This window comes from Saccopteryx leptura, chromosome X (assembly GCF_036850995.1).
Source record: "Saccopteryx leptura isolate mSacLep1 chromosome X, mSacLep1_pri_phased_curated, whole genome shotgun sequence".
Taxonomy (NCBI): Eukaryota; Metazoa; Chordata; class Mammalia; order Chiroptera; family Emballonuridae; genus Saccopteryx; species Saccopteryx leptura.
The window spans coordinates 70,954,815-71,026,735 of record NC_089516.1 but is presented as its reverse complement, the minus strand read 5'-3'; the positions used below and the strand labels follow the sequence as shown (position 1 = coordinate 71,026,735).

The following is a 71,921-nucleotide window of genomic DNA, read 5'->3' as shown; positions in this document are numbered from 1 at the left end:
AAGTTTCTTGAATCCTTTGTTAGGTGTCAAGTTAAGATTATATGTATGGTGGGGGTTTTGAATTGATGATTAAACATAAGGAATTGTCTCTTGAAGCCTTTTGGATTTCTATAAAAGAAGAATATGTGGCAATAGCTTAAAAAGCTTTGAACATCTTACTACAATTTTCAACATCCTATTTATGTGAATTAGGATTTTCTACCCTCAAAACAATTAAGAGTAAAAAGAGAGAAATTCTTCAATGTATTGATGAGGAAATGAAAGTTTGCCTTTAAAATATATGCCCGGCCCTGGCCGGTTGGCTCAGCGGTAGAGCGACGGCCTGCCGTGCGAGGGACTTGGGTTCGATTTCAAGCCAGGGCACATAGGAGAAGCGCCCATTTGCTTCTCCACCCCCCACCCCCTCCTTCCTCTCTGTCTCTCTCTTCCCCTCCCGCAGCCGAGGCTCCATTGGAGCAAAGATGGCCCGGGTGCTGGGGATGGCTCCTTGGCCTCTGCCCCAGGTGCTAGAGTGGCTCTGGTCGCAACACAGCGATGCCCCGGAGGGAAAGAGCATCGCCCCCTGGTGGGCAGAGCGTCGCCCCTGGTGGGCGTGCCGGGTGGATCCCGGTCGGTCGCATGCGGGAGTCTGTCTGACTGTCTCTCCCCGTTTCCAGCTTCAGAAAAATACAAAATATATATATATATTTTTTTTTTTGGGGGGGGGCATATACATATATATATATATATATATATATATATATATATGCCCAAAACATTGAAGAAATTGCTAGGATGCATCAGGCTGATGTTTCTCATAAACACAAGAATGAAAACACTTTTTAACATATTTGTGCTGGGACCTGCCAAATTTATTAAATCTTACTAAGAATATATCTATATATATATATATATATATATAAAAAGAAAATTTTTTGTGATTTTTATATTTTTAACCCCTCTTTTTTAAGAATTCTAAGAAACACAACTCAAAAAATGTAACATAAAAATGTTTTTTAATGTCAGAATAAATTTAATTTTGTCATATTTATTTTGTTTAATTACCATAAAAGCACACTTGGACTTTATATTTTTTCTTTAATATTTGACTTAATTATTAAAACATATTTCTCAGAAATTTGTATATAGTGTGCCTACAATTATTTATAGGATTTTATATGCGCCCTGACCTCAAAAAGTTTGAGAGGCCCTGGCCGGTTGGCTCAGTGGTAAAGCGTCGGCCTGGCGTGCAGGAGTCCCGGGTTTGATTCCCGGCCAGGGCACACAGGAGAAGCGCCCATCTGCTTCTCCACCCCTCCCCCTCTCCTTCCTCTCTGTCTCTCTCTTCGCCTCCCGCAGCCAAGGCTCCACTGGAGCAAAGTTTGCCCTGGCACTGAGGATGGTTCTGTGGCCTCTGCCTCAGGCGCTAGAATGGTTCTGATTGCAGCAGAGTGACGCCCCAAGATGGGCAGAGCATCGCCCCCTGGTGGGCGTGCCAGGTGGATCTTGGTCAGGCGCATGCGGGAGTCTGTCTGACTGCCTCCCCGTTTCCAACTTCAGAAAAATACAAAAAAAAAAAGTTTGAGAACCACTGCTCTAGGATATGGTTTTTTTCCTTGATGATTGTGGCTGCAGTAGAGTGGCTAAGGCCCAGCACGTGGCTGATGTTCATCACTGATTCTTCTTTTTCTGATCTCTTTACAATGTCTAATGTCACTTCCATAGTGATGGCTTTCCTCTTCTTTGAAGCACCACCAGCTGAAGACTCTGACTTTTTTTTTGTCTTGTTTAGGAGTCATGATGAGGTCTTAAAAGTTGCCAAACAAAGCAACACAAAAGGAACACTTGGACTTTTAACAGTCCAAAATGGCATAAATAAGTGTACTGGAGAATGCCAACTTTCTCACTCATAAGTCACTTTACTGTGTATTTCTCTATCACGTGCAACCAAACTAGTTCACCCACATAGTCTGTAAGTATGACAGCATAAGCCGAAACACGTCTCAATGTTTTTAAGGTTTTACTGGTGTAAAGCCAGTAGCCATAACCACCATCACAGCCTCCTGGCCCATGCAGGTTTACATTTGATTTGGACAGACGGTAATGAAACAATGGAGCCAAAAACTGGTGGGCCATTACCTTTAATCCTAGCTTGCACCCAGATGGCAAGAAATACACACAGTGGGAAAACACTTCCCTTTCCATTCAGAGCTCTCAAAGCCACTGACTTATCTGAGTTTCCTAGAATCAAAGGCTTCTACCTCACCAGCCTTATTCACCTCTGTTCCCCATCTGCTTCTCTCTGCACAAACTCTTCACAAACTCGCTTCTACTTCAGTTCAGCACTCTGCCATCTTGGCTGCTTCTCCTCTCCTCCAGCATGGGCTCCTCTGCTCCACATTATAGTGTAGAAATCAAAACCTTTAATCCAATATACAAACAAGGAAGTCTCTGATACAAAGTCACTTATCTAGGCATAATGGGATTCCACATGAGAGTGCACCACCCCACATCATGCAACAGTCAAAGGTGTGGGAAAAAGCTTAGTTTTAAAACTAAGCCTTAGGCTATAAGGACCCCTCCTCCTTACAGCCTGTCCCCCACACCCAATGCAAACTATAAGAGAGCAAACATATATATCATATTTACAAACTTTTTTGACCAACAACAGGAATGAGTGTTGTAAACTCAAAATGTCGTATGTCGAGACTGTTGTAACCCGAGAACCCCCTGTATGACAGTTTTATCACTAGGCTCACACTCAGTTACAGGCATTCTTCATACTACAACTGGAGGAATCATGTTTAAAATTTTGCATCAGATTATGTCATGCTTGTACTTAAAACCCTTCAATGTTTTTCTATCATACTTAGAATTAATCTAAACTCCTGTTTATGGCTTACAAAGCACCATGTGGTCTATCCCTGTCTCCTTTTTGACTTCACTTTATACTTATTTCCCACACACTTAACTACATACCAGCCCACTGGCCTTCCTTCTGTCATTCCAACATGTAAGATTAGGGCCTTTGCATTTTCTGTTTTCACTACCTAGAATATATTTTCCCTACTCTGTGCTACTGGATTTTATCATCTATTAGGTCTTAGCTAAAATCTTACCTCATTATAGAAGCCCTTCCTGTCACTCTACTAGTAGCATATCCTTTGTCCAGTCACTCTGGATCACATCACCGTATCTTACTTTCTTTATGGTTCTTATCACCATCCCAAATCATCATTTCTTTGTTTCTTGGCTTTCTCCACTAGAATGTTAGCCCCATGACTGCATTGATTTAGCTGTCTTATTTGCCACTATACCTCCAGCACCCAAAACAGTATATATAGCACATAGTTGGTGCTTTGTAGACACTTTTTTTTTTTTTTTTTTTTTTTTTTTTTTTGTATTTTTCCGAAGTTGAAAACAGGGAGGCAGATTCCCCCATGCACCCGACGGGATCCACCTGGCATGCCCACCAGGGGGCGATGCTCTGCCCATCTTGGGGTGTCACTCTGCTGCAATCAGAGCCATTCTAGAGCCTGAGACAGAGGCCACAGAGCCATCCTCAGCACCCGGGCAAACTTTGTTCCAATGGAGCCTTGGCTGCAGGAGGCGAAGAGAGAGACAGAGAGGAAGGAGAGGGGGAGGGGTGGAGAAGCAGATGGGCGCTTCTCCTGTGTGCCTTGGCCGGGAATCAAACCGGGACTCCTGCACGCCAGGTCGACGCTCTGCCACTGAGCAACCGGCCAGGGCCTGTAGACACTTCTTAAAAGAATGAATACCTGCTCCTCTAGGTCGCAAGTGGGAAAGGTGAGGCCTGAAGAGTGGATGGTATATGCCGAAGTGAGTGGCAGGGGTTAGGATACAGAAAATTCATTCATGACAGTCAAGGACTTGGCACTCAAACTTGGGGCAAGCATGGAGGCTTGATCAGGACCTGGCAGGGAACCCATTATATCTAATCCCAGCAAAATCTTGACCCTTTCAGGCTCTTTCTCATATAATGCCCAGACATGAAAACCAAAGGAAAATGAACTGAAATTGTATGTTTGCCTGCGCTGTCCTCAGACTACTTTTAAAGGCAGTAGACAGACAAGAGGCCACAAAATTGATCACATTTTGGCTTATACAATTACCTAACTGCTCTGTGTTTCAGATCCTAATTTGCAAAATGCAACTAGTATTTCATTCTAGCCACTTCATAGTGTAATTATAGTAATTAAATGAGATAATACCAAATATACATAAAACACTTAGCACAAGTCCTGGCATATAGTAATCACTCAATAAATGTGTATTATTATCATATTATCTATTCATTCTCTTACTTAAAACTTTTCTTCAGCCCCAAGGGACCCAAAATACATTTAAAATATCTCTTGAAATTAAAAAGTCCTCATCCAAGGATCTTTAATCTGGCCATTTTCCACTTTTATAGCCACATCTTCTTCAGTCCCTTGCTCATGCTTTCATCAGATATTCTAACCACTCTGCATAACTCTAGTCTCCAAACACCTGCATGCCTTCACACCTCTATAGCTTGGTTCATGCTGTCCTTTCACCAATACCCTCCTTGTCTGCCTCATCTCTACTTCTTGTCTTATCAAATACTACTCATCTTTTAGGATTTTTCTCAAATGATCCTCCTATGAGAAGCCATCTCACTAATTGGAATTTCAGGATTAATCTCTATCTTTTCTGGGATACCAGAGCACTTTGCTCCACTTTTGTTGAACTACTGATCACAGTGTTTTATGATTTTACTGTTGAGGTAAAAACTGAGTTTCTGAAGGACATGGACTGTACTATCTACATTCCTGAAGCCCAAATTTTGTCACAGGGCAAGTGCTCAGAAAATATCTATTTTTTTTAAATGAAAAGAATTAGACATTGTTTTTTCTCCCCAAATTTCTATCTTGAAATCTAATCTCTAATGTGATGGTATATAGAGGTGGGGTCTTCAGGAAGTAATTAGGCCTTTAGGGTCCAGTTTTCATTAATGAGATTACTTTCCTTATAAAAGAGAGCCTAGGGAGCTCCCTTTTCCTTTTATAGTGTGAGAATACAGAAAGAAGATGGCCATATATTAACCAAGAAGTGGCCTCTCACCAGACACCAAATCTGCCAGTGCCTTGATCTTGAACTTCTAGATTCCAGGACTGTGAAAAATAAATATGTGCTATTGATAGGTCACTAAGTCTATGATTTTGTGATTTAGCACCTTTAATGTCCAAACAGTCCACACCCATAAGGATTAACACAGTTATACACTATGGTAGCCTCAATAGACCTAGCTCTCAGAAGTTTCCCAGCCTTAGATAGAGACAAGAGTGGAAGGATTGTCATCTTTAGACTTTTCTATTACTTGGGGCACTACTCTTCCCTAAGTACTTTCTTTCTCTTTAGTTTAATGCTACCCTGGAGAGTAAAAAGGAAAAAAAAAAACCCAAAACCCAAAAAACTGAGGCTCAGACAAGTACTTGGGGGAAGTAGTCATATATTATTCAAAGATATATAGTTACAGTAAAAGTCATTCTCTTTATCGAGTTAAAGGGCAAATTTCAGAACACCAATATAGCCATACCCCTCTTTCCCTATCCTTGGTTCTTAGACATCCATGATTCTAATCCCTAGCTCCTCTGTTCTAATGAAAGACCATCAGGTACTGTGATAGATGGCAGGAACTACCTTGTGTCACACAATCCCTTTCTCTCCACAATCCCCTTCTCTCCCCATCTCTGACTTACTTAATTTCTAAGGTTAGAGAAGAAAGTTAACTATTCTGCTCTTGGGATGTCAGGGTCTGAGGTAGACTAAAGCATAGTGATGAGAGAGAGAGAGAGTTTGAGACTAAACAAAGTAGGTGAAAAATGGAGGCAGAGCCTCTTCCTGGACCTTTTCTTTCTGGAAAATCATTACAATTATTATGCTATGATTTATCCTATCACAGCTATATCTCCTTGATTATTAACTTCTTTGTGCCATAGCTTTTTGTTTTGTTTTTTTTGTTGTTGTTGTTGTTTTTCATATTTTTCTTTTCTTTTTTTTTTTTGTACTTTTCTGAAGCTGGAAATGGGGAGGCAGTCGGACAGACTCCCGCATGTGCCCGACCGGGATCCACCCGGCATGCCCACCAGGGGGTGATGCTCTGCCCATCTGGGGCGTTACTCCATTGCAACCAGAGTCATTCTAGCACCTGAGGCGGAGGCCATAGAGCCGTCCTCAGCACCCGGGCCAACTTTGCTCCCATGGAGCCTTGGCTGCGGGAGGAGAAGAGAGAGATAGAGAGAAAGGAGAGGGGGAAGGATGAAGAAGCAGATGGGCACTTCTCACATGTGCCCTGGCCAGGAATCGAACCTGGGACTTCCACACGCCGGGCCGATGCTCTACCACTGAGCCAACCAGCCAGGGCTGTGCCATAGTTTCTATATCTGTAAAATGGTGATACTAATATTCACTTCCTAGAATAGAATCTTTACTACTAATCCTTTTAAGTAAGGATTCAATGAATGGATATATGTATACATACCTAAAACATTTGTAACACTGCTTAGCACATAGTAAATGCTCAATTAATGTTATTTTTTGTAGTTGTTGCTGTTATTTTTCTCAGTGATTTGCCTCTCTTAAGGAATGGAAAGAATAAACTAAGACACCATCTAGCTCTATCCTCTAAGATTTCAGATGGGAAAACTGCAGCCCAGAAAGAATAATGCATGTACCAAAACTCAGCTCGTAGTGGGCAAACCAGAAACAATTCTTAAACTTTCTGCTTTCCACTACTGTGGTCCTCCCACAGAGACCCCAATTATTTGTTGCTCAGTGGGAATAGAAGGAAATGACAGTCTTTGTGTTCTCTCACCGGGAGGGCTCACCAGTCTAAATCCTGTTTTTATATACGAAAAGAAGACCTCACCCCCTGCTGAAAAATTTGCAAACCAAACCTCTGTTAGCAAGTGAATGTATAAAAAGAGTTGGGAGGAGTGGCATGAATTCAGCCCACTAGGGAGGGAGATGTTTCTGAGGGGTCTTTAGAAGCTGAAGCAGGCTAGAAGTCAAGAGTTCTGCCAGGTCTGCGTAAAGGCGATGTGGAGAATGGAGGCTCTGGGTACTCAAGTCTGGGGAACACTGAGTAGAAGGAACCTTTAGGGTATCTCGGAGTATCCCAAGATTAAAGGTCAGCTGAGAGGCTCAGGGGGTGTCCCTGGGCTTTAGTCCCCACCACAGGATGTCAGTTCACCTTCCTGACCAGCCTAGGAAAACATTGCCTGGTAGGGCTCTGACTCACTTCCCCCAAACAACAATGTGTCTCCACAGAAGCCCAGACAGCACTTTACACCCCTCACAACCTCATACCCTCCCAGGAGCTCCAAGAGACAGAGAGACTGGGAAAAACTGGAAAGAATTCACAGTCTGCTACTGACCCTGATCCACTGCTTCTTTCCAGACAACTTACCCAACTGCTGCATGCAGGTTCTGGGCTCTGAATCCTTAAGATCTTCTTCTTCCCTTTGAAAGCACTGGCCTCTCTACACATTCTGACACATTCAACTGAGAACAAAAGCTGTTTCTCCTCCCATGAAGAGGATCACTCTGAATAAGGGACCTTGAGTGAATAAAAATCCTCACATTCATGCCACCCTGACAAGTAGGTAAGGGAAATATACTGGAACAACTTGATACATAACCTTTAGAGTCAACAACTATGAATTTGCTTCCTGTAGCAACTTTTCTGGCAGTTTGATCTTGGGTGAATTATTTAAACTTGCTGTGCCTTGTTTATAAAATAGGAGTAGTACTACTTAGTTCATATTGATTAAGCAAGAGACTATGAAGAAAGCCCTTTACACAGTACCAGACAAATGGTTGATGGTTAAAAAAGAGATTAAGATGCAGTTAGGAACAAGGACTCTAGCATCATACTACTTGGGTTAGAATCCTGGCTCTGATATTTACAAGCTTTGTGTCCTTGGACAAGCCACTGCTTATTTTCTCACACAAGGACTTCACCTTTATATGCTTCAGTTCCCTCCTGTATAAAATGAAAAGGATAAAAATATACATACCTCACAAGGATTTTTTTCAGGATTAAATGAGTTTGTCTTTGTAATATGTTTAGAAAAAGTTCTTGACATGTGGTAAACTGTTGTTATATATTAGCTTCTGTTATTATTATCATCATTACTGTTGTTATTCTTATTCTTTGACCAAAAGTTGGCAGAACCATAGAGAGTCAGAAGCAAGTTCTAGCCTCTTTCTACTAAAAATGTAATCCATGGACCAGTAGTTGTGAATTATTTAGAAGCTTGGTAGAAATGTAGCATCTCAGGGCCCTCCACAAACCTGCTGAAACTAAAATTTATTTTAACAAGATTTCCCAAGGATTCTTTCACAAACAACAGTTTGAGAAGCACTGGACTTTGGATAAGTGATTTCACTGGGGGAAAGGTGAACAATGGGAAATTTGGAAGAAAAGAAAAATGTCAAGTCTGTGCTGTCTGAGATAAGAGCCGTGGGTTGAAAATGAAATGTGGTCCACTAAGACAATCAAAGCAAGGGCTTTGATAGAATGAGGCAGGCAAATCTAAATGACATTTGGCCCTAATACTCAGATGATCTTAATGAAAATTATAAAAGGGGGCATCTTTTGGGAGGATGCAACTCTGCAAGTGCACAATTTGGTAAGTGAAGCTCAGGCTTTATTTCAGCACCTGCTTTCCCACATGCCCAGGAGCCCCAGGTCACTGTCCAACTTCCACAACTGTGCATTATTACCCTGGATCAAAACACCAGGGAGACACCCAATAAACTCAACAAGGTAGGTATGGTTGCCAGCATATAAGGCAGCCCCCAATAAGTCTTACCACCTGATATTTACATCGTTCTTTAGTCCCCTATTTAACATAATATGACGGAAAGTATGACCTCTAAGGCTACGTCATAAAAGTCATTACAGTTTCTATAGTTATCTCTTAGAACACTTGCTCTGTGAAAATCCAGGTGCCATGTTATGAGGATACTCAACTAGCACAATAGATAGGTCTACAAGATAAAAATCTGACATTAATTTGCTAGTCAAGTGAGAGAACCATGTTGGAATAAGATACTCTAGCTCTAGTCAAGATTCAAATAACTGCAACCCTGACCTACATCTTAACTGCAGCCTCCTGTCAGACCCCAAACAGAACTACCCAGTTAAGTCATCCACAGAAATTGTGTGAGATAATAAATGTTTATATCACTTTTGAGGTATTCTAAATGAGGGCTATATTTACTTCCTATCCTCCATCTCTCTCTCTCTCTCTCTCTCTCTCTCTCTCTCTCTCTCTCTCACACACACACACACACACACACACACACACACACACACACACACACACACACATCTTGCCTTTAATCCCTCAAGTTACCACATGAGATGTTGATTCTCCCAACAGGCACAGGGTTTCATCTGACTATCTAAGTCAGGGGTCCCCAAACTTTTTACACAGGGGGCCAGTTCACTGTCCCTCAGACCGTCGGAGGGCCATACTATAAAAAAAAACTATGAACAAATCCCTATGCACACTGCACATATCTTATTTTAAAGTAAAAAAACAAAACGGAAATAAATACAATATTTTAAAAAATAAAGAACAAGTAAATTTAAATCAACAAACTGACCAGTATTTCAATGGGAACTATGCTCCTCTCACTGACCACCAATGAAAGAGGTGCCCCTTCCAGAAGTGCAGAGGAGGCCAGATAAATGACCTCAGGGGGTCGCATGCGGCCCATGGGCCATAGTTTGGGGACCCCTGATCTAAGTAATTAAATTCCTTTTAAAGTTCCTTTCTTTGGCCTAGAAATAAATATCAGACCCAGAGACAAAGGCAAAATTCTAGGGTTATGTTCCATAAGCTCCAAGCTCAGGTATACATATAAAAGATTTCTATTATCTAAGAGGAAAACTAGAAAATTCACACACATGAAAATTGAACATTACCTGAACAACCATTAGATCAAGATAAAAAAAAATAAAGGAGAAGTAAAAATGTATTTTGAGACAAACTAAAATGGAAACAAAACAAATTAGAACTTATGTAATGCAGCAAAAGCAGTGCTAAGATGGAAAATAATAACAATAAATGCCTGCAATAAAAAGCAAGAAAAATTCCAAATAACACTACATCTTAAGAAATTAGAAAAAGAACAAAATGAGGCTAAATATAATATAAAATAAAATAAAAATTAGAGCAAAAATAAATGAAAAAGAAAACAAGAAAAATCAAAAGGATTAATGAAACTAAGAGTTGGTATTTTTAAAAGATAAGCAAAACTGATCATCATTTATATTGACACACCGGAAGGGGAGGGTCTACATCAGTAGGACATGCTAGAGAAAAATGGCACTGTTCTAGTGCCACACAACTCAGTATGTTCCAGATATTATCTGAGGCCTGAGCTCATCAAGACAAGGTAGCCAAGAGTTGGAAAAGTGAGACTAGTTCTCCTGTGAGGGCAAGGTGCCAGGAAGCTTGTGGTAAGATGAGCATAGTGGCCCTAAACCAGAGCCAAAAAACTGTTTGTCCCAGATTTCCCCAGACCTCCTGGGAAGCCTTTGCTTGACAGGGCAGGGCCACCAGGAGTTCAGAGGCTGGGACTGCTGGGGACCTGCAGGGTGGGGCTAGCTGATCTCCCATTAGATGTAAGTGCTGGTCAGGTTTGCAGGAAATGGGTACAATGGTGTCCACCTCAAAGCCACACAACTCAATCAATTATATCCGCTTACTCCACACAGAACTCTACACCTTTGTCCAGGCAGCTGACTTTTCAGCAGGACATAAACCCTGCAGGTGGGCTGACAGGGAGTCCAGAGAGCGGGGTTATTGCATTTTCACGGGATGATTTCATAAAAAGGGGAGTGTTCCATCCAAGAAAATTGGCATCTGTGGTGTGAAAGAGGGACTCAGCACAGGGATCCTGAATCTGTCCCTTCAGCTCTCTCTCCAGAGCCACAAACCCCTTTCTTTCATTATATGACTCGTGGGCTATTACCTCCCTCTGCTGAAGCCCAGGGTAAGTGGCCACAAATGAGATTTTGTGTGTTGATTCTTTAAAAGGGTGCTTCTGTCTCTAGAATATTCCAGTTTCTTCATGGTGGACAGAAATCCACTGGTTTTCACAACCAGATGTTATATGGACAACTTTTCCTAGCTCTGGTGCTCTGAGCAGGAAAGCCCACCTTGGGCTTGATACCCCCACGTACCTCAGGGAAAACTTTTGTAGCTGAGATATTGCTCTCGAATCTCAGCTGCCACCCACAAAATTAGGGTCAGCTTTTTCGAATCTCTGCCTTTTTTTTTTTACCTGTCTTGATGTAGCTTCTTCTGTAAATCCTTGGTAAAAAACTTCTGCTCAGATGGTCGTCAGTTGGACATTCAGGTTGGTTGTTCTCTATTTTAGTTATAATTCCAGATTGGTCCTGGAAAGAAGTGAGTGTAATTTCCACCTACTCTGCTATCATCTTGGATACAGCTCTTTGTCTTTAAATTTAAGAATTTTAATTATATTTTGTTTTATTGTGGGCCTCCTTGTGTTCATCTTGTTTGAGAGACTCTCCTATTTCTATACATTTGTGTCTTTTTCCTTCACTAGGTTAAAGAAGTTTTCAATTATTATTTCTTCAAATAGGTTCTCAATCTCTTGCTCTTTCTTTTCTCCTGGTTTATTTATTTATTTACCTATTTATTTATTTTTATATTTTTCTGAAGTGAGAAGCAAGGAGGCAGAGAGACAGACTCTTGCATTTGCCCAACTGGGATCCACCCAGCATGCCCACTAGAGGGTGATGCTCTGTGCATCTGGGGCGTTGCTCCATTGCAACTGAAGCCATTCTAGCACCTGAGGTGGAAGCCATGGAACCATCTTTAACGTCTGAGCCAACTTTGCTCCAATGGAGCCTTGTCTGAGGGAGGGGAAGAGAGAGATAGAGAAAGGAGAGGGGGAAGGGTGGAGAAGCAGATGGGCACTTCTCCTGTGTGCCCTGACTGGGAATCGAACCTGGGACATCCATATGCCAGGCCAACGCTCTACCACTAAGCCAACCAGCCAGAGCCTCTCCTGGTACAGTTATGATGGAGATGTTGTTATGCTTGATATGTCACAGAGGTCCCTTAAACTGTCCTTATTTTTTAACTCCATTTTTTAATGCTCTGATTGGGTATTTTCTCCTACTTTGTCTACCAAGTTACTGATTTGATTCAGCTTGATCTAATCTGCTGTTGATTCCTTCTACTGTCTTTTTCAGGTCAAATATTGTAATCTTAATTTGCTACTGGTTAATTTTAATGATTTTTTTTTGTATTTTTCTGAAGCTGGAAATGGGGAGAGACAGTCAGACAGACTCCCGCATGTGCCGGACCGGGATCCACCCGGCACACCCACCAGGGGCGACGCTCTACCCACCAGAGGGCGATGTTCTGCCACTCCGGGGCATCGCTCTGTTGCGACCAGAGCCACTCTAGCGCCTGGGGCAGAGGCCAAGGAGCCATACCCAGTGCCGGGGCCATCTTTGCTCCAGTGGAGCCTCGGCTGTGGGAGGGGAAGAGAGAGACAGAGAGGAAGGAGAGGGGGAGGGGTGGAGAAGTAGATGGGCGCTTCTCCTGTGTGCCCTGGCCGGGAATCGAACCCGGGACTTCTGCACGCCAGGCTGACGCTCTACCACTGATCCAAATGGCCAGGGCCTAATTTTAATGTTTTTCAAGTCCTTTTTTTATCACTACTATCTCTGTTGAAGTTGTCACTGAATTCATCCATTCTTCCCCTAAGTTTCTTGAGCATTATTTAATTATTGTTTTGTGCTCTGTATCTGGTAGATTGCTCACCTCCATTTAATTTATTTATTTTTCTGGGATTTCTCCTGTTCTTTCACTTGGGGCACTTTTCCTCCTCTACCCATTTTGGCTGCCTCTTTGTGTTCATTTTTGTGTATTAAGTAGATCTTCTATGCATCTTGCCTTTTTTACTGTGGCCTCTTATTACCTGAACTAGAAGCTCCAGGAATATGTATTGTGTAGATTGTGAAAGCCTTTCTGATATAGTTGAGTCAGGATTGTTTTTTGCCAAACTGTGATCTTGACTACAGTGTACAAGCTGCTGTATGGGGGCTGACAACCTGAAGCAAAATTCTCCACAGCAGGGTCTGCTGCATTCCTAGATCTCCCTTTGCATGTGCCATTTCTAGAGCTAATTGAATAATTTTTTAATGTGATCTGAAGCCTGCCACTGAGTATTTTGTTGTTGAGGCTTCTTCCAAAGGTTTCTGGTGCAGGTCAATATCAGGCACTTTCTATGACCTGTTCTGGGCTACCTTTTTAGAGCTATGAAGAGATCTACATTTTTGGATGCCTCTCCTGGGCTTGGGTGTGCATAGGAGAGGCCAAAATTTGTACCAAAGTCAGCTTCCACCAACACCAAGCCTAGGGGTATGTCATCAAATGGCCCAAGGGACTCTGAAATTTGCCTCTCCTTGCCTGTTGCATGTCAGACTCCGTAAATGAAAGAGCCTGTGATGATATGCAGATTGCATGAGGTAAGCTCTTATTGAGTCAATAGATAGGGCAGTGTGGTGTTTACCATTTTAATAGATTTCAAATGGGTGGCAGTGCTGGGTCTGAGCCTACTCAGCTGAAGTCTCAGGGTATATCAAGGCCAGCCTCTTCTTCCTCGGGCCTCCAAACATTTGTGGTGGGGTGGCTTTCATGGAGTCATCAAAGTGAGGTTACCAGAGTTCATCAGGATAAAACATGCAAATATTTGGCCATGTGGAATGAAGGCTCTGCACAGAAATGGATGCACCAATTAGGATTATAATGGAAAAATAGCCTTTGCTCTAGATCTACACAACTTAGTCTTTTCCTGTTCTTTTCCAACATCTTCTGAGTCTGTTTGAACCTCTTTGAGAGCTTTCCTAAGAAAGTTTTCACTAGGAACCTAAGCTTGCCACAGTCTGGAAACTCCAGAGGGCACAAGTTCAGCAGGGTGAGATAACAGGAGTTAGGAGGATGGAGGTTATTTTATTCTCCAGACTGATGCCTTATGGAAGGCATATTAAAAAATAATACATTATATACTTTTTAGATTCCATAGTTACTACTTTGAGGCTGGGGGAAAGATTAGTTAAAATACCTGGACAGCTTGGAAAAACAATATATTATTTTCTTAAAGCCCCAACCTGGCTGGGGTTGCATTAATAAAAAGTTGTCTCTAGAGGGCACTCAACATACACAAAGTACACAAAGGTTCTCAGAAAGAGTTGTGAGAGTAAGAATAAAAAGAGGGGGGCAGTTGTTAAAGAGAAAGTCTAACCCACGACTGTGGGTCTAGGTAGGCTGGAGCTTCCCCAGAATACAATTGGGGGTGGAGAGACTCCTCATTTATCAGCCCGTGTTTCACAGCTAGCTGTGATCATACTCCCAAAGACATTACCTTTCCCCATAGCGTCCCTGTGGTGTGCCAGTGTCATGTGGCAGGATTTCAGGGACCCTGGTAAGGGGTGATCTTGGGGAAAGGTATAGAAGAAGGTGTCAACTTTCTAATGAGATTCAGAGAGAGAAGTGAATAGCCTAAGATCCCTAACTCCTGGACTGGGCTAAGTGAACATGGAACTCTCTGGAAGGAGACCCGAGCTAATAAGGTCAAAATGAGGCCATCTCACAAAGAGGGCTTGAGCACTAGACAGTGGCATGCACATTGAGAGTTTGCAAGGGTCTGGTTTTTTATAGAAAGCCTCGGCTTCCTATCTCACTCCGTGACCCAGCAGGTCCTTTTCCTGTGACAGACACCTCTGGATCTCAAATGAGCCAATTACTGATAAAAGCCCTCTGCCTTCTGCCTCATTCCAATTTCTGTAAAATGTAAGACTTTAACACCCCTGGGATTAATTAGGTGCTCACCTCATACATTGACTGATATTCGTCCACTCTCAGTACCCTCTTACTCCCACCAAATAAAAGCTCTAAAAATCACAGGGTAAAAGTGCTGTCTCCTTTACATCCCTTTCCAGGTCTGGTATGCTGTTTTGTTTTTCTTTTTTTTTCTCAGCCTGAGTCCAGTTGAACATAAATTTCAGGAAAGAAAAGTGTTCCCTTTCTGGGCCTATTACCTCATGTTGGAAAGAAAAGAGTCTCAGTGGGTCTATACTGGTGTTAAACTTCTTCTGGAATGCTAAGGGCTATTCTTGAGAGCCACTTGAGTAATGCAAAGGAAGTAAGAGAACTTGAGAAGGGCATAAAAAACTTTTAAAGAGATACTATTGCAGAAGGACTCAGTATTCTGGGAGCAACACTTAACTTTCTACAATACATTCTTCTACTGCCTAAAGGTTGTGATTAGAGATGTCCCAGGGCAGAAAAGGAAGACTTTTCTCCAGGTTCATCCCCCACACTCTTCCTGGTTCTGCCTAGGACACTCTGGAGGCATAGTAGTCCACCAAGTTAAAATATTCTGCATCCCAGTGTAAGAATCTAAGATTTCTTTGTGTAGTTGTTTGTTTGTTCTGCAAGGTGACTTGTAGGCCTGGGCTTCAAACAGTTCTCAGTTAGAATCTAAGCTCATTCACTTCTGCTGGTTACCTCAAGCAACTTATTTAATTACTCTAAGCCCCATTTTCCTCATCTGTAAACTAAGGTAATCATTCTCTGATTCTTAGTGAATATAAACTATAATGTACCCAATTCAAGTATTCAGTTTACATCTGTACACAGAAAACAGAAAGTTTATTTCCTCAGGTGTCCCTACACACAGAATGGCTCCTGAGAAACGTTCTGTAATCTTTCTGGGCCAATTTTTTTACATCTGCAGAATTGGAGTGGGATGAGGAAGAGCCTGTCTCTCAGCAGAGCGAGCCTAAGTGGGATAAAGTCATGGACTACTGAAATTATTTATTATATCTCAAGAGTAAATGTGGGAAAAGCCTGTAGTTGGAGAAACCAAACACCTGATGACTCTTCCAGCTGCTTTAAAGGTCAATTTGAATTGCATCCCAGTCAGCTCCTGAGTTTGATTTGTTCTGTACAGTTAGGTTTAGAGCAGTAGAACCCTGGACCTAGCCCTATATCCTAAGAAGGAGAAGGAAATAAACAGTTCACTCTGAGTGACTTAGCTTTTATAAACCTAAATCACAGGCTGGACACACTAGTAGCAAGGTTTTGCCACTTGCTATACCTGCCAATGTAGAAGGGGATTCCAGTGCTAACACTGAGTTCAAGACAACTTCAGAGTTTGTACCCACTACCACAGTAATAGAAAAGTAAGGAAAGGGGGCACACCCAATGTCTCACTGATAGAGTCCAATCTGCAGCCTCATTTTGACACTCCCTAACTCACATGCACACATGTACATACACATATGCATACACATTCAGACTGTGTAACCAGGGGCATGGAGCTAGGAGGGGAAAAGGCAAGGACTTTTCCACCAAGGAGAGATTTTCTGATGGTGCATTGATGGAGACAATGGGATAGAGGATTCAGAGATTTTCGTACTGAAAATGCTACGACTCCGCTTGTCTAAAATCACCAGGTCTTGTTCAACTGAAGCTGCCTCTTGCAACGATCAGGGCTATGGCTACCTGAAAGGCAGTTTCTCTTTGCTGGGATCAGAGCAAAGGAGGATGGGGGAATGTTCACTTATTCAACTGCCTGAAAAAACTTAAAGTGCTGTGTAAATGTTAGGAACAGCAATTCTTACTGCATTGATTGGATTCTGCTTGCTAGACATAAGGTCAGTCTTGAATTTTATTCTGTTCCAAGTCAAATAAATGCACTAGTTAACATTTGTTGGTTTTTCCTTCTGACTTTAGGAAGCCCTTTGTAGAAAACATTGTTTTCTACAAATTAGCTGGAGGTATTTTTTTTAATGGCTCCCAGATTGTACTGGAAATACTAGGATTTTGTCACTGAAAGCCTTAAGAAATCCTTTAGAAACATCTTCGTGGTATGGATAGAGAAACTGAGGCACATAAAGAGGACACATGAGGTTAGAAAATGAATCAAGTCTGCATTTAGTGACTGAGCTCCAGATCTGACAACAAAAGACTACTTCTGATAAAATTTGGAGCATTTCCAGGTCTAGCCCTCTCCCTAGGCAGGATCTGGAAAAAAAGAGAGGATGTTTGGAAGGACAGATCCTACCCATTTACCCTATGTAGGCAATTCAGAAACAAATCTCCTAGCCTTGGGAAGAATAGCCTAGTTTGATACTAGAGGCCCTCAGAGGCAGATGGTAGAGAAATATTAAAGCCTTAATGTGACTGGGGCTGCATTGGTGAAAAGTTTTTCTGCTTCAGTTTCATTTTTAATTATATTTATTTGTGTCCCCTCTCTTCTTTTCTTGATGAGTCTGGTTAAAGGTTCATCAGTCTTGGTGACCTTTTCAAAGAACCAGCTCTTGGTTTCATTTATCTTTTGCATTGTTGTTGGTTTTTGTTTTGTTTTTTTAGCTTCTATGTCGTTTATTTCCATTCTGATCTTTATTATTTCCTTCCTTCTACTTCCTTTGGGCTTCACTTGCTGTTCTTTTTCTAGTTCTTTTAGGTGCAGGGTTAAATTATTTATTTGATATTTTTCTTGCTATTTGAGGTATGCCTGTAATGCTATGACCTTCCCTCTCAGGACTGCTTTTGCTGTGTCCCATAGATTTTGATTTGTGTGTTCATTTTTATTTGTTTCAAGGAAATTTTTTATTTCTTTCTTGATCTCATTTATTGAGATTTGTTTTGTGTCTTAATATGTTGTCTATCCTAGAGAATGTACCATGAGCACTTGAAAAGAATGTATATTCTGCTGTTTGGGGATGAAATCTTCTGAAGATATCAATTAAATCTAGTTGATCTAGTCTAGTGTGTCATTTAAGGCTGCTGTTTTTTGTTGATTTTCTGTCTGGAGAATCTGTCCATTGATGTCAGTGGGTTGTTAAAATCCCTTACTATTACTGTATTGTTGTCAATTTCTCCCTTTATGTCTATCAAAATTTGCTTCATACATTTAGGTGATCCTATATTGGGTGTATACATATTTACAGTGCATTAAATATTTATATAGTGCCTTTCTTTGTCCCTTACTATAGCCTTTGTTTTAGAGACTATTTTGTCAGATAGAAGTATTGCTAGATGCAGGCAGAGCAGTGAGAGTAGGATAGAGAGAAGACTATAGGAAAATGGTCGGAAATTAGAATGCTGCCCTGAAACAAGTCTTAAGTGTGGACTTTGAAATGCCAAGTCCTGCCAGGGTAGAATGCTACTCCAGAAAGCGCTGATAAGACTGTTTAATGGAAGTTTCTGAATCTTATAGCCATTTCCTGCATACCTACAAGGTTTTAGTTAATCATCCTTCTCTGTTCTTGAGTCTATGCTCTGATAATGTTCTTGCTGATTAAAGAAACAAATAAATACAATGAGGCTGCAGAGATCTGGGCTCTCAGTCTTAGAGGCTGAGAGTCCCCTGTACCCATCTTTTCTGTGTGCTGTGTCTTGTATGTTTTTTCTTAAGTCCTGCAGTGCTTTCCTCTAGTACACACCCATTGCTGAGCTGGTCTCGGCATGAGGCAGAGAGAAGCTGTGTGCTGGACCAAAGAGGCTATAGTGTTAGAATATGGCCTGAATTCTAACCTTTATCTTAAAGGAGAAAATGACACAAAGGACCTGTGTTTATCTTACCCTGTTAGTACTGAGGTTGTGGGAACCTTGACCATTTTGACAACAAATCACAGGACAATAAAGAAGTGATGGAGCCATCAGGGTCAGGACAAGGAACCCCAGTAGGGAGACCTGGGGCTTAACCCTAGCTCTGGCTCAGGTCAGCTAAGGGCCTTGGGAAAACCTCTTTTATTCCAGGTACTCCTTTCTGCTATATATGACATTCTATCATGTTGAACTATATGAAATTTCCAATACTCAGATAATTTTGAGTGGCACAAACAGCAATACTGTGTGGTTCTACTTAATACTTTCACCTATTATAGTCATGTGACTGCTTACCTAATACTTTCCCATAGCATGTATGCATGTACACACACACACACACACACACACACACACACACACACACACACACACACACACCACTGTTAGATTGGCAGCTCCTTTATGGCTGAAACAGATCTGGATCTCTGAAAAACAAAAAGGTCTGAATTTTTGTGGTTGCTGACTTCCATGGTAGAAATTACTTTCACCATTGCCAACTTAATCTATCAGTATGATGTCACTGAATGTGGAGTTGTGAAGAGATTAATACAATCGGCTCTCGAGAGCTGGTGAAAGCTGACTATAGTACCCTACTGCTAATCTCTACATTCCCTATAGCACTTAGCACATAATCTCAGACTTAGCATAAGGGCAGTAGTTGTTAGTCCATTTAAAGACAGAGCCTCTTCATGAAGAATCTAAATTATATACATAGATAATGCCAGAAATAATGACAACTATTTTAGCACCTTGTTTTACAGTTTCCAAATAATTTTTATATCCATCTCACAGGAGGGAGACAGAATGGGAATTAATATCCTTACCCTATGGGTGAGGAATGTGAGGTCCAGATAAGCAAGGGGAGTGTCTAAGTACACACAGTCACGTGGAAGCCATGACCAGTCAGGTTTCTGACTTAACTCCCAGGAGAGCAGGCATACATTGCTACTACAGTTGAACTCTCCTCACTGGAGCTCACTTCCATCTTGGACTATGGAGAAGATAGTCCCTGATTCATGAGACAGGAGTTTGGATACTCGAGGTTATTTCCACAAGCTGTCCACAATTACCCTGACTAGTGGCTGCCATAAACACAATTGGCTACAGAAGCAGCCATATGAGGCCATCTGTACTCTGTATGTTCCAGCCAGGAAAATATTCAGTCTTGGTATTAAGAATGAGAAAGAGAGAGAGAGAGAGAGAGAGAGAGAGAGAGAGAGAGAGAGAGATCAATAGATTGAGAAACTGAGAGAGATAAATTCAGACTGAGGAGTTGGTGTTATTAAGAGAGTGAATTCCTTTAAGTATGGTAATTTTTTTCAAAATCCTAAAACACACACATACACCAAAAATAAAACTCTAAAGCCACTGTGCCTAATGACTTGACTGTCACAGTATAGGATCTGACTGCTGGTAGGCACACCTGGCTTTTCACAGGGCCCTGGCATTGCGAAAGAAATGAGCTCATAGAGGGCAGACCACCCATGCCAAAGCATTTGAGTAACACTATCACCTTGTATTTCTATAGTCTTTTAGAAAATTTTTAAAAAGTACTTTTACATCTATAATTCACTGCATTTTTTAATATTATTGTCTCGCTTGAGCATAGGAATGATAAGGGGGAAACCTAGTAGACATTACTGGGTCCATTTGGCAGGTGAGAAAACATGCTTAGGTTGAGGACAGACCTATTCAGGTTCTCAAGGACTTGCTTGTTTAACCTTCTGGCTGCTCCCAGCACAGTCCTGCCCCAAGCCATTTTTTAATCTTTAATTTAGAGCTCTTTAATGGTAATATGTTTGCCCTTGGTAGCACAATATACTATACATAAAAATACTCAAATGATGGATTTTAAAATATATATAGCCATAAAACACATAATTGCATGAACTATATGAATTATAGAAATCCCATTGTAGTCCTCAAACCAAGTCATTTTTTTTTTTTACACTTCCAGTTAGGCAGAGTATCTCTTCAGACTGGCCTACCGCTAAACAGAGCCCCAGAGGTGGCATTACAAATAAGTTACAAATGCTTGGCTTTAAGGCTTGGCTTCTTTGAAAGTAGCCTTCAAGGTAAGAACCTTGAAGAAAGCATATTGCTGAGTCCTTGTATCCTGTATGCAATCACATAAAAGCTAGAGGATTGGATAAAGAAAATGTGGTACATGTATACAGTAGAATACTACTCAGCCATAAGAAATGATGACATAGTGACATTTTTAACAACATGGATGACCCTTGTGAACATTATACTGAGTGAAATAAGTAAATCAGAAAAAGCTAAGAACTATATGATTTCACACATAGGTGGAATATAAAGCTGAGACTTATGAACATAAATAAAAGTGGTTACCAGGGGAACGGAATGTGGGGGAGGGGGAAGGGGACTTGAGAGAATGGGGAGGGGGGAGAACATGGGGGGAAGGGCATAAAGAGGGACAAATATAAGGTGACAGAAAATGATTTGACTTTGAGTGATGGGTAGACAACATAATCAACAGTTCAAATGTTTTAGAAATGTTCACCTGAAACCTATGTACTCTAATTGATCAATGTGACCCTGTTAAAGTTAATTTGCTAAATAAAATTAAAAAAAATTTAAAAATTCCAGTGTTATAAAGATATTAGAAAACATCAAGTGAAGAAATGTCCCACATCCTCCTGCCTAGTTTAGGCCATCCTTGATAGATCATGTTTTGTTCAGGGACCCACACTTTAAGAGGGCCACAAATACTAGACTGTGTCAAGGAGGGAATTAAAAGGCTAGGGAGTGGGATGAGACCCAGGACCGATGAGGAAAGTTAGAAGGATCTAGAGCTAATTAGCCCAGAAAAAAGATGTCTCCAGATGACATGAGTCAGATCATGTCATTCTGTGCTCTCAATTAACTCAGGAAAAGAGTCAAGGTCTTTACAATGGTCTACAAGGCCCTTTCCAATGTCCCCCACCCCAACATTACCTCTGTGACCTCATCTTATCACTGTCCCCTCACTGACTCCACTTCAGCCATACTAGACTCTTTCCTGGTTGTTCCTGGTTTTTATTATCTGGTCTTGTCTGAGGGCTTTAGCTCCTCTCTCAAATGTGATCTGCTTAGTCAGTCCTTTCTTGACCACTCTATTTTAAATTGCAACCTGCTGTCTCTCCTTCCCTACTTTATGTTTCCCATTGTATCAATCACCATTTGGCATACTATATCTTTTGTGTATTTATTTTGGTTATGATCTGTCCTCACAAAAAGTAAGCCTAGGCCCTGGCCGATTGGCTCAGCGGTAGAGTGTCGGCCTGGCGTGCGGGGGACCCGAGTTCGATTCCCGGCCAGGGCACATAGGAGAAGCGCCCATTTGCTTCTCCACACCACCCCCTCCTTCCTCTCTGTCTCTCTCTTCCCCTCCCGCAGAGAGGCTCCATTGGAGCAAAGATGGCCCGGGTGCTGGGGATGGCTCCTTGGCCTCTGCCCCAGGCGCTAGAGTGGCTCTGGTCGCGGCAGAGCGACGCCCCGGAGGGGGCAGAGCATCGCCCCCTGGTGGGCAGAGTGTCGCCCCTGGTGGGCGTGCCGGGTGGATCCCGGTCGGGCGCATGCGGGAGTCTGTCTGACTGTCTCTCCCCGTTTCCAGCTTCAGAAAAATACAAAAAAAAAAAAAAAAAAAAAAGTAAGCCTAATGAGGACAGGAGTTTTTAATCTCTCTTGTTCACTGCTAGCACCTAGAACAGAACATGGCATATAAATGTACTTAATATTTGTTGAACCAGAGAACATCTCTGCTTTCAGACCTGAAAGGGCTGTTATAAGGTGAAGAGTATAAATATCAGAAAAGATCTGTGTTGACTAAGGCCAATTCCACCTAAATATAAGAAGGGATGTATTAGAAATTAAAACTGCTTCAAGAATCTATATTTATGGAGGTGAGCAGGAACAGGACAGATGGTGTAAGAGTAATTTAGTATCAAAGGGGTAGGGTCTAGAAAGGACTTAAGCCTGATATTCTATGTTCTCCAACCCCCTCATTTATAGGTGAAAAAAAAAAACAACACTGAGACTCAAAGGAGTTACCTAAATTTCTATCAGTTGCAGGCAAAGCAGAGACTAAGTAAGATCTTGGTATCCTGAAATCTAGGACAGTGAAATAATTTTTTAATTGGCAGTATTTTTTATAGCAGGGTAATTTCTGGAAATATTTATGTTTATTTGTGTCTGTTCTTTTTCTATGCAACCCCCCCCCCATGTCTCTGCTCAACCAGACCCTTGAGAGACCTCTTGCATGAGGAACTTCACTGCGTAAAACGAAGAAGCAGGCTGGAGCCACTGAATCTACCATTGTTTTTATAAAAGTCTGAAATCCCTAATTAAAACCTATTGGCATAAGGAGAAGAATGAGCCTTTGAAAAAGTCTGAGAGAAAAAAAGAAAATAAGAAAGAGGAAGAAGAAGGAGGAGGAGGAGGAGGAGAAAAGATTGTCAACACTCCCAGCCCAGTCTGAGAAGGGAGAGCTCCTGAGACTGGGGCAGAAGGAACTCAAGCACAACTTAAAGCAGGACTCCAAGGATGGCAGGAGATGGCTCTAAGGTACCCAGAGGGAGGCAGAACCTAAGTCCCCATGGCTCTCAGCTTCCCCTTCCACACTGCTAGCACAGAAATGGAGATGTCAGTGGTGACAGTAATATATGAGAGCTTAGTTGTCCTTGCCCTAATTTCTGGGTAACACAAGCACCCAATGAATTCCAGTGCCAATCTTAGGAGGATCCCAGTCATCACTAACATGGAATTTTCTGCTTTCCTGTTAGGATGGAGAACTTGGAGACAGAACTCAGTCACTTTAAAGAAAACAAACAAGGACTATTTCTTGCCTGACCATAGCTGACACCTATTTCATTTTCAGCCTCTTGAAGGACATGATATTACTTATAATCACAGCACTTGTGGCCAGGCAGAGAATCCATTTCCTGTTGGTGATGGATGCTGCATGGGATCTCCTGGGAAGCCTCATGAGGTGCTCCATGGGCTCTGAGAACCACACAGAAAATGTACTCAGGCATCCAAAGAGAGGCAGTGGAAAAGCAGGACAGAAACTCTAGGACCAGAGGAGAGGAGCCTTCAAGAGCCTATCAGACAGCAATAATTCTCTGAGAAAATGAGACCATTTCCCACTGTAGCTATTAAGTGACTTACAATTAAGTAACTCTTCATGAGGCGGTACTCCAATTGATGATGGTGAAAGTCTGAGTGGCAGGAGACTGTTTCTCCAGGCATCTAAGTGCTCACATCTATTGACTCACTCTGCTATTCATCATCTTTCCCAAGCCACTTATTATCAGGTTTAAGAGGAATGAGAGTGACCCACGTGGCTAGCAACAGATTCCCAGAGATCCAACACTGGAGGTAGAAGTGGAAATAGGAGAAAAGGCAGGCCCTTCCCGTGCTTAAAATGGCCTTGGAGCTGAGAGGCTAGGCTAGGTCCAGTGAGATAAGGAGGTGGAGCTTTAAGATTTTCTGACATTGTGCCTGTTGCTGGGAGCATTGTTGGGATTCATATCCTAGCACCCTTAATGTACAGCTAACCAGCAGCCTCACTCAAATGCAATGAAAACAAAGAATGAGATTAGAAGTCCAGTGATCTGGCTTTGAATTGTGGCAAGGATCTCAATCTAACTGAGGCTCAGTTTTTTCATCTGAAAATGCAGGTAACAACGCCAACCTGCTAGAGTTAAGACTTGCAGAAGAAAATGTAAAGTGTCTAGTGCTTAGCACATATTAATGATATTCATTCTGCACTTGGAGAATTATTAGCAGTAATATTTCCCTTCTACCAAACCTTCTGTCCCAGCCTGCCTACCCTTCTCACTCTGACTTGCAGTCAATGTTCTATACTAATTTGAGCAAGTCATTTCACTTCTCTATCCTTTCATCTTCTCGTTTGTAAAGTAGGAGGGGGAAATAAAACTAGAGTATCTGTTTTGCTCACCTAGTTCAGGCCCTTTTAGATGATAATGGAGATTGCTGCCTAGAAAGTGATACTCTCACGGTTACTTGCTCTTATTGATTAGGTCTCGCTGGCATAAACCATGCAGTGCAGCCTAAGTCTAGAAATTATTCAATGAAAATATGGTCAGTAGGGCACTGAGCCCAGTCAGGCTGGGGGCAATGGGAGCTAGCAGCTACCCCATAGCACCCCCCAAAAGGCTTGCACAAATATCTCTTATCTGTTGGGTTTACATCTGCTCTACCAGAAACTGAGAACAAAGGCAGCCCATTTGCTAGGCACAACCCCAGACTTCAGGTGAATCAGCAATGTAGCTGACTACGATAGTTTTCTTGATGATCTAAGCAAGGGAGGTCTTAAGATTCCCTCCACTAGCACCCCTTTCCACTATTGCAAAGGACTCCCCAGGTGGCCACAGCGAAGGCAGGCATCAGTCACAACAGAATAGGAGCTCTGACCGCTCATCTTGTCCAGCAGGTCCAATGCATCAATCATATGGGGTACCATAATAAAGAAATCCACCCAAGGCCAAATGAGTCAGAATCAGGGTGGGGAGTACTGGACTTAAGTAGCTGAAAAATTTCCATTGGTCTGAGGTAGCCCAATCTTCTGAATTGCTTATGGAAACTAGTCTAGTTAAACCTATGTCCTTGCCACATATTACTGATGGAGAAACTGAGACTCAGAAGGAAAAAGGATATGTCCAACCCCAATTGAATGAAGGTCAAAATTTAAGGCACAAACCTGGGCCTCTCTGACTCCACAATCCCCATGAATTTCCAATAGATATAAGACCTCCCAGAAAGTGTTGCTCCAAAAGTTCCCAGAACAAACCCGACCCTCTTTTAGCAGCCCAGGACAGATGATTAAATTTCTATAAATAATTTACTCCCATCCCTGGAGGTTCTCTTTTTTCTCTCTTGCTAATTTGCTTTATTTAGCTTATTCTTGACTCATGAGGTCCTGGAGACCACCAAGCTTTTCTGCCAGTTTGGGAAGGGGTCCCAGAAAGCCCTCTGATTGTGTCTGTGATAGCACTGCCCTCAGCACTTTCAAGCAGCTGCTATTCCAGGCCTTCTGACTTGGACCTGGCAATTGGGTGGGACTCAAAAAAGCCCACCATAAGGAGTCAGATGCCCTTGCTTGTCAGAGGTCAAGGGTAAGAGTCTGGATTAGAGAAACAGAAGCCATTAGCAAAACACTTTTTCCTGGTTGATGGCACAGGTAGGTTTTTGTGTGGGACCTTTAAGGGCAAACCCAGAAACTATGGGTCACAGGCATACTGCTGTGGAACAAACTACAAGAATTCACTTTAATGACTGGGGGTCCCTCTTGAACCCAGTTTATTAGCATTCAGCAAAAGAAATGTATGTTGTTACAAACAGAAAGTGCATTAAGATATCCAGATGTCAGTGAGAATTAAGGATTGGAGAGGTCACAATCCAGGTGACTCCATGAAGTCTCAGGAATAGAGAAGAGAAAGCTAGGGGCACATCAAAGGGCCCCTTTCTTCACTGGAAAAGAAAGAACTTTTATACCTACAGTTGGGATGTACTGCAGTTCCTAATTTATTCCCTCTGTCCCCCAGCCATTTTATTTAACATGACTAAATATACATTCCTGGTTTCTTCCCTCCCGCCCACCCCTGTATACAGCTGGGAAAATAAGCACCAATAGTAAACAGGAATAATTAAAACCCCACCTCTCATTAAGCCCAACCCTTATACATATACATGCCATCATGTGGGTTTTCTTTTTTGGAGTGACTATAGGATGAAAAAGTGGGGATCAGGCAAGTAAGCCATCACCCCAACAGTCACTGTTTCCCAAAGTACTATCCATGTGTGAGCTGGAGGGGGGCAAGGAAGCAGGAATAGCAGTAAAGGGAGAGATTACCCCAAAGCAGCAGAAAGGGTCAAGGTCTCCAATATCTCTTCTGGTTGAACGTTCCAATCAACTGAGCTCCTAATAAGTTTCATGCAAGGGTTTCCTCAGTAAGATGGCTAATTCTTGATGGTTCAATCTTCACTGCCATCTGTCTCCCTCAACTTATTGGGGACACAGGGCATGGTCAAAACCCTCTACACTTCCCAGTGGGTGGAGAATGTCCCTGTCCTCCAAATGTTCCTTTGGAGAAATTCAACATTACAAATACCACAATATGGGCATTCTGGTTTCAAAACAAAGACACATAACGTAAAGAATAAAAATAAGAGGGAGAGACAAAGACATAAGTATGTCCAGGTCTACAAACAGGGGAGAGGCAGGGTCCAAAAGGAAAAAAAAAAGCCACAAAACAACATGCTGTCTACCAGGTTCCACATAGCTGAGTCACCTGGATTTGTCTTAGTACCTGGGCATCTTCCGTTGTCCTTATCATGGAGAGAGGGGATGGACAGTGTGATACATAAGGGGTGGGGAGAGGGGAAAGAGTGAGGGCCCTGGACAGTTGAAATGCCAGCCCTCTGCACAAGCAGCATCAATTTTTGCATCATCTTTGTTTTTAAAACTGTAAACAGCACCGCTTAAAAATAAAATATATCAGAAAAGAACTGATAGTTTTCCATGATTATAAAATGCAAACAATACAAAAATAGATAATTGACTTTTGAGATATTATATGTATATTAAAAACAACTTGGATGCAACATAGACATGGGTAAACTTGAAGTCTCCCTGCTAATCCCCCCCATGCCTCCCTCTAGCAATCAGGCCCAAGGGCCAAGGGCAGGTATAGTGGTGGCATTGGCCAGGGTAAAGAAGTCACTGGCAGCAGGATAAGGGAAATGCACCCTGGGTGTGAGAAACTACTTCCCTCCTTGCTACAGCATAAAGGAGGGAGACAAGTATCAACTGAAGCCTTTGACCCAGGAGGCTCATTAACTGGTGCCCAAGCTGAGTCCCAAAGGGCAGAGCAGGCCCTATCTGGGCCCCAAGGGAGGGCTTCCTCGAAGGTGCTAAAGCACCGAGAAACTGGCAGCCCTAGGAGAGGCCTCCTAGGTGGCCTTTTGTATCCAGTCACTGGTCCACTAAGGACCAGTCTCATTGGTGAATTCTCAGGATCAGAGCGGTCTGGCACTACATAAGCCTGCTGGATAGACAGATGAGGGCAGCCACATCCTCTCAAGTCATATCTTTTTTTGACATCACATCCAAAAGCAGGATCCCAAGACTTTTCAATCTGGCCACAGCCTAGGTGTATACTTGACATAGACACCTTTATTCAGGGCATATTTGGTGTCAGCCAAGCAAGCGCTGGACTATGTTTGGGAAGAGGCCTGGTTCTTGGCTGACTCTCCGTATCACCTTGCACTGTGACCACATTTCCATGTAGGTTTTTCTTCCTTTTCTAGGCTGTACCTGGGGTTCACCATGAACTGCTTAGATCCAGAGTAGACTCTAAGAGGAGTCTGCTTCTGCAGCCATGCACCCTGACTGCCCCACTGCTGGTGGTAAGTTTCCTGTCCCTGAGCTGGACAGAACAGTGAAAGGACTTGCAGGCAGCAATGTTGTCCAAACCATAAACTGCTACAATCCTAGGCCCTACTCTGTGGTATGCCACCTTCTACAGCCCAGCATGTCAGGGCTATGGCTGTTCCTCTGAGGCAGCACCTCTTCCTGCCTTGTTGTCAATGAGGACAACTCTCAGCCCTTAGCCAAAGGCTGACCACCTACTTTTTCTCTTTTCAGATAGGCTGGTGGTCCAGTGAGCTCTGGAGGCTGGTGATGGCTCTATTATCTGTTGTGGCTGCCATAGTCCACTTAGTCAGGAGCTTGAGCTGCTCCCAAGGACAAGCAGACAAAGGCAAGTGGTGGGTTTTCCCCTATTGTAAAGGCATTTGGTGAGTGTTTATTTCCTGTCAAAGAGCCAGGACAATTTCATACCCATCCTCCCAGGGCAACTTTGGTGAAAAGACAGACGGTTGGAATTGGGGCTCTTCTCTCCTGGAATGTTGTGCTTAGTGTGAGGAGGGATTTCCTCACCCTATTGCATTATCCAGCTTCATGGCTGATGTTTCTTCAGGATGTAGACAAAGTCAGCCTGGAGAGCTGGTCTGGGTCCCCTGAGTGGAGGTTTTGGTGCTATGCAAACTTCTGTAATGCTTCCTGGGGTACAGCTACTACCAGCCAAGCCTGATTCTGGGCAGACGGGCACTGGACCAACTCCAATCTGAGAAATGGTGACAAAGACCAGTACAAACACATCCACTTGCCAAGGGGCAGTTTGCCCACAAAGTCACCTTTGTGACTTGGGTGTGGTCAATGGCATCTATTCCCAAACCGAATACCACATCTCAGGAGCCCTGTTGACCTCTTCTTTTAACAGAAGGAGTGGGTGGGAGTTGGGTCGAGGCAAGAACAGGAACACCCAGGGGGTACGGGTGTGTGTGGCAAGAATCATAATTTAGGTCAACACATCCGGGCAAAAAAATGTTCCATATGCTAGTTCCAATAAAGAATTCTAAAAGGTACCCTCTCATATTGGTGACTAATGAGAGGCTAAGCCTGGTAAGATTAGCCTGTTGCAATGTCTTACTAACAACAACTTTTCTCCACCAGTAATTCTAAGCTTGTTTAACATCAAAACTGTGTGGATGCTGGAGAAAAGAGGGTGCCTAAAGGGATGCAACTGCCACGTAAATGAGCATCTTGAAGCTTGGCAGAGTGAGGGCAGGTCAGTCTTTCCTATCAAGAAGCCTGGTCCTTCGATGATATTAAGGACCTGACTAATTAGAAAATGAAAACTCTTTAGAGAGTCCAGAACAGCAGCCTAGAGGCCTTTGGTATATTGTCTTGGGAGTGCTAGTCTGGAGCCTCTTTTTCAGCTTCCAAATGAAGGGGTGGGTAAGGTATAAGGACCTTTTTTGTATTTTTTTTGGGGGGGAAGCAATTTTCCCTTCTAAGAAGCTGGGTTGCCTCAAGCACTGCAAAATCTGATATCCTCTCTCCTGCTGGCTGGGACAAACGAACCTCCATTTCTCATCCTTCCCCTGAAACCTGCAACCCTATAGCCAAGCCTAATTTAGAATGCTTCCCTTCTTGTATCTCAATTAAAAGTATGTATTCCTTGTTAGGAGATTATTAAAATTTCCTTTGGAGGAAAAAAAAAATGAACCAAAATTCAAAAGCACCTGCAACTCAGAAAGTCACAAGCTTAAGAAAAATAAAAATCTTATCGTTCCACAGCTCAAGACTTATGGCAGTGTCTATGATGGAACCCTGTTTTGTCTTCTGATTTCAACTGGATTAATTTGATCATTCCATTAAGGAAATTAGCATTTTTGTCTTCAACCTGAGCTATGGCAGGCCAAATGAAAAGGCCCCCATCTGGTTATGATGCCAAAGTCCACAGCAGTATGTGGTGAGATACATGCTACTTGATCCTCTGTAAGGACAGCTAGCTGGGACAAATAAATTATAGCCATCTGATGTAATGGTGGCAGCCATGCCAAGACAGAAGAGAGTGGGGGTGAGGAGGATCCATACCATAATTTCACATTGCTAAAAGCAAACAAGCCCCGTCTCCACATGGGAGGCAGTACAGACCTGTCTGTTCATCAGTGGATCATCATTCATTGAGTGGTAGAGTGGCAGGGGGCACTAAGGGCTTAGCCATTATCAAGGATGCTGATAGATATATGACTTGGAAACTGGGATAGGCACAAAAGTACAGCATCTCAAACCCTGCACGGGTCACAAGAAAAAGCCCCAAAAGCAAAAACTGGAGCACAGCAGCAGCAGCCTCCCAGGGCAGGTGTACTTGAGCTGAATGTGGCCGCAGATGGCAGAAGAGGGAAGTGGGAAAACAAAGGTGAAAACTCATAGGAGCTTTCCTTGGCCAAAAGGATTTTCAAGTTAAATAGCAACCCCCACCCTCAAACCCTCTGTCCAACCCCTGCTCCCCATTCACATGCTCAGGACCCATGTCCCCACTCCAGAATTGATGATGACTACTCAGCTAGGTTTCCATTTATGGCAGTGGAGGAGTAGCTGGTGGGGAGAGAGGCAACTTGCTCAGCCCTCTCCTTTGACAGGGCGAAGGTAGAAACCCCGTAGTGAATGGGCTGAGGCTGTGGGGGCTCAGGCCGGGCCCTGGGTAGCTGAGGGATGCCATGGGTGATGCCCACAGGCTTGGCCTGGGGCAGAGGGTTAGAGCTGAAGACTCCAGGACCAGAAGAGCAACTTGGCTCATCAGTAGGCAGCAGCATATCTCGAGACCTGGTCCTCACACTCTGGGAGGCCTGTGGCTGGAAATTATAACAAGGGCCCATGGGAAGGGGTAGATATGAAGGTCGAGCTAGTTGAGGCCTGGATTCCCCAGATGCCCTCGGCTCTGGCTCTGGTACTGCCAGCAATACTGACATAGCCACGGGAGGTATGCAACAGGCTGCCTGCCCATATGGAGACTGGCTAGAAGGTCCATCCAACTGACTGCTACTTATCCAGGCAGGACCTGTCCCCACTGTAAGAGGGCAGGGAGCCCAGGCAGGGCAGTCATAGGCCCCTGGAGGTTCAGTATAGAGGGACAAGGGACTGTCTCGACCCCATTCTTCCTCTTCTTCATCTGAATCCTCCGGCTGAGCCTGAAGCTCATCAGAGCCCGCATAGCCCTGGGCCAGCTGGGAAGTGGACAGCTCCAGCTCCAGGGTCTCTGCAGTATCAAGGGAGCGGCTCCTCCTGTTGAGAGCCATGGCAGCAGGCGGAGGTCGTGGATGCATGCCAGGCAGTCCCAAGTATCGGGGGAGACTACTCACACCCCAGGGCAGGCCTTGGTAGAATCGGCTTCGGTAGTTGTTGAAGGCATGTTTCTGGTAGTAGCCCAGCTCAAAAGCTTCCAAGGAGGCTGCAATGTCCTCATCGTTGTGGAATTCAGGATTCTCTTCACATTTGCCTTCCCCATCCCGTTCTACATCAGCAATGTCAAAGGTCACCATGGGGGGCAGCTCAGGTAGGTTTTGAGTGAAGGATGAGTCAGAGTCCGAGCTACAGGACATGCTGGAGAAGAGGTTCCCATTGCTGGTGAACTCCACAAGGGCTTGTGAGAAACTCACGGTGGCATTCCCTTCCTTCTCAACCTCGTCTTCCTCTGGCTCTTCAGGAGGTGAATAAGTAGGGTAGGCTCTCCTGGGAGATCCTCCAAAATTTGCTTCTTGCATGTCTGGCTCAAACATAGCATCACTCTGGAAGAGCTGCATCAGGCAGGTACTTTGATCCTTCTTGGAGCACATTCCCTCAAAACGTTTCTCCAGAGGACGGAAGTCCCTCCAGTCTGGTTCACTGCTTGCAGTGGCTGGGAAAGCTGATGTGGTTCCTCGGTGTGAAGTCCGAGAAGCCCCTGAGGCCCCTGCCACTAGGCCCATCACTGATGGGCCTAGTGGTCTCATCTGATACTCCACGATGGTTTTTTCTTGACGTGCTTGAACCTCTCGGACTTGAGCCTCTCGAGCACGCGCCTCGCGGGCTTGGGCCTCCCTAGCACAGGTCTCTCGGGCACAAGCCTCCCTGGCATAAAACTCTCGGGCTTTGGCCTCTCTGATATGAGCTTCTTGGGTATGTGTTTCTCGGATATGAGCCTCCCTGGCATGAGTTTGTAGGGTATAGACTTCCCTGGTGTTAGCCTCTTGGGCACGTGCCTCGTGGGCCTCTCGGGCCTCAAGCTGCTCGCGCCGAAGCTCCCAATACAACAACTGCTTCTGGATGGTCACTAGCCTTTCTTCCTCGGTCTCCATTGCCCCTGGCGGCCGAGAGGAAGAAAAAGGCTCAAGGTTCAAGAAGGGGTTAAATATCTCAGAGCTGCGACCATGGAGGTCATAAAGGCAGTCATCCCCGGGTGGAGAATTATCAAGACTATCAACTGGCTCATAGAATTCATAAAGGGCATCTCCACTGTAGCTGTCCCGGGGCAGGCAATCCCTGCGGACAAGTCCCAGGGCCTCCCCTGAATCATCCTCAAATCCAGGTGTGGTTGAGTCATAATATCCCTCATCACTGTTGGGGGCAGACTCTTGCTGGTCACTCTGAGGAGTCAGGAGGTCTCCAGGGACTGGGCCAGGATAAGACCGAACTGGGTTAAAGAGCACGTAGCCCTGGTGGCCCGGGGAAGTTGTAGGTCGGCAGCCCAGATTCAGATTGGGTCTTGGGTACATCTGAGCACTTGCCCACAGATATTCTAAGTCATCATCTTCTTCCACCTTGATTTCCTCTTCTTCCTCCTCTAAATCCACCTCCTCTTCCTCTTCTTCTTCCTCTTCCTCATCGTCATCTGGCAAGGCCATCTCCTCACCTCCTCCTTGGTAGGTGACCAGGCATGAACTTCGCTTGGTCCCATCTCGGTTGGCCCTCTGGCCTCCAGAGGCCATGCTGTCTGTCATACTGTCCATGTCCTGCTCTGCTATGATATCCCCACAACCTGTCAGCGAGTCAAAACTTTTCAGGGATGTGACATCTCCAAAGAGGAGGCTCAGTTGGTCCCCCACATGGCCGTTGGGTGGATTTACCTCTCCTACCACCACCTTCTCCCCTGTTTCTGGGCTCTGGGGGTCTTCTGGGCCACTGGCTTCAGGAGCATGCTTAGGCTGCAGGAGTCCTGAGGCACAGACTCCCACAGTCCTTTCTGGACCTTTACAGTCTGTCTTCTCAGTGGCTGCTGGAGAAGGCTCTGACGCTGAAGAAACTTTTGACCCAGGGGCATCTTGGGGTTTGGCATTTTCCTTTCTTGGGTCTTGAAGGATGTCCTCAGCATGGGCCAGAAGGACTGAGCTGACATGCTCGCAGGGCCTGGTTCTGGTCTCCTCAGGGTCATTGGCCCCTGACTCACTTTGCTCAGCACCAGAGACCTTATTCTTCCGGTGACGGCGAATACTGCTGAAAAACCCTTTCAGGCCTTTCTTTGGCTTGGGTGCAGAGGAAACCTTTTCAGCCCCAGCCTTCTCTGTGGCTCCAGCCACAGACATCTTGCATTTGGAGCCAGTCTCTAAAGCCCCGTGGGTGCTCTGAGAACTGGGAAGTTGGCAGGGTGACTCAGGCAAAGGTAAGGAGAGGCTGGTTCCTTCACTGAGGATGTCTTCATGACTATGGACTGCTTCACTCAAGCCGTCATGGGTTTTGCTCTTGCTAAGACCCTTCTTGGAACTGCTTTTCCCAAAACCTTTGCTCCGCCCCCCTCCAAAGAAACTAGGTAGGGTACAGATTCCTTTTTTGCCACCAAAGAGTTTCATGGCAGTTTTCTTCAGCCTACCTGGGCCAGATGAAGGTGGCTCTGACACTGACCCTTCTGTTGGCTGAACTGCCTTGTACTTGGCTCCTTTCTCCGCTCCTTGGTCCTTGGTATCTACAGAGGCTGCTGCTCCCTTAGCCTGAGAAGCTTCATCTTTTTGCATCTCCATGGTGATAGGGACACTTCAGGTATGTTCGGCTGAAAACGCAGCCTCTGTCTTATGAGCACGGCTAGAGCATCATCAGTCAGGAAGTGTCACAGCTGGGTCTGCAGGAGATGAGAGAGATAGAGACACAGTGCTGGTGAGCAAGCATCCAATCAGGGTTTGTTTTCACAGGTGCCTGTGGTTTCAGGTATGAGTGGAACCAGAAAGAAAGAAAGAAAATGATAAAATTTAGGGAAAACCTTAATGCACTCCCTATGCTTGGCCTGCTGGACCAGCCTCCTCTGGGCCCCAAGGCAGCAAAACTCTACACTGAGCACTAGGCAGTTGTCATCCCTACCCTCCTTATACTGGTGAGGGGTAACTGCAGCGGTGAGAAAGGCCCAGTGGTGCTATTGGATATGGACGGGCTTAATCAAAGGGGGTATGTTAGGGAGAGGCAGCAAAGGCAGGAGGGAGGTCAGCTCTGGTAACAGAATTTTTGAAAAGCATATAGCAAAATAGTTCATTGAGTCCTTATTAAGCTCTGTGGGGTCCAGGTCCCAAGATCACATTAGCCTAGGCTCTCACTGAGACTTTGTCTGGGTTGGAAAAGAGAAGTATACCTGAGGTTTCACCTCTTCCCCACAGGCTCCCTAACCTGCCAGCAGAATCTTGCTCAGAAACCCAGAATAGGAGCCTCACAGACCCACATTCCAGAGCTGCAGTTCAGGATCCGCTAAGATTACATGGTGGTCTTGGAGCAAGGAACTCTCTGGGCTTTAGTATCCTCAGTTCAAGAAGCCTAGCAATACCTCCCCCATAGCAGTTATGTGTGGGATAAGTCTAGGTCAGACTCTATTGACTGTCCTGCTGGGAAGAGATTTTAATGTGGCCTTTGGCCACTGGAATGGCTAAATTCTACTTTAGAACTGTGAGGTAGACTGTTTCTTCTCTTCATTCCTCATTATCTTGGCTTCCATCTATAAAGGGAACTCCTTGAAGGCACAACTCCACATGATTCATATTACTGGTCTGGGAGTTAGCTTCTCAAAATGTATTTAAATAAATAAACCTGGTATAAGGCACACCCTTCTGCTATTGGCTCACAATCCTCTAAATATGCAAATACCACAGAGATGAAATAAAAAGAAGGGGAGAAAACTGCCACCCACCTCCCCTCCAGGGCTGATTAATTTACAACAGTCACTACAGCTAGACAGTGGCTGGATCAGTGGGCAGCCTGCTAAAACCCAGTGACCTTCCTGTACAACTCCTCACCATTATGTCCCTCTTCTGTAGAGTAGCCATTAGCAGACTGAGAGATAGGATAAGGGAAGGGAGGCAGACCAGCTTGTGGGAGCTGGAGAGAGCTAAGCACTGCTGCTGACCTGGGGACAGCTGCCCTGTGCATCAGCCCTGTGAGAGTTGCCACCATAATAAGAGTCATGCATTCACCTCCAGTTGGAGACAACAGGCCATCACTGTGGGTGGAGGAGACTGTCAGCTACACTCTAGCCTCTGACCTCATTAGAGGAACCCTCCTGGAGCCCTGGTTCTGTTTTGCAAACATTAATTTTGTGCCTTGAGCCACGCTTGGCTTGATATTTGAATCATTAGTGTGATTCAGGCTTCCATCAAGCGCACTCTGCAGAACTGAATATTAAACTTAGAGTAAGATAATGGCTGCTTATCCAGAAAATAAAACAGGGGGGAACATATCTGATTCCCTTTCTGCAGAGGTTTGTATTGCCATCTGCTCAGGTTAGGGTATTTTTTCCTTGTTGCATATTTTTACATGACATTGTTCTAGCTCATCCCTGAAACTGATAGTCCCAATAGACACTGCCACCTCCACCCTGCAAACACACAATTATACACACACACACACACACACACACACACACACACACAACCACTCAGAGTCCTGACCCCAGGGTCTGATGGGAATAAGAGCCGTCATGTATGTGAACCACCAACCCCCCACTTTCCAAAGCACAGATGTTTTCACATCAGCCCTGAAATTACTGACAACATTGACATCATGGTGTGGGCATGAACGAGACAGGAATGCAGTAGTGCAGTTGTCTGTGAAACTGTACTCCCCTCTGTGGAATTCATACAAGTCTCTCTGAACATTTGGTAAGTGACAGACATTGAGCATAGTGAGGCAAGGTGGTACAAAACAGGAGAACCCCTAACCCTTGCTTTTGGGAAGCTCTCTGGCTAGCTGAGAGAGTCCAATATGCAACAGTCTGAAAGTACAACACGATGCAAACCTTAAAGAAGAGCCCCCGTTATTGCTTAAGATTTGGTGGAGGGTTATCATTCCTTCTACCTTGTTATTATATCCCAAGAGAAATTTGAAAGACAAACATACAACCCCTTGGACTCAGAAAAGCTACCTTGAGGAGACATTCAAGCTGAGTCTTGTCCAACAGGAGTGAGTATAAATGGCAATGATTTAGGGGGAGGAACGCATGAACTGGCATCAAGGAATACCAAGGGCCAAGTGAAAAATCTTCTGGGCTGAGATTTCCTCGTGAGTCGAAGTCTGTATTGTCCTTCTGGGTTTAGGGTTCTGGGGAAGTCGGGCCTTCTGCTGCCATTATCCTTATGCTCAATTGGGGTAGAGGCCAGCCCACTCTCTCTACATTGTCCTATTAGTTGTCACAGGCATCTGCAATATGTTGTGGAAGGACCCATGGACTGCAGATTGGGGTCCAAGCCAAGGCATCCTGCTGTGAATTGGAGATCAAAACAGCCCCTCTATAGATACCCCCATCCACCCAGCCCACTGCCATGGTGTGGGGTTTGGATGGGATAATGGACACCAAAAGCACTTTGCAAAGTACCAAGTGCAGTGCGAATGAGAAAGACTGGCATTACTGTTCTTATTACTGCCTTCCGGGTCAGGGCCCAGTAACTTAGGAAGTAGCAGACTGTGTGTCAAAGGCTCATTTGGGAAAGCCACTTATGGGGGAGAGCCGGAGGGACCGGCTGTCTCATCCCACACTGAGGAGGATCCAGGTGTGAGAGGAGTTTAAAGATGCATGTGGATTTATACAAAGTCCCTTCCTAAGGGCAGTTTTAAAAGCCCTTTGGTTGTGTGGTGGGAATGGGTGAACTAGGCGGGATTGTGCCCTGGGACTGAGATTCTCTCCCTGCAGTTTCAGGCCCTCTTCCTAATGAGGCCCAGGGTCATCTTTGCTGACAAGAGTTGGCCGTGGAACCATGCTATCTTCCTGCATAGTCCCTCCCAGGGCCATGTACTCCCCATAGCACTCAGTGTCTCTGTCTGCTTTCCTCCAAAGAAGTGGGACAGCAGGTAGCACTGATGACTGACAGCTGGTAGCCCCCTGAGCCAACCGCACATAGCCACCTTAGGCCTAGGTCCCCTCTCTACTTTCCTGGCTACCCCTCCAGGCATAGTGCTATCATTCCCCAATAGGCTATACTGCCTTTCCTTGGGACTACAGAGGTCACTGGCCAGGAGGGTCAAGTGGGGCTGAAGGCAAAGGGAAAAGCAAGAGACAGACTTCGCAGCTTCCCCAGCCTGGGACTGCCTCCCATCATGGTTCCTGCCAACAAAGTAGTCCTGCCAAACGCATGCCCTGCAACCCTTAAGTTTCTCACCTTGTGCGGCTGTCTAGGTTTCAGGTGGACTGGTGGGACTGAGGCTATTTTGTAACCCCCAGCACGGTCTGTTTGCTGCAGCTGCTGTTATCATGACAGGGTGTGGGCTATGGCTAGCCCTGTTCCAAAGGCCAGCTTCAGTCCATCTGGCATCAGTGGGTGGCTGGCTACCAGGGCAGAGCTTCCTCCTTCCCCCTCCCCTCAAAACACAAGCAGGAGACCAGTCACTAATCTGCCTCAGGGACACATTTCGATAAGGAGGAAACAGCTGCAGCCCCAGCCTTGCACATTCTGGCCCAGCTTCCCAGGGCCCACTTACAAAAGGCTACCTTAGGGAAGAAGTGTAAGGACTGATGCAGAAGCTCCAGAGGTGTGGCCACAATCCCTCAGAACTCCTCTAAGCAATTTTCCTGGGGGAAAGCCCACTCTGGGCCCCCCTGCCATTGTATCTTATTCAAACTATAGATGGACAATTTCTAGCAGCAAAACTACCTCAGTTATGGTAGAATAGCATGCTTCTTGGGGCCCTATGGATAAGTCACCAAACCACCTTAGACCTCAGTTTCCCCAAATGGTAAATGAACGCAATTGTGTAGTTATTTCACAGGAGGCTAAAGTACCAATATCAGAGGAAATGCAAATTAACTGATACCCTTCACCCAACGTAGGGTACTTACCAGTTTATAGGGTACTCCCCACTCCCTCACCCATGTTCCCTGATGGGAGATGGTAACTCTTTGTCACAAGGAAGGAAACTGTCTAAAGTCATACAGTGAGATAGTGACAGAGCCAAACCAGCTCCCAGGCCTCTAGAGTCCCAACTCCAAGACATTCTGCTGCACTGTGCTGGCCCCCAACCAGACGAGGAACACTGAGGGCAAGGACTATGCAGGGACCTGTCACACGAGAGTCATCATCTCCCTCTCCCACCTCCCCCTACTCCAGCCCAGCTGAACCTTCTCTGAAGCATTTCTAGTCATCACTGGCTGCCACTGTTTTGGCCTCAACTGATACATTCCAAAAAGCCTGCTGACCAGAAGCCAAGAGGTGTCAACCCAGCCTGTGTCTGCTCTCCTCAATGACACCACCACCCTTACTCTCAAACCATGGAACATGTTCCCCTGCATCTACTTCCCTTGGGAGATAAGTTTGAGGGGCTAAAAAAAGGATCAAACAGAAACCTGCCAACTGGGATGAAGATGCAAAATCTGAACTATTGTCTAAAGAAACGGATCTAGCTTGACTGGGCAGTGGTGCAGTGGATAGAGTGTTGGACTGGGATGCAGAGGACCCAGGTTCGAGACCCCGAGGTTGCCAGCTTGAGTGCAGACTCATCCGGTTTGAGCAAAGTTCCCCAGCGTGGACCCAAGGTTGCTGGCTCGAGCAAGGGGTTACTCGGTCTGCTGAACACCCATGGTCAAGGCACATATGAGAAAGCAATCAATGAACAATTAAGGTGTTGCAACGAAAAACTAATGATTGATGCTTCTCATCTCTCTCCGTTCCTGTCTGTCTGTCTCTATCTATCGCCCCTCTGTCTCTGTAAAAAATAAAAATAAAAATAAATAAAGAAATGGATCTATGAGAAGATCTGAAACTTAATTACTCATTTCTTTTTTAAAAAAATATTGGTTTACCATTGGTCAATAAAATAACACAGGTTTCAGGTGTAACGTTGCATCATTTGTAAACTGCACCACACACTCACCACCCCAAGTCAAGTCTCCTCCCATCACCATATACCCCCCTTTACCTGCTTCTACCCACCACCCCTTTCCCCACACTGTTGTCTATGTCTATAAGCTTTTTCTTTGCTTAATCCCTTCACCTTTTCACCCACCCCCAAGTCCCTTTCCCTCTGACAGCTGTCAGTCTGCTCTCTTATCAATGAGTCTGTTTCTATTTTGTTAGTTTATTGTGTTAATTAGATTCCACATATAAGTGAAATCCTATGGTATTTGTCTTTCTCTGACTGGGTTATTTCACTTAGCATAATAATCCCAGGTCCATCCATGCTGTTGTAAAAGGTAAGGTTTCCCTTTTATACAGCTCAGTAGTATTCTGTTGTGTAAATGTACCACAGCATATTTATCCACTTATCAACTTATGGACATTAATAATACATTTCTAAACCCCACAAACAAGGTCCACTCTCAAAATCATTTGTTCAGAGCCTGAAGGAAGGTCTGCTCAGCTTGATACCTTTCAGTGGAGCTGGAGAGAATGCTGGCCCCACTCAAGCTGCCCCTGCAACTACCCCTCCATGAATTTTCAGCCTTTCTGTTGAGGGGCATCACCTCTTGAGAGGGCATCCCACAAACTCTAGAGGTTGCACAGGATCCCATTGGTCCCTTTCTCCTCTGCTCCTAGTGAGCTGTAAACACACTCAGCCTTGGGTAATTCAGTCTGTCCATTCATCTGTTTGGGATCAACCCTCCTTCATTGTATACTCACTTCATCCAGCACAGAACAGGAGCTCAGTCAACACGGGTTCAACTGAATTCCAATTCAGCTGAAGTTTCTTAGCCTAGAACTAAAATGCTAGCTTTACCCCTTACAGGCTATGGGGTTCGATAAAGTGGCCTAACTTCTCTGAAACTCAAATGCTTTATCTGTAAAATGAAGAATACGCTACTTACCATGCAGGATTGTGGTAAGGACTGAAGATGGTAAACGTAAAACGCAGCTTGTTCACTAGAGGCCAAGTAGATATTCAGTAAAGGATCCTTGTGATGAGGACTCTTGAAGCCACCTTCTCCACTCCAGCTCCCTAGCTGCTACGCCGTGTCCTCTCAAGGTGACACAAACCCCGTTCCCTGACCTTCAAAACTTGTTCTCCCTGCACGCTTCTTCCAGTTTTTCTACCCTCAGTCTTCTGCCTTTCAGCCTCCAGCCCCCAATACACAGGGGCTTCTCCAGTCTGGGAGATTTGGGCACCTACACACCACCCCTCCCAAGACACAGGCTTCCCTGGTGAGTCTTCTTGGTGCCCATTGTCTCCCCAGAGTGCTGAGGTTTCCTGCTCAGCTTGCCAGGAACAACAGGGACCCTTAGAGCTACCTGCTTGCCACTCCCCTCTCAGGTTCCTAAATCTCCTTAGAGACAAATGTGTCTGGGATGGATGCCTGCATATAACAGCTTCCACTGTGTCAGTACTAACATAGCAAGGGCAAGATTGGAGACAGAAGAAAGGCGTCACTGCCCACCCCAGTTCAGATGAAGAAAAAGAGAATGGTTAACCTCAGGGAAATAGATAAGGGAAGCTGAGGGGAAGCCTGCAGAGGAGAAAATGGGCCAAGTGAACAATGGAGACCCTTGACTTTCCTACGTATCCACTTCCATATACAAACCATAACATGTGAGAGGCCAGCTAAGGAAACTAAGGGTTGGGAGGGGATCAGGATCAGTGTACTTGGAGGAAGAAGCCTTGAATCAGGGGCCAAGAGCTTTGTGCTTCTGTGTAAACTGGACAAATCCCTTCTTTGTTCTGGGCCACAGTTTTCACACCTAGAAATGGGAGATTGGACTATGGGTCAACTTGTCCCAGGTTTAGTGAGAAGCTGGGGGAAGGGTAGTCCTGGGCCCACATTTCTATTGCCTGCTAATCCAGGAGGCATTGTGAGGGCATATGACTTTGGGGGATTCTAGGTTTCTCTTGGAGGCATGCATCCCTGGTTTGCTGAGCCCAGTCTACCACTGCAGGAACAAGATGCACTGCAGCCCATCTTCACTACTCATGCCTGCACCCCACAACTCTGCCCAACATTTTACTCTTTCAAAATGCACTAGGCCTGGCCAATGAATGTTTTCTATTTGTCCAGAGAGGAGGAGGAGTACCACAGCAGGCCCAGTCACACACTCTTTCTCTTGAGGAAAGTTGCGGCTCTTAACAGTGAAGGCTGAAGGGTGCTGGCTGGAGATGGAGAGTTAGTATCTGCTTGGAAGCCAAGTGGAAAAGGGAGGAGGGACCGTAGGAGATGATGGAAATGAAGGCTCTATAACAAGAAACACAGATTAAATGGTCACAAAGGCCCCTGCAGCACCAGCATGCCTGCCTCTGACTCTACTAAGACTCTTTGGGCCATTGTCTATATTATCCCATAATCCCAAAATGGGAGGTACAGGGGAACAATGTACCCTCATTCATTTGGCACCTGTACTTCTGCAGTGGTTGTGGTTTCCCTCCCTGCCTTGCGAGAGATACATCACACATTCACAAGTTTGAAAATTAAGACCAAGGAGAGGATATGAAAGGTTTTGTGATTATTTAATTAAGAGAAAAGTGGTTGGCCCTGGCTGGATAGCTCCACCAGTAAGAGCATTGGCCTGAAGCACTGAGATTGCCAGTTTGATCCCCAGTCAGAGTACATGCAGGAACAGATTGATATTCCTGTCTTTCTCTCCCTTCCTCTCTGGTTAAAATCAATAAATTAAAAGAAAAAAACTTTAAAAAGAGAGAACAATAGTTGTAGTTTGGAGAGATGGTTTGACGTCCATAGCATTTCCAAAGAATTGCTAAGCAGAAGAGCAAGGGTGGCCAGCTGTTCTCAATTTCAGCCACAATGGGCGTGCATGCGCACGCGCACACACACACACACACACACACACACACACACAGTTTAGGAATAGCACAAGAAGTTCAGATTAGCTCTAAGAAAGAATTCCCTGGCAGCAACATGGGTGAATTAATACAAGAACACATTGAAATGCCTCCTCTGGGGGCTTTTCCTTTATCACCTATTTTATCTGCCTGCACAGAATTCAAAGCAGGGGAACTTATAGAATAATACTGGGAACTCCCTCTTCTAGCTGCAAGTAGCCTATCTGTAAGTGAGGGGGCTGGAAGACCTTTCTTTAGTTTTGTACACAAGCCAGTGACCTGCCAGGCTTGCTGCTATTTGTCTCAAATCTTATCCCCCTGGACCAACAGAGCAAGGCTGTTCATTCTCTCTACCCCCTTCCCACACACACTTTCCAAGGGTGTAAATGTAATAGTTCTTGAGAAGTTTTTCACACCTCCCCTACACTAGGAGAGAATCACTGGACTGCCAACCTCTTCCAAATACTTCCCTTCCTTCTGAAAGTTTCAGCCCCAAACAGGCTGCAGACCAATATCAACAAGCACAAAAGAGTCATGTTAGGGAAGGAGGGACTCCCAGATAGGGCCCCCTTCACTCTTGAGGGGCATGTGAGATGAGCTGAGATGAGGGGTTGCTTAATGAGGTGTGTTGAATGAAGGCCGTTAGACACAGTGGGACACAGTGGAAAGAGTCACTGCACAGGAGGCAGCAGCCTGTTACTCTATTCCTAAATGCTTTGTGACCTTAAGCAAGTTCCTGTTGCTTTCTAGAGATCAGGATTCCAATATGTAAGCACAGAAGTCGAAACTGGTGTTCCCTAAAGGTCTGTGTAGCTGTAAAAAATTGAGATCAGTGAAGGCCGGGGTCCCACATAGTCTCCACCAAGTTGGTATGTAGGCTCCCGGCCCTCTCCTTCCCCTCAGCCCCCACAAGGCAGAAGGGAGGCTGAAACGGTGGAACTTCCCTCCAGAGATAGCCTATTCCCCAATTCTACCTCTAGATACTACCTGCCTGATTTATGGCATGCTTCTCATCTTCTTCTAAGATCCCACTCTAAAATCCTTGCTAAAACTCCAGTTTATTGTGGCATATTTACACACACAAACATACAAAATCAAAACCTCCCAATTCCCTACTCTTTGATGGCTCCTCCCCCCCAGGATCAGCTTCCCCATTCCATAGCCTGACATTTGGGAATCTCCACCACTGGGCACCAAGCACCTTAAAGTCATAAAGTCTCAACCAGAAAATACTCAGTCACCTCACTCAGTCTGCCTACACTGCCCCCCTCTCCCATTCCTAATTTTGATTATATCATTACCCTTTGCCTAGACCAGGGGTAGTCAACCTTTTTATACCTACCGCCCACTGTTGTATCTCTGTTAGTAGTAAAATTTTCTAACTGCCCACCGGTTCCACAGTAATGGTGATTTATAAAGTAGGGAAGTAACTACTTTATAAAATTTATAAAGCAGAGTTACAGCAAGTTAAAGCATATAATAATAAGTACTTACCAAGTACTTTATGTCAGATTTTCACTATGTTTGGCAGAATAAATTTTTATAAAACAACTTTCTATAGTTAAATCTATCTTTTTATTTATACTTTGGTTGCTCCACTACCGCCCACCATGAAAGCTGGAACGTCCACTAGTGGGTGGTAGGGGCCAGGTTGACTACTACTGGCCTAGACAATCCCCTCTACTTTCTGGAAATTTCTCAGGAGGATCCCCCTGTATATATAGATCTCCCATCTCCCCACAATTTGTCTCTAGGCTCAGAAATCAGCAATCAAAATTTGTGTAGTCTGGGGTCTGGACAGTTCAGATCCTAAGCTTGCTGTTGAAGGAAGACATCATGATTTATTTTTTTCTCCTAGTTTCAACCCCCTCCTTCTCCATCTTCATTAGGTATACTCAGTAAATACCCGAGTCTTGAGTATCATTTCTCTAATCACTTTGATATGAATCAGGACAATTCCAAGTTGGAGAGATAAAGGTCTTCTTGAAAGTTCTACAAAGAAAGCAAGTCCTTCTGGAGCATTTAACTGCTATGCATTGCTAGGCTTTGAGAGGGCTGTGGCTGAGGTCCAGGTTTCATTTACCTCTCTGAGGGGTTCTGAAAGAACTCAGATATCCATGATATTAGGGAGACAAAGTAGAGGCAAGGAAACTTAATTATAGCTTGCCCCCTATTATAATTTAAGCCCCCAAATGCTCAAAGGACTCAGGCAGCTTGGAAGAGTTCTAAGAAAGAAGAGATCATCATGGGTCAAGAGACAGGCAAGAAAGGCACTCAGAAGGGCCCAGAGCTGGGGCCAGAGAAGAAAGAATAGCTAGACATGTACACTGAGTGGGTTTTCGTTTGGGTTTGAGTTTGAGTGTGGGATGGGGAGTTACATAGGGTGGATGTGTTAGGTGGCTGTTAGTTTGAGGCAGGGCAGAGGGCTGGTCCAGCCCTGCGCTGGAGATGCACAGATGCAACTTAGGGAGTTCGTGTTGGCACTAGTCCAGGTGGGAGGTGAATGTAATATCCGCAGTACTTGCAGAAGTTCCCAGCTAGCCTTCCTCCTAAGTGAGGAATTTATTGGGTCTCATTGTCTCTTCTCAAATGGTTCTCCCCCCTCAGAAGTTGGTCAAAGGTCCAAAAAGGATCTGACAAGTTCCTGGGTGGCTCCTTGTTTCCTGCTCCTCAGAAGTGTAGAGAGTCCATTGCCAGAAGCACACCAAGGTGCAGCGAGCGAGCAGTAGGCGGGGCCGAAGGAGGGGAGTGGCAGTGGCGAAGGGGCCCCTGCTGGAATACCCAGTTGTGAGGAGATTCCAACAGCTCAGTGCTCTCCCCGTGCCAGTCCTCTTGCAGATGAAGCAGGAGGGCAGAGACATAGAGGGAGGCATTTGTGTGCGGAGCATAGGCATAGGGGAGCATAGGCTCGCCTTGACCCCGTGGCCCAAGCCAAGAACAGCCTGAGCAAAAGGAGGCCGGCTCTGTGGGGACAGTCCAGCTGCCAACCGGGAGCCTGGTCTGTCGTGAGCCTCGTGGGCACAGCCTTTCATGGCCAGGGAGACTAGGCAAAGTCGGGCGGTCGCCAGTACCAGAAATGTCTGCAGTAGACAATGACAGCGGCGGGCGGGCTGGGTATTTTAAGTAACTGCGAAGTTGGAGGGTTTGACTGCTTTTCTAGCTCTCTCACAACATTTAGAGGGTGTTTTCCCTACTACAATACTTGCTTCCTAGGCCTCTGATAGAGACACTCCGTCCCAGCATCGTGCTTATCGCTATTTTGAAAGGGAGGCTGGAGAGAAAAATGCGGCCAGTGCCCTCCAAGGGGAGACCTGGCACAGCGAGGGGGGAGACAAAGCGGCCTTGCAGTTCTAGCACATGGGCTAACTTGAGCTGCAGCTCTAACCCAAGGTCCAGAGAGCCCTCCTCCCCCGCCAGTCCGCAGGGGCGGGCTCCAGATACGCCTGGAGGCCCAGGAGCAGGGGGTGCGGCTGGTTAAGGCCACAAGGCCAAGGTTCTGAAGGGAAGTGGGCAGTCTACAGGCCCAACTCAGCTCCTCCAGTGGGGAGGTACAGTGTAGATACCTCAATCCGTCGGACCTAGGCCAGCACCTTGGCTTGGTCCGCAGAGGAGAGAGGCAGGAGATGCGCAGGGGAGGGGAGGGGAGAGGAGGGGCAGCTATAAGGCTGCTAGAGTGAGAGATACCCGCGTAGCACAGCTGTTCCAGCTAAGGTGCTACAACAAAGCTGCAGAGTTCCTGGACTACGAGTGCACCACTGGGGTGCCGGATGGCGGCTCCTCGCCAGAGACTGCGCGGCAGCACGTGCGGGCCTCCTCCCCGCCTCCCCGCGAGTCCGGAGGCTTGGCCCGGGCTAGCCCGCCCGCCTGCCCACCCCCTTCCCCCACCCCCGAACCTCGGTGGCCCGCGTCCAGGGGACTCTGCTCTGGCCTCACCAGACAGTCCTCCAAGCCGGTTCCGAAGGGGGGACGGACAGCGGCCTGGACCCGACTTCCCCAGCCGCACAGCTCCACTCCGGGAGGCCAGAGCCGAGCACGCGGGTCTGCACAGGATCGCGAGCAGGCGGAGCCTCCTGGCTGCCCACAACGCTTACCCGCTTACCCGCTTACCCGGCCCGATTCGTTTTCCAGCCCGGTTATTGTCTGCCGCGCAGCAGTGGCCCAGCTGGAGCCTCAGCTGCTGTGGCTGAGAGCGCCGCCACCGCTGTTTCAGCCGCGGCCGAGGCTCCAGTCACCTCCTGCACTGGCTCCCCTTCTCCAGGCTCTGGGCAGCTCCCCCATACCCTCTCCCCGCAACCCACAACCACAGGGTGGGGCGTCCGCGCCCTGACTGGCAGGCATGTGGCCCAATCGCCATGGTGGGAAGGCGTGCCCCGCCCCGCCCACTGTTTTCCTCCAAGCGTTTCTCTTTAAATGCAAATAAGCCAGTGTGCGGTGTTGGCAAGGGGCGGAGAGGGCGCAGAACCCCTCGCAGGGACTCCCTACTCCCGCCCCTCCGCCAGATCGTTTGCCGCATGGGGACTCCACGAGTTCGCAGGGCCGGCCCAACCCGGATAGGGCTCACCGGAGCCCTGGAACTGGGTTTCGATTTTGCGTGCGTCCTATTTCCGTGGTCGCCTTGCAATCACGCTGTGGCGGCCGGGCCGCCACCCGGCAGTTTATTCCAAAGCGAAAGACAGGCGGGGAGAGGCGGGGCGGAGTGGCTGGGAGCCGGGGGTTCTGTAGAGCCCTTTGAATCTGGCCGGACCCACCCGTAGGCGGAGAGAAGGCCCCGCAGCCAGCGGCCCCAGGAAGCTCAGAGGAGGAACTCACCTGTCAGGACAGAGCCAAGTGCAGCTCCCGCGCCCCGCTTCGCCCCTCTCGTCGGCACACCGGGGCCTATAGGAACCATCTACCAACTTCCACGGGTTACCAAAGGGCCTGCTGCCCAGAGAAGGGGGAGACGCTCATCCCCAAGGTCACCCAGCCCGCCAGCGACAGAGACAATTTTGGAATTCAAAACTCCGGGCTCCCTGTCCAGGGCTTCTTTCACTTTTCTTCTCTGGAGAAACCTATTTCCATAGTTTGACCCGAACCCAAATTTCCCATCTTTCACGGAACTCGGACTGATTCATAAGGTTTACAGAGGCCCCCGTAGCCTTTTAATGGTGAGCTAGGCTTTGTGCAGTTCCCTCTCCCTGGAAAGTCTAGATATTATGAAAAAAAAAAATGTTTTGTCTGAGCCCGAATTGGAGGTGTCTAAGTTGCCGGCGGACTGAGGAGACCTGTACTGGTCTTGCCAGCTGCAGTGTCTGGGATGGGGGCCAGGGGGGGGCAGCCTCAGCTTGGGTCTCTACGCTGAGGGCATTAAGTGGCATTAGTGCCTACCAGGGCCAGGTGAGCTGAAGAACAAAGAATCCAGTTCTACCTCTAGTACAAGAATATCGAGCAGGCCCAGCCCTGAAACTCTGGGAATGTCTAAAAACAGAGGTTGGAGGGACAGTTGAGGGGATTAGAGCACAATGCCTGCCATTTCTGCATTGCAGGAGAAGTGTTCTCTGCTGTTCTACTGGGTCTTTTCTGCCTTAAGAAGATCCAGCTGCTAAACTGGTAAAAGGAAGACTGCTGTCTCTGCATGCGTGGAGCACAGGAACTGACATGGCTGCTGGACTGGGATGGGGCTCCAGCTCTGCCTGAGACTTGAACTGTGACTTTCACCAGTCTTTTTTTGTCTCTGTGCCAGTCCATCACTGTTTCCACAAGGAGAGAATAAGATTGGTCAAGCTCTTTGATCTCTTACAGCTCTGACAGTTCAACTCAATTCTTTCTATAATATTCCTTGATGTTCTATGACCTTCCATGTTACTCTATATATCTCCAACAAAAATCAGCAATTTGAACGTCAGACCTCCTATCCTAGTTCCAAGTTCAAATAAATGGCAAGGAAGAGGGAGGTGCCACTAGCTGGCTCATTATGAGACTTTGTTGGGCAAGTACCTTCCCCTTCCTAGCCCCAGTTTCCCCCTTTGACAGACTGGGCTGTACTATTTCTCTGGAGCTGTAGTTTCTTGCTTTGCAAAGTCCTGATACTCAATTGTTGGGCCTGATTTGAAAGTGTCTTTTTATCAGGTGCTTCCTTTCTAGGCTTCCTTACTGCTTTGTGCCTCTGGTTGCTTTCCACCTATTCACTTTTCACCCAGAAACCTGATTCTCTGAAATAGACTAAATATTACAATTTGGGGAAGACAGTTTCCAAAGCTGGAGCCCAAGGAAACAGAGGTTCAGGACAGTGTCAGAGAGAGAGGGGGTATGCAATTAGTTAAGTAGTGGGCTTGAAATTACCCTGAGATGAGAGGGCACTGTCATGCTGTTCTTGTCACAGGAACTAGTCCTTTTTGTCCTCTGCTCAACTGCCAAACATTCTGCCACACCAGTCAACTTTGGGACAAATAGATATTGGACACTGGGTTGGACTCAAAGGAATAGGGCTTCAGGACATGAAAGTAGTCTGTGATATGCTAAAGAGGTCTCCTAGCTTGGTGCCTTTCTTCTTGGTCCTGGTACTCCTAAGACTCAGGAGAAGATTATGTATGTACACATTAAGGGAGACTGGACATGGAAGGGGAGTGACATAGTTCATTGTATGACCCACTCCTCTCCAGGGACAAATAGGGAAAGACCACTGTGGGCATAAACTTGTACCTCAAAGTACTTTCTCGAAGAGGAAACCCTCCAGGCTGTTGATCCTACATGCTGCTGATGCATGATCAACTTGCTAGGGCACTATAGGGGCTGTTGGTGAAGAGTTTCTTCACCTACAAAATAGAGAGAATCTCTCTGCTGCACAGTGTCTTATGGCTGTACTGAAAAACCTATGAGAACAGATGTGCAGGCTATCTGGAGGCAACCTCATAAACTCAAATAGACAGACTTGTTTGCATGACTACAATTCTCAATTCTTTCTTCAGCAAAGGTTCTATGGGCACCTCCTTTTTGCTAGGCCTGATGATAGACATTGGGAAGAGGAGGTAGAGTGGTAACATTCTGGGAGAAAGGGGATTATGAAGATGGAGATGTGAGATGAGCTGAAAACCAGACTAGAGGTCTGACAAAGGTATCTGGCACATTGTGGATGAAGAGATTCCTTCTTCCCAGATGAGGAGGGGCATCAGATAAATATTTACTAGAGGATGGCCCTGATGATTACAGCAAGTCAGAGAAGTAGAGGAAGAATTCCTGCTTACACCAAAGCCCATCAGTGTGAGAAGATATAGCAGATTGGGCAAGAGCTAGGACTCTGGACCCCTGAGACTGAATATTTGTATAGGGAGAGAGGAAGAGTTGGACATTAGGATAGAAAGATAGGTTTGGAGCCAAAGTGTAAAAGATCATGACGGTCCAGTTAAATTGAGGCTCAGCTACTTATGTTTGTCTTTCCCAAGAAAGCAAGCAGTGTCGTGTAGTGGCTCTGCTACCAGACTTTCTGGACTGGGATGCTGGCCACACCACTTAAGTGTGGTATGACCTGGATATGTTATTTCACCTCTCTGAGTCTGTTTCCTCTTCTGAAAAATAGGAATAATAATAATATTCACATCACAGATTTGTGGTGAGAATTAAATGAGTATTCCATGTGAGTGTTTAGCACAGAGCCTGATACATATGAAGCTCTCAATAAATGTTAGCTGCTGCTGCTGTTATTATTGTTGTTGGTCTGCTTGTGATCTAATATGCGGATATTTAAAGTTATGCAACTCACAATATGACTTTGAAACCACTTTTTGATATAAACACACATGAACCTGTGGTTCATTACACACAGATTCCTTTTGATTGTACAGAGCCAGACTGTTTCCCAGGAGAGAGGGTCTCTCTGTTCATCTTTATATCCTCAGCACTCAACAGAAAGTTTAGCACAAACTAAATACTAAGCAGATGTTTGTTGACCATCGTCAAATAAGACATCTTCAGGTCTAATGTCAAGCGTAGTTGCCAGCACCACCAATGAAATGTGATGTTGCCACTCTCTGAGCTCCTCCTCTGTGCCAAGCCCTGTGTTTGGTGTCACACACATAATGGTGAACCAGACACAGCTTCTGGCCTAAGAGCCACCAGTGTGGTGGAGGAGGCATAGAACCCATCAGACGAATTACCTACAGTTTGGGCAAAGCACTGGACAACTTGGGCAAAGCACTGGACAGTGTGGCCATCCACTGAACTGAGGAATATAAGAACAAGATTAGGATAATGTAATGATTCTATTTAAAACATTCTGAATTTTACTTGTCTGAAATCCCACCTCCAGGCCTTTGCACTCACTATTCTTTCTGCCTACAATGTTTATCCTCTGAATACTGACATGGTTTGTGCCTTAGTTCCTTCAAATGTCTACTCGAAAATCATTTTATTTTAGTGAGACCTTCCCTGGACACTTGCAATATAAAATAGTAATCCCCATTGCTACCTCCTTCACTTTCCAATCCCTTAATTGGCCCCTTTTCTTACCCATAGCATTTACTATCTCTTGTTATATTATTTTTATTGTTATTTATTTATTTTATTGTTATTTTTAATGGTCAACTTCTCAGAATGATAATTAAAGCTCCATGAGGACTGATAGACAATGAACAAAATAAATAAATAAAATATATTGTATGTTAGATTGCAATAAATGGTCTGGAGGAAAATAAAACAGGAAAACGGTATAGTATTGGTAGGAGTGTGCTATTTTAAACAGGGTAGTTGATAGAGGTCTCACAAAAATTGTAACATTGAAGTGAATGTCTGAGGGAAGTGAGGGAGTAAACCATGGGAGTATCTGGAGAAAAAAAACATTCCAAACAAAGACCTTGAGGTAAGAACATACTAGAGTGTTAGAGGGTCAACAAAGTAGCCAGTGCAGCTGGAGAAGAATGAGTATGAGAAAGGAAAGTAGTATGAGAGAAGGTCAGAAAGGACATGGGAGGAAGATGCCATATGGCTTTTTGAGTAATTTTAAAGACTTTAGACTTTGTAGGATTTTGAGCTGAGGACTGGCGTCCTCTTAGTGAAATGTGTAGGAGTTTGTAACAGCAAAGGAGGAAGAAGTGAGACCAAGAAGGAAGCTCCTATAGTTATACAGGTAAGAGATGATGGTGGCACAGACCAAGGTACAGGCAGTGGAGGTAGTGATAAATGGTTAAATTCTAAATGTATTTGCAAGATAGAGTTGATTAGTTGGCGATGGCACCAAGAGCCAACAAAAGCCCTAAGAGGGAAGGATTGGCAAAGTGAGACCAGAGCCATGAAAGCGACTCTTCAAGAAGCCATGGAAGATACAGGGTTTTATGAAAGATGGCATTAACAAGAGTATATGTGAAAGATGTTGCCCAGAAGTCCAACAAGATAAAAAAAGATGCCATTGAATATAAATCTTGGAAGTCACTGGTGATGTGGGCAAGGCCAGAAGGGGTAGAATTGAAGGTTTACACCACCAGACTGCAGTAGGGTGTTAAGAGAATAATCTGTGAGGAAAGAGAGAATACATGCAGCCTCCTTGTTCCAAAAGTTTGACTGTAAAGAGACGGTAGCTAAAAGGGGTCTTGGGGTTTGGGTGTGTTTTTGTAAAATGAAAGGATGTGAATTTGCTTATGTACTGGGGCAGGGAATCAATACAGGAGGCAAGATAACTGATGGCTGGGAGGCCCTGGATAGGTATGAGGGATGCAATCCAGAGCCCCAAGAGATGAGTTAGCCTTGGCTGGGAGGATGGACCAAGACTAGAGGAAAGGATGGTACATACAATAGTTTGTTGTTATGGGAAGTTAAAGATGTCATATCTGAAGATCTCTACCTGCTCTGGGAGTTTGGAAGCAAAGTCCCCAAAGTGAGAGGAAGTGTAGTAGTGAGGGAGGTTCAAGGAAGCTTGCTAATATTGGACACAATTTGAAATCGCTGATATTGCATAGAATGGGCAAGTCGATAAAGGCCTCGCTGGAATGTCCCCCAGGCATGTACAACAATCCCATTCTATTACAGGAGATGCTGATTCAATTCCTAACTGTGTGAATTTGAGCAAGTTATTTAACCTCTGTGCCTCAGTTTCTTCATCTAAAAAGTGTGCATAAGTAAAAGAAAGCCATTGAATTAAATGAGTTAGTTTGTGCTCAGTGATTACTGAGCACAATGCCTGGCACATAGTAAATGTTCAATGGGTATTAACTCTTATATTTCTATGGTGATTTGTTATTTCATTTTCTTCTATGGTGTTCACAAGCCTAGGTCTAAGAGAGGATGATAGCTTGATCCAAAGTTATTGTGTCAGTGGGTGAAAGACTGAAGTGATTGAAGAACACAAGGTCAAAGATGGACAGGGAAGGAAGTAAATACGGGTGAGTATGGGGGAGGGGTGGCAAATGGAAAGAAAGCACAGAATTATGTGATGCCTGAAACACAGAGTCTGATACAGAGTAGGCCACAATAAATATGTTGAGTAAAAAAAAAGTGGAAGATTTAGCTGGGTCAAACTACAGGGTTTTAGGGATGTCGTTTCTGGAAAAGTAAGCAGTTCTGGCTAGGAAGGGGGACCTGTATTTTCAGATGAGGTCAAGAGAAATGGTAGTAAAATTGAGGGCAGATGGTGTTGTGAGAGTCAGAGACTTGAGGAATTGCAGGTGAAGGTACTGCAGGGGTCACTGGACTGGCCCTTGCCATTAGCCCACCCTCTGTTTTTCTACTTGAGACAGTCTGTGTTAGGAAGAGACTGGAAAAGTAGTAGCCAGCAAGTAGACTAGTGTCTGGAAGCTAATGTCTTTTGTGACTGTAGGCGGACAGAGGTCAGAAAGTAACAGAATGAACTAGATGCATCTTGGTTAAGTAGATGGTTTGACAGGCTTCTCTGGGGCTAGAGAAACAATGAAGCCCTGTAGAGTTTGGAAATAACCAGAAATAGTAAGGACAGGGAGAGCTATCCACATGCCCAGCTCCTCACGCTAGACTTGCCCCAGCCCCTTAAGCCTATCACCACTGCTTGGGGCTGCCACCTTTCCCTAACTTGCCTTATCACTCATTAGTGCCAGCTCTATCATGGGAACCACGGTTAGAGCTTCTGACAGCTAATGAGATGCCACCCTTCTCAGTGAAACACAACCCTGCACACATACTGCCCAAGCCTGTGAAAAGAAGTCAGGACTTGCCCCTCACCCTTCCCCGGTGCTCCTACTTATACATGAGGCAGAACATGGCATCCTGGGAAAAGCTCAGGTCTGAGATACAAAGATCCCCATGTGTTCTAGTCCCGGCTCTACCATTGCTTTCTGGTGTGATTTTGGATGAGTTCCTTTCCTTCTCTGGACCTTAGTTTCCACAGCTGTACAAATGCTGTTTGGCTTATCTTACAAAGTTGTTCTAGAAGTAAATGAAATGATGGGTGCACGAATAACTTGTAAACAGTCAAATTCTCTGTGCTTGCAAGAAAGTAATTAAATTAACATTGTCGGAATAAACCTATGCATATATTTCCAATTAACTTATGACAGAGGGGCCAAAACACACTATGGGGAGAGGACACTCTCCTCAATAAATGGTGCTGGCAAAACTAGACAGCCATATTCAAAAGAATGAAACTGGACCACATACACAAAAATTAACTAAAAATGGATTAAAAGCTTGACTGTGACCTGAAACAGTAAAACTTCTAGAAGAAAGCATAGGTAATAAGCTTCTTTGCATTGGTCTTGGTAATGATTTATTTTTTTTGTATTTGATACCAAAAACAAAAGTGACCAAAGCAAAAATAAACAAATGAAACATCAAACTAAAAAGCCTGGACACACAGAAAAGGAAGCTATCAACAGAATTAAAGGCTACCTACAAAATGGGAGAAAATACTTGTCAACTATATCTCTGATAAAGGGGTTAAATTCAAAATATATAAAGAATGCATCCAACTCAATAACAAAAAAATTCTGATTTAAAAATGAGCAGAGGATATGAATAGACAAAGAAAACATACAGATGGCCAACAGGCATATGAAAAGGTACTCAACATCACTAATCAAAAGAGAAATGTAAGTCAAAACCACAAAGAGGTATCACCTCATATCTGTTAAAATCGCTATTATCGAAAAAACAAAAAATAACAGTGCTGGTGAGGATGTGGAGAAAAGGAAACTCTTGTTCATTGTTGGTGGGAATGTAAATTTCTGTGGTTACTATGGAAAACAGTATGAAGTTTTCTAAAAAAAATTGTGATACTACAATTCCATTCCTGGGTAATTAGGCTGAAAAAAAAAAAGAAAACACTAACTCAAAAAGATATATGCATCCTCATGTTTATTGGAACATTATTTATAATAACCAAGACATGGAAGCAACCAAAGTGTCCATCCATAGATGAAATGATAAAAAATGTGGTGTGTGTATATATATATATATATATATATATATATATATATATATATATACACATACATACATACAAGGGAACATTATTCAGCTATAAAAATGAAATCTTGCTATAAAAAATGAAAACAACATGGATTGACTTTGAGGGCATTATGCTAAGCAAAATAAGTCTGACAAAGACAAATAACATAATCTCATTTATATATGAAATCTAAAATTTTATAAAATGCCCTTATAGGTACATAAAACAAATTGGTGGTTGCCAGAGGCAGGGTGAGGGGTGGGTGAAATGGGTAAAAGTACAAACTTCCAGTTATAAAATAAGTCACAGGGATGTAATTTATAGCATGGTGACTACAGTTAATACTGTACTACATATTAGAAAGTTGCTGAGTATAAATGTTAAAAGTCCTCATCACACAGAAAAAAAAATGTAACTATGTATGGAATGTATCTAGACAGATGTTAACTAGACTTATTGTGATCACTTAACAACATATACAAATAATCAATCATGTTTTATAGCTGATACTAATATAAAATTATATGCCAATTATATCTTATTTAAAAATGTAATGCTGCCAGATTTGCCCTGAGAAATCAGAGAACATGTTCTCCATACATTCAGTAAGTGATTCCTATGACTGCGCATACCCCATTGCAAGAATTGAAACCTTCAAATCCAAAAGACCAGAGTATTTTGGGCCTTCTCCAGTCTAGTACCTAGAGTGTTTGTCTGTTTGTTTGTTTGTTTGTTTGTTTGTTTGCTTTTCTCCTTGAGAGAGGCAGAGAGAGACAGAGACAGGAACATCAAGCTGCTCCGCATGTGCTCTGACCTGGAAACCAAACTGGCAATCCCTGCATTCCAGGATGACACCAACCGTGCTATCTGGCCAGGGCTTAATTTTTTATAGATTTTTTTTAGAAAGACAGAGGGAGGGAGGGAAAGAGAGAGGAAGGGGAAGGAAAACATTTGTTGGTACACTCAGTCATGCATTCTTTGGTTGCTTCTTGTGTGTGTCTCGACTAGGGATCAAACCCGCAACCTTGTTGTTTTGGGACGACACTTTTAAATGAATGAGATAACTGGCCAAGGCCCTAGCCTGGTTTTTGTTCAAATACATGAAACTCAAACCAAATTTAATTGGTTATCCAAACTTTCCTGCTTTTTCCCCACTTTCATGTCTTTGCTCACTGAGTTCTCTCCACTAAATACGTTTTTCTTCCTCTGCCTTGATTAAAACCCTTTCCACCATTCAATACCAGATCAAATACCACCTCTTCCATCATGCATTTCCTTGAGAGAGCAACTGAAGGGAATTTCTCTGGTTCTGAAGTCCAATAGACCATTTTCCACTTTGTATCTATTCTTTGGAGGCCACCATTCTGAATAAAGGAAAATTATTTTCCCCTCATAGAAGACAATGTAAACTGATCAGTGGCATGTGAAGAGCAGATCAAGCTCCAGACCTGTGTCAGTGCCAAAAAGGAAAGGAGAAAAGAAGGGAAGAAAGGAGAGAGGAAAGGAGGAAAGAAGAGAGGGAGGAAAGGAGGAAGAAAGGAAGGGGAGGTCAGGAGGAGACAGGGAGAGATGGATAGGAGAGAGGGAGGTAGCCTAGCTCACCTGAAAGAGTTAATATTTGGCTTTCTTAGAAGCTGGTGGCTGTAGTGCGGTGTATGGAGAGCAACTAGGTTATCATTTGGGACCAATGCCAACAAGAGAGTAAGGGCCAAGGAAAAGATTTCACTCCAGAGACAGTAATGTCACCTCTGCCTCCTCCTCACAACTCCAAGAGAAGGCTGTCTTAGAAGACTCATCATCAGAATTTGAGATGATCCTTTCCAACCCCTGACCTGTTTTTGGATGGAAAAGATTGGACCTGGTAAATGTAAGGGGTTTAACGCACCAGGTCTTGAGGTTGACTCTGCCCACTAGCAGCACAGGCAACTGGAAATATAATAGCCAATAACATGGGCACTTAACTTAGGGTCTTGTTCTGCTTATCTGGGAAATGGAGCTAAGAGTTTCAGCCCTTCCTCTCTGTCTAGAATTTAGTATGCTCCTACCTCCCCCTCAAGCAGAAGTCCTTTGAAATTGCCAGAGTATCCACATGCCTTCATGGGTCAACCACAGGATCTGTGTCTCAGATGCCACAGGGCAGTTTACCCTGGCCAGGCTCCATTCAAAGGCTGCCTTTTCTGGGGAGCCTATAGTAGACGAGGTTGCTAAGGTTGACTCCTCATCCACAGGAGCCTTGACTAAAAGGATGGGGGGTGTAAAAGCAGGATAACTCACCTGTAAGAAGAGAGATGGGGCTGTGTGCCTCGAAACCCTCTGTCTATGCTTACAGCCCAGTTCTTCAGTTCTCTTGCTTCTTGGAGACAATTTGCAGTGCTCTTCAAAATGCGTAAGAATGACAATCTGGAAGCTGAGTGGGGCAGGATCACAGAAATAGATTTCTAGCTATCTTGCCTTCATTGCTAAAGTCTCTCAAACACTAGGAGCTAGGGAGAGTGGGGAAGGTAAGAGGTAGGAGAGGCAAGTCAATGCAAGACCCCATTCCCTTCCCCAGTGATAGATCATGATATAGGCAGACTGTCAAGGCAGATCCCAGAAAGAGCTCTGAATGTCTATAATGCTTCCCAAGTAGAGAATATCTGCATTATGCTCCTTCATTCCTTCATCTTATGTCTCTTTTACTGTGCATTCACATTCCCACACAGGTGTCATGCAGGAAAACATAAGAAGATATTGTGGAAGGATAAAGAATTAGCAAAACAAAGGTGCTTGGATTGGAATTTGTGCAGTTACATATGCTGGTCTTGTTTTCCTCTATCCCTTGCTTTTCTCCACATTGTAGGAGACTGACTGATCACTGCAGGCTTTGATTTCCAGGATCCCTCATTCATCATCTTCCAGGCAGGTTCAACCAATGAGTGGAAATGGTGGGAGGGTAGGAAAAATGGAAACGTCAGGTAATTTAGCCTGTACCCTTTGTCCTTCTGATGGTGTTTGCTGTGTGTATTCTATGGCTCCTGCTGTCATTATAATTCCAATTCTGCCATGTGATCCCAGCTCCTAATCCAGTTTCCACCATCTCCAACTGTTTCCCTGTTGTTCACCTTACCTTAATCTGCCTTATATGGCAAGCGGCTGATCCTTATAAACTGTTTCCTAGGCTTTCATATTAGTTGACTTTCAGCTTCTTCCAATGCCAGAGACATTGGAGGCAAACTGAAGAACAAGAATGAGTGAAAGTAGAGTGTATTTCTTCCTTTCCTGTGGTTTGGGCAGCATCTATTTTCTATGGTTCTAGCTCCTGTGGAAAGACCTGTGATTCCACTTGCCATCAGGTGACCCTTGTCCTTTGTGGACATACTTTCTCCGTCACGTCTGCAGCCTAGGCATGGTCTTGGACTTCTAGTGTCACTAATGTCTTGGTTACCTTCTTGTCCTGCCCAAATTCTCTGCCTATCACCTATAAAACTAATATTTTTGTGCATTAAATTCTATCATAAATATTTAGTAATTTGTTTTCCCAGTTAGATCTTGATTATGAACTGGACTTGTGGAAATGCAGCCTATGACTCAAGGTGAGTGAATGGGAAGCTCTTTGGTCACTTGACTCAAAATAATAGGAGATTGGGTGACAGTCCCTGAAAAGGTGCCTTGCAGCAGCAAGAGAAATGGAGGGAGGTACAGGGTTGAGCAAGCTCAAGCTATTCTTTCACCTACTTGAATTCTTTCTTCAGGACTTTGCTTTTAGAACAACACCGCTCCAAATTATCTTGAGGATTTTGGTAGAAAGGTGGCCAGAACACCTATACCTCTCAAATGCTAGACCATTAACCATTGCCATCCTTCCTCATGGGCAACCAGACCACTATCCTACCCATGAAGAACCCCACACACACACCAGACACAACAGCCACCAGGATTTATTTTGTCAATGATTTTATTGTGGAAGACAATACAAAAAAGCTGCTCAAAGCAGTGGTAAGAGGTATAGTGCCTTCCAGCTACCTGCGTCTCCAGGAGGTATTGGGGGTGTCCTGGGTTTCTGGGTAGACTGCAATATTACAATTGATGTTTAAGGTAGTTAATCAACACAGAGGGAATATCCAGCTGGTCAATAGCTTGTGACTTGTTGGCCTGGCGCAAAGTTCTGCGGATAACTAAACGGGTCAGCGATAGTAGTTTTCGTGGAGTGGCTACAGCAAAGAGAAACAAGTCATGGGAAGGCAGTTTTCAAGATAATTCTCCCACCCAAAACATCAATCACCCTGCCTTTGCTGCTGCAACCCTAAATGCCCTCTTCCTTCTAAGAAATGCCCCTCACCTTCCTTTCAATGTATGGTACCAATAGGAACACACTGAGGCTTAGAGAGGCCATGCTCAAGACTATAAAAATGTCATTGACAGAGCCAGAACAAGATATTGGGCTACTGCTATCCCCTCCTCCTTCATCTTAGTGATCTTGTCCCTAATAAGGAATATGTAACCTCTTCTCTACTGAAGCTCCAGTAGAGAGAGAAAGATGGTGTTTCTTGCCATTCATTCCAGAAGGATTGACTTAGGGAATGATTTTGGGCCCTGGGACCTCCACAACAAAAACCCTATAGGGTTGGTCTGCTTGACACTCACCTCGAGCCTGTAGCAGTAATACAGTGCCTTTATCATCTTTCTTGTCCAGGTTATGGGGGACCGATGGAAGGTAGATGTTAGCACCAAAGTCAATTAACAGTTGGATGTACTCTGGATCACAATTATGGTAGAGACAGATTTCCAGGATGGTGCGGGGCTGTGGGACTCGAGCTAATAGGTACTGGTTAGTGCAGTTGTAGTCCGGGTCTGCCCCATAAAGCAAAAGTAAGCGGAAACAGTCAAGGTGTCTATAGACTGCAGCCAAAAGGAGGGGGCCAGAAAATGAAGTTATGTTTGATGCCCAAACTGGTGGTTTAACCTTAGCATTTGGATCTGCTCCGTGACCTAAGAGTTCTTGCAGGATGGTAACAGCACCTTCACGTGCAGCTGTGAGTACAGGAGAGCAATTGTTGTAGATGCTTCCACTAGGGCAGGCTCCAGCTTCCAAAAGCTCATGCACGCAATCCAGATGGCCACGGCTGACGGCAGTAAAAAGTGGTGTCTGTGCCTTGACGTCCAAGCTATCAACATCAGCGCCATGCGCCAAGAGGACCTGCAAACAACTAAGGTGGCCACAAGAAGCAGCCAAGTGTAACGGGGTCCCAGAAACACCCCAGCCACTCCAACTGTTGATGAAACGTTTGTAACACTCCTGGCGCAAAAGCTGGTCCAAGGAGTGAGAGTCATTTCTCTGCACCGCGTCACGGAGAGCCTGCTTCTCCCCAGTGCCGGTGTCCTCCTCCCCCTTGTCAGGCTGCAGGAGGGAGAAAAGCTTGCTAATGTCCATGAAGTTCATGCTGGCTTGTTAAAACATAACTATTCTCATTACGAGGAGAATATGCCAGATCTGTGGGTGACAAAAACAGGATAAACTGAGGACCCTAATCAAAAACCTGGATGCCAGCCCTTGCCCCCTATCCTTCACCATCAGGCTTTTCACTCATGGGTCCCCTGCTTCACTCCTATTTTACCTTATTTCCATGCCCCAGAGATAGATGCCAAAACAAATCAGGCCTTTTCATAGCTTGGTGCCTTTGCTTATGCTGTTCTTCATGTCCTTCAATCTTTTACTTCTGGGAAACCCTTCTAAATCTTCTACTCTCCCTGCTCAGATTCCAAAGGCTCAGAAGTAAACTTTAGCCTGACCAGGGAGTGACACAGAGGGTAGACCATTGGACTGGGACATGGAGGACCCAGGTTTGAAATGCTGAGGTCACCGGCTTGAGCGCAGGCTCATCAGGTTTGAGCAAGGCTCACCAGCTTGAGCCCAAGGTCGCTGGCTTGAGCAAGGGGCCACTTACTCTGCTGTAGCCCCCTGGTCAAGGCACAGTGGAGAAAGCAATCAGTGAACAACTAAGGAGCCACAACAAAGACTCGACGCTTCTCATCTCTCTCCCTTCGTCTGTCTGTCTCTATTTGTCCCTCTCTCTGTCTCTGTCACTCAAAAAAAAGAAGTAGTCTTTAGTTATTTACCTTTATGCCACATTTCCATTTATATGTGCCTCATTGCTGTGTAAACCGCTGTGTTAATCTTGTATTCCTAGACTCCAAGTCGAATCTCTATCAAAACTGAGAATTTGGTAGATTCATCTTCAGATGAATCAGTTCAGAATGTGTGAACTAATGAAGTGGCCCTGGTCTGGCTGTTACTAGGCCAACAGAATAGTGCTTTGTGACATCAAGTTCTCATCCCTGAATATTCCGACATCAACTCCACCTCTTAGCTTTTTAGAAAAACTTCGACTTCTTCACAGCCCCTCATGTGTGACATCCCCCCAGATTTATGCCCCATGCTTCAGGTAGCAAAGTTGCTCAGGAAATGGATGGAGAGTGACATTTACTGAATAAATAAAGAGGTGTTGTTACAGAGAACACAGTTAAAGAAAATGAAGTAAAAAAGATGGCAGGAAATAGTTAAGTTTTCCAGGGAAAGCTCACTTCTCTGGTGACAATTGTATTCTGCCCCAGAACCACTTCAATCCAGGAGTACCTTTGATTGCCAGCACCTCCTTGAAACCCATGGTTTCTACAACCCTCTGGGTCAAGCCTTCTCCCATCTTCTCTGCTCCACCCAGCCTAGAGCTTTGCCTCAACCTTAAACTCACTTATCTCCAGTTTCCCCAGACCCTGTGAAATCACGTATGACATAATCACTGACTCAACCTGACTCTTTGACCTTAACAGTCCCATTTCTAGTGCTCAAAACTCAAAGTTACCTACCTCATTTTGTAATGTCATTAGGGTAAGCTGGTAGGTAGGTTTCTCAGAGTTCAAGTCTCCCTACTTTCCCATGAACCGCAGCTGTGGACTCAGGGCCACACGCCTCCTTTTATTTACTGTCTACCTCTGCCATTCTTCGTTAACTTGGAACCTCAAATACAAACCTCAAAAAAAAAAATTGTGAGGTGGGTCAGTGGCATCTCCCTCAAGTTTAGATTCCTCCTTACTCACAAGCATCAACTTTATGTGCAGTCTTATTATTTATTTATTTTAGGGTACAATTATAAGGAGATAATTTTAGAAATAAGGTAGACCTAAATTGGTGACTTAGCACCCCCAATCCTGTGGTGGGATTCAGCCAGTTCACACTGGTTCGGCAGAACTGATACAGGTATTGATCGACTTACAACCTATGCAACTTACGACCATTCGACTTTATGACCACAATCGCTAGCCATGACTGCTCCGCGTCTGGTAGCGCAAGCGTTGCCCAGCTGGACATGCGACAGTGCTGGCCAATAAAATGTTTCGTATATGTTTATATATTTTGATATGTTTTGTAATTGGGAAAATGTTCCTATGGTATTTTTTACACCTGTATTTTGGATTTCTGTATGCACCTGTATTTTGTAATTTTGTATGTTTTGCAAATATTAAACCAGTTGTACTGGTAATGCAGTGTTTTACTTAAACCTGACGAATGTAAAAATAAGAAACAAAATGGTGTAGAGATGATGCAAATGGCATAAAATGAACAAAGAAAATTATGATATATAACAATAATGAAAGAAAATTATGATAAAATATGACTTAAAGGTTTTTATAACATCATTTCACAGTACTGTACATATAGCCTACTCAACTTACGATCAAATCTTGTTATGACTGGTCTGTCGGAACCAATTGTGGTCGTAAGTCAAGCACTAGCTGTACTTAATTTTTTCTTGAGTTCGGTGAACCAGTTGTTAAAATGGCACTTGTAATCAGAGTTCTCTCTATGGTGGGCACTGGGCAGCTGCCTAATGTGGAAATCACAAATTGACATTTCTTTCTCTTTTTTAATGTTAATCTGCACAACAGCATATTCTAAGGGCCCTTAGTAATAGTCATTCCATCCATAGGTGAAAAAAATTGCAAGTGAGGATGCCAATCAAGAAGCAATATAGACATATCTTAAATAACAGTTTTACTGTATTATTGAATATTTTTTCAGTAATATTTTAAAACTCTTAGAACATAATCTAGTTTTTGTACCTCTTTGATTGATCTTATCTAAGTATTAAATGCATGAAATAATAAACTACATTTTGGTATATCTTTTTTCATACTTAAAACGGTCATTAGGACAGAGAACCAGTTGTTAAATTATTTGAATTCCACCACTGGCCCAGTCCCTAGCTGAGTAACATTGGGCAGGACTCTTTCCTTCTTTGGGACTCAGTTTCTTAACTACAGGACAAAAATGGTAGTCCCAGACTCATAAGCCCATTTAGAAGAAGAAAGCTACCATATATTAGATCTTTGAAGGTGAGCTTCCTCTCTTTGCATCTTCAACCTCCTCACTGGCTCCTCCCACTGAACCATCTTAAGAAACAAGGCAAAACACTAGATATATTTCCTTTCATCTCTTTCTTCATGAAACCTATCCATAGAGTTGTGTTCTATCTACTTTCCCACCTCCTATTATTCCCTTCTCTACTATCTTCAGTCTGACAACACCTACCCTCAATCACATACTAAGACAGTTCTTTAAAAAAGTCATCCTTGTGGTTAAATTTAGTGGCTACTTCTGAGATCTTTCTTCCTCAGTCTTTTCTGGGACATCTGTCCCCACTGACTATACAGTCTTCCCTTGGCTTCCTGGTGAGCACACTTTCTGATTTTTCTTCCCTGTTTTTCCCCCAAATAGTTATATTTTTTCTACTTCTTTCCTTGATTATCTTCTCTCCTTCCCCATAACTGTAACTCTCACATTTATTCTGATTATTTTAAACCTATCACTCCAAGCCTTCAACTCTCTTTAGCAAAATGTATATATTCACTGAGTTTCTTCAGGTACTTCTAAGTTAGAAGTGTCACACCACCACTAGCACCATCATTATCACAAAACTTAAATCATGTCTTAGTTCTTACCCATCCACTTAGTCAACCAAACCAAAAACCCAAGACTCAGTCCTTTTATCTCTTCATCCCAGTAACAACCAATTTGTCATCAAGCCTGGTGGATCTTACTTCATAGAAATCTGTATAAGCCACCACCATCAGGCCTATCCCCATTGCCAGTGCTTTAATAGCCCCCTATCATCTTTTGCCTCAATTTATTTTATTTTATTTTAATTTATTGGGTGTACATAGATTCTAGTAATGCCTCTATTTTTATAGTAGTCTCCCAGCTAGTTTCCCATTTCCCATTTTCTCCACATTGTGACTAAAATGATTATTTAAAAACAAATCTTATTTGTGCCAATCTCCTGTTTCAAATCCCTAATGGCTTCTCTTTCTTTCAGTATACAGCTCAGATGCCTTAGCCTGACTGAGAGGTCCCTCATGAGCAAATCTTAGCCAACATCTCCAGCTTTGCTTTGTAGTAAGCCTCTACTTATACCTCAAGATTCAGCGATAAGAGAACAGAAATAATAGCTCTCCATGCTTTCTTGTGTGACATGAATTTTCTTCTAATCAATTAGTTCCTTCAGAATCTATGCCTTTATAACACTATAGCAGTTATCACACTGTACTGTGACTCCTACATGGGTCTGCTTTGCTCCCACTGTAGATTGAAAGGCCGTATAAGGTAGTGATAAAACATGGTCTGGCATTCTGCTTAAATTCCAGATCCATCACTTAGATCACTTACTAGCTGTATGACTTAGGACAGATCACTTGATTTCTCTGTGCATATTTCTTCATCTGTATAGGGAAGATTATACCTGCTTCAGAAGATTATTGTTAAGATTAAATAACTTAATACATATTAAGTGTTTAGAATAACACCTGATTATAGTACTCAGTAACTATTTTTACTGTGATCATGATCACTTAGGTATTCTATGACTATTTGTGAAGTCTTATAACCTCAGAACTGAAATGCACCTACTAAATCATTTCATTTACTTTCCTCAATTTAGAGATTGAAAAAACTAAGGCTCAAAGGAAAGCAGGGACTTTTCCCCAAGGTAATATGGCTAATGTTGTTGATTGGTTCATTTGAAGGAACCCAGAACATACCTATAATCCTGTGATTTTCAAACCTATTTCACCATAAGAAGAGGTAATACCATATTATCCCTATTTTGTAGATGGAGAAAACTGAAGCCTGAGAGGGTAAGGGATTTTCTAGTTGCCTTACAACAAAGCAATAACAGAGCCAGAAATAAAATCCAAGTTTTCCTATTTCCCATTCTGTTTTTCTATTGCAGCCTGAAAATGAAAACATAACCTTGTCTCAAGCAGGTTTTTTGTTGTTATTGTTGTTGTGGGTTTTTTTTATGAGCTAGACAAGAAGGAAGAGAGATGAGAAGTAACAACTTATAGTTGTGGTACTTTAGTTGTTCATTGACTGCTTTCCCATACATACCTTGACCAGGGGGCTCCAGCCAAGCCAGTGACCCCTTGCTCAAGCAGGTGACTTTCGGCTTCAAGCTAGCAACCTTTAGGCTCAAGCCAGCGACCATGGGGTCATATCTATGATCCCACGCTCATGACGGAGACCCTGTATTCAAGCTGGTGACCCCACACTCAAGCTGGTGAGCTCACACTAAAGCGGATAACCTTGCACTCAAACCAGTGACCTTGGGGTTTCAAACCTGGGTCCTCAGTGTCCCAGGTTGACACTCTATTCACTGTGCTACCACTTGGTTAGGATCAAGCAAATTCTAAGTGCAGCTCCCAGATTCTTCAGCTTTGAGGGCCATGATGAATTCCAGGGATTTCATTCATGAAAGGCTTATTTACAAATCATTTCTTCTGACAGCCAGCAAGAATTCCCTTCTTAATATATTTTGGGAGTAGTTGTGTCCAGGAAGTTGAAGAAGTCAGGAGGTGTGAATGAAAATGCTAAGGCTTTTGCCAAGTTCATACCATGAGCCCATAGCAGGGTCCATCTAATGAGCCTCCAGAGGGAAATCAGGCAATGGCCTCCAGCTGGCTTGGGCACTTTAGTAGATTGTGCCTTATTAGATAGGATAAGAAAATCTAACTGCTCTACTTGTCTAACTTAGCCTTGTGATTTATTAATCAATAGTTATTATGTGACCATTCTGTACAAGGGTCATTTTCTTGATCCACAAAGTGCAGGTGTGTTAAACCTTAGTGTATGTATGTTTAATACATAAAATAAAAGACACAGGATTTAAAAAAAACCAAATTATATTGAAATAAAGCTTTCAAATATATTTCAAAACTGCATGATATAGTAAAAAATGTTACTTATTAACAAATTTCTATGTTGATGATAAGCATAAATGACAGTTCCAGAAATCTGCCATGACTGTAATATGATGTAAAACATCTGTCATTCCTTCTGCTGACCAAGTTACATTAACTAGTAATACTACTGCCATTTGCTGCTTACATTTACTCTTGAATGAAATGACAAATTTCTAGTTAGAGATTAGGGGGATAAAAGGTAACTGTCTGTCCATCTATATTTTTGGCTTCTTTGAATTCTATCTAAGGTCCTCTTGAGTGTCTATGAATCCAGGTTGTTTGTAAGGGAACTGCTTGTTATTGTGAGGCCTAGAAGAGTCTCCCAAACATTAGTAAACTGTTTTCAAGACTCATCTTCCTCCCTACATCCTGAAGAGCTTTATCTGCCCTTCTTCCCTGAGACTACCCTGCTTCATCTCTGCATACAGACTCACAAATAACACACAAAGGCTTAAGACAAATCTCAATACTCCCTGAATTATATAATGGCAGTTTATATCAAGAAGTAGGTCCATTTGGTCCCCAAAGCCTAGGAAGACACATTCCCTTGGGACAGACACAGCAAGAAGTCATCACTGTATCCTTCTTTCCCTCAGCAAGCAAGTTTTCCTATAGACCTCTCAGTGCTCCCAGAAACCAGGCCCAGTGGGAACAACCTATGGGCCTGCAGGTCCACTACTCCATGTACTCACCAGGTTTCTGTCTGAGGCTGTGCTGCTTAGGGTTGCCAACATCCAACCTCTCTGTGAAGCACTGTGCCCTGGTGGTCCCTCCTTGGGGAGTCTCTATTGCCCCAAGGCACAAGAGACTCTCAGTTTTGACTGTTAACACTGCCTGAAGGCTAGATGTCAGCCCCTGGGCTGACTAGGTCCAAGGGGCTAATTTTAGGTTACCCTTCACCCCTCCTCCCAGAGCCGTGTTATCTTACTAGTGCCGTTCTGGGAGTGATTCAAGCTTGGGGGTGGGGGGCGCTTGTGGGTAGTCCTGGAAGTACTGACTGACAAGTTGACAGGTGTCTGGTGAGTTCAGAGCTCAGACTCCTAGTGTGTCCCTGTATACCCCTCTCCACCATTAAAATGGGCTACAGGGCTAGATGCCTTAGCTTTCTTTCTCTAGGTCAAATCTTCCTCCAGGCAGGCCCCTCCCCCCTCCATCCAACTTAGCCTCTTGGATTTTCTTTTCCTTTGTTGAAGGTCCATCAACACATTGCTCTCCCCTCCCCCACCCACCCTCACTCCCAAAAGTGCAGAGGACAGTAGCAAGCAGAGACATCCATACTGGAATGTGTACCGGTAAGGTTTTCTGAAGTTTAATAATGCCCTGATCATTTATAAAGCCTTCCTCAGTCCATTAACCCACCAGACTCAACCTGAAGAAAATGCCCACAGCCTCTCCACTCTTCTCAAAACTAAGGCATGAAAACAGATTAGTGAGTCCAGCACAGGGAACTTTGTAAAAACCTGAGCTCCCAATAATATTATTTTATCTCCCTGGTTGCCTTTAAATGAAGTAAGTGGTAGGGAGAGAAAGCTTTAGAAATAGTAAAATTATCTATATTAGATGTCACCCCAAAAGAAACTGCAAGCTAGCTTCCACTTTCCTCTGGGACAAGATGCCAGCCTAGCATTTAGTACACGAACTACATCACAAAAACCTGATCATGCTGAGAAACTTAATGGAAAACGTGTCAAGCAGCCACTATGTATAAAGTTCTAGATGCAGGAAGAACATAACGAAAAGTGAGATACAGAGTCCATGAAAGAGCCTGCAGTTTATTAGGACAAAAAACATGGAAACCATTATATTTCACATAATGCAAATTTTCCAGAACTAAAAGCTTCTTATGGTTATCTGGTGTCTGTTTCAATCTCCCAATTAGTCCAAGGGATTATTGCAAGTTTCTATGTCCCTAAATGTCACCAAAACCAATAATGCCTTCACATTCCCTGCAAAGATATTTCATTCTAGTAGAAAACTTGTCACAAGACTGCAGGGTCCTTCTCTTTCACCTCCAATCATCAAGAAAGAGAAGGTTCCAATAAGGAAAAATAAAAAGCCAGTGAGGGACCCAGAAACATATTGGAATAAAGTACTAAGGACCCTGTTTCACATTAAAAGGGAATTTCCATATTTCAGAGAGATGATCAATGACTTCTGCTGAAACGTTTCCAATAGTAGGGTTCTCTCTACATCAAAAGCAGCACATATCATTATCACACAGCTCAATTAATCCTTTTTTTTTCCTGCTAAACCTATATCTACATCTATGCACCCCTGAGATTAATACTGATCCTATCTTTGTTCACCCTTAGGACCTCAGTAAACACAGTCACTTTCTTTGCTCCCAAACAAGCTCTTTAGGGGCCTGAACGCAGATATTCTATCTTTCCTGTCACATTATCTCAGGGAAAGCAGCCTATCTCCTTCAACTATTTATTTCAAACTGATATCAATTCAGTTCTTTACCCAGTGTTGTGGACCACATACAGGAAGTGGCTACATGTCCTGCTTACATGTTAACAGCACCAGAGAACGCCTAGGAAGGCAAATGACTCTTTTGGAAAATGTCAGTGTCTCAGTGTGGTCAGGGATTCTAATATCAGAAACATCAAAAAAAGAAAAACATGTCTGCTTCAGTTTATTTCGAGCCAAAGGCCTAAAGTTGTTCATTATCTAAAGCCTCATGCAAACCTGACTAGCAGCCAATAAATAAGGTATTATGATGTTAAAGATTACAAAGAAGGATGTGATTTTTGAAAAAAAATTAGTGGGTTTTTTTAATTTCCATTTTTATTGAGATAATAGTATATTTACATACAGTTGTAAAAATAATACAGAGATCCCTTGTACTCTTCACCATTTCCCCCAATGGTAACAACATTTTGCAAGACAATTTCGCAATAGTACAATTGCAAAATTAAATCAAGCACAAGGCATGTGGTAAACATGAGATGTATGAATCTGTTATCAGTGAAACACATACATAAAGAATTAAATTATTTTATAGCAAATTTTTTGATAAGTAGAAAGAGTACACTCTAAAATAAGAATAAAATGTATAGTAAATAGATAAGCCAGTAATATAGTATTTATTATCATTATCGAGTATATGTGCTATATTTTAAGTGGCTGGAAATACAGCAGGTTCATTTTAAGCCAGCATTACCACAAACACTTGAGTAGTGCCTTCAGTTACAATGTTAAAGAGCTTGTGACATAACTAGAAGATAGGGACATTTCAGCTTTATCACAGTCTTATGTGATCACTGTTTATTTGTGGTCCACCTTAGACTAAAATGTTTTGAGGTGCGTGACAGAATTGTGCATTCTATCCATTGACAAGAAATATTTCTGTATTTATTTAGTTCTTATATTTTATCTATCATAGTTTTCTAGCTTTAGTTTTCCTCATGTAGCTCTTCTATGTTTTTTTGTTAAATCTATCTTCATATATTTCATTTTAATGTAAATGGAACATGCTTTTAATTTCAAATTGTATTTATTCATTGCTTGTATGCAAGAAAGTGGTTGACTTTTGTATATTAACCTTGTCTCTTGAAACCTTCCTATAATTGTTTATTAGTTCCAAGAGTTCTCTTGTCCATTGTTTAAGATTTTCTTTATACAATCTTGTCTTTCGTACTAATCTGAATACCATTTATTTTCTTATCTTGCCTTACTATATTAGCTAGGACTTCCAGTGTATGTTGAAAAGGAGTGTTAAAGAGAGGCTGCCCTAGTTTGTACCCAATATTAGTGGGAAAATTTTGAGGTTCTTACCATTAGGTATGATATTTATATTAGCTATAATTTTTTTGTAGATATTCTTTATGAATTTGAGAAAGTTCTCTTCTATTTCTTGTTTATTGAAAGTTTTTGCCAAGAATGAGTACTGGATATTGTCAAACACTTTTTCTGCATCTATTGATATGATCATGCAATTTTTTTAGTGTGTTTCTGTGATAAATTACATTAATTAATTTTTAAATGTTAAACCAGGCTTAAATGCCTGAAATAAAATCACACTTCATCATGGTATATAATTATTTATATGCATTGTTTCATTTGGTTTGCTAATATTTTTTATTTTATTTTCTTGGATTTTATTTATTCATGTTAGAGAGAGGAAAGAGAGAGAGAGAGAGAGAGAGAGAGAGAGAGAGAGAGAGAGAAAGGGGGAGGAGTAGGAAGCATCAACTCCCATATGTGCCTTGACCAGGCAAACCTGGGGTTTCGAACCAGCGACCTCAGCGTTCCAGGTCAACACTTTATATCTACTGTGCCACCACAGGTCAGGCTGGTTTGCTAATATTTTTTTGAAAATTTTTGCATCTATATTCATGAGAGATACTGGTTTGTGGTTTTCTTCTCTTGTTAAGTCTGTAATAGGGATTTTATAGAATGAGGTAAGAAGTATTCCCTCTGCTTCAACTCCTGGAAGAGAATGAAGAAAATTGTTATACTTTCCCCCCCCCCCCAAGTGTTTGATACAACCCACCAGTAAACCCATTTGGGACTGGTGATTTTATTAATTCTTTTTTTTTTTTTTAGTTTTATTGATTTGAGAGAGAGAGGATAGGAGAGAGAGAGAGAGAGAGAGAGAGAGAGGAACATCAATCTAATCAATCTATTCCTGTATGTGCCCTGACCAGGGATCGAATCCACAACCTCTGCACTTCAGGACAACATTCACATTAAGTATTGTATATTGTTTTGTTTTTTTATAGTTGACCATTTTATCACTATGCTCTTCCCCTCTTTGTCTTTAGTAATTTTCCTTTCATTAAAATCTGCTTTTTCTTACATTAATATAGCTGCTCCAGTTTTCTTTTGATTAGTTAGCGAGAGGTGACATTCATGTGGTTCAGATTTGCTTCCCCTTAATGTTTAGCGATTTGAGCATCTTTTCATGTACTATAGCCATTTACATAGTTTTTAAAGAAATGTCTATTGAAGTTTTTGCTCATTTTTAATCAGGCTGTTTTTGTTGAGTTGTAGATGTTTTAATATATTTTAAGTATTAATCTCTTTTCATATATATATATATATATATATATATATATATATATATATATATGCTCTGCCAATTTTTCTCCTATTCTATATGTTACCTTTTCATTCTGTTGATAATGTTTTTTGATGAACAAAAGTTTTCAATTTTGGTGAAGTTCAGTTTATCTATGTTTCCTTTTCTTGCCTCTGCTTTTGGTATCATATATAAAAAATAATTGCCAAATCTAATATCATAAAAATTTCCTTTATGTTTTCCAAGTTTATTCTTTTCCACATAAATATCCAGTTTTCCCAGACCACCTGTTGAAAACAGTCCTCTCTTTGTTGAATGATCTTAACACTATTATTGAGAAACATATGACCATATATTTGAGAGGGGTTTCTTTTTTTGTTTGTTTGTTTGTTTTTGTTTGTTTTTCTGGCAGAGACAGAGAGAGTCAGAAAGAGGGACAGATAAGGACAGATAGGAAGGGAGAGAGATGATGAGAAACATCAATTCTTTGTTGAGCCTCCTTAGTTGTTCATTGATTGCTTTCTCATATGTGCCTTGACCGGGGGGCTACAGCAGACCGAGTGATCCCTTGCTCAAGCCAGCAACCTTGGGCTCAAGCTGGTGAGCCTTGCTCAAACCTGATGAGCCCACAGTCAAGCTGGCGACCTCGGGGTCTCGAACCTGGGTCTTCCACATCCTAGTCTGATGCTCTACCCACTGTGCTACTGCCTGGTCAGGCTATATGAGAGTTTAATTCTAAATAATCTAGTCTATTCCACTGGTGTATATATCTTATCTTTATGCAAGCCCCACATTGTTTAGACTACTGTAGCTTTCTATGAATTATGAAATTAAGAAATGTGAGATCTTCAGCATTTTTCTCAAGATAGTTTTATCTATTCAAGGATCCTTGTAATTTTATACAAATATTTGGATGGAGTTTTCTCTGCAAAAAAATGCCTCTGGAATTTTTATAGGGATAAC

At 43.8% G+C, this 71,921-nt stretch overlaps 2 protein-coding genes across 6 annotated transcripts; both read right to left on the bottom strand.

Annotated features, from left to right (window-relative positions):
* Positions 1–26,347: 26,347 nt before the first annotated feature.
* On the bottom strand, positions 26,348–46,567 carry AMER1 (APC membrane recruitment protein 1). Of its 5 annotated transcripts, none has more exons than XM_066357432.1 (2): positions 46,173–46,567; positions 26,348–34,168 (listed from the first exon to the last, which is right to left on the bottom strand). In XM_066357432.1, exon 2 carries the CDS (start codon positions 34,068–34,070, stop codon positions 30,636–30,638), a length of 3,435 nt encoding a protein of 1,144 aa, XP_066213529.1. In that variant the 5' UTR covers positions 34,071–34,168; positions 46,173–46,567; the 3' UTR covers positions 26,348–30,635. The 5 variants fall into 5 exon arrangements, with proteins under 5 accessions (XP_066213529.1, XP_066213528.1, XP_066213531.1 ...); XM_066357431.1 differs by having other exon boundaries at positions 46,213–46,567; XM_066357434.1 differs by having other exon boundaries at positions 46,379–46,567.
* A 12,016-nt stretch (positions 46,568–58,583) lies between these two features.
* Positions 58,584–66,766, bottom strand: ASB12 (ankyrin repeat and SOCS box containing 12). Its single transcript, XM_066356695.1, has 3 exons — positions 66,625–66,766; positions 59,285–60,131; positions 58,584–58,851 (listed from the first exon to the last, which is right to left on the bottom strand). Exons 2-3 carry the CDS (start codon positions 60,078–60,080, stop codon positions 58,718–58,720), a joined length of 930 nt encoding a protein of 309 aa, XP_066212792.1. The 5' UTR covers positions 60,081–60,131; positions 66,625–66,766; the 3' UTR covers positions 58,584–58,717.
* Between the last annotated feature and the right edge of the window lie 5,155 nt (positions 66,767–71,921).

Coding starts and splice junctions, on each gene's coding strand:
- AMER1 (XM_066357432.1), bottom strand. CDS start 34,070: ATGGAGATGCAAAAAGATGAAGCTTCTCAGGCTAAGGGAGCAGCAGCC.
- ASB12 (XM_066356695.1), bottom strand. CDS start 60,080: ATGAACTTCATGGACATTAGCAAGCTTTTCTCCCTCCTGCAGCCTGAC. Junction 58,852..59,284: donor ATTACTGCTACAGGCTCGAG/GTGAGTGTCAAG, acceptor TCTTTGCTGTAG/CCACTCCACGAAAACTACTA.